Genomic DNA, 72,089 nt, shown 5'->3' with positions numbered 1-72,089 from the left:
GATATACAGAATTGGCATCTGCAGGGAAAGGACTTTGCAGTAAAGGACAACTTATTGTATTTCCAAGAACGATTATACCTACCCAGCACAGATTTACAGAAAAAAGTAATCTCTTGTTATCACGACTCTTTAATGGAAGGTCATCCCGGTATGGCCAAGACCTCAGAAAAGATCAAGCGCTACTTCTGGTGGCCGTCTTGGAAAAAAGATATCAGAGACTTTATAATGTCCTGTGGAGTATGCGCCCAAAACAAGAGTCAAAAGGAAAGACCAGCAGGCCTCTTACGCCCTATTGACATCCCACCTCGCCCTTGGCATACGCTTTCTATGGACTTCATCACCGATCTACCTCCATGCTCCGGATACAATACGATTCTAGTAATCGTGGACTTATTCTCCAAGATGGCGCATTTCATTCCGCTCAAAGGCTTGCCAACAGCAGCAACTCTGGCCCGAGAATTTCTCGAAAACATCCTCCGACTGCACGGTTTTCCTTCGGTTCTAATTTCGGATCGAGGTAGTCAATTTATTTCTCATTTTTGGCGAAGTTGCTGTCGGTCGGCTCAAATTGATGTGAGACTATCGACCAGTCACCACCCTCAGACCGACGGACAAACCGGGAGGACCAATCAAACTCTGGAGCAGTATTTACGCTGCATGCTGCAACAAACTGAAAAAACTTGGAAAGATATCCTTTGGATAGCCGAGTATGCCTACAATAACTCTGTCCATTCGGGAACTGGGAAAACCCCGTTTTTTCTTTTGTACGGCAGTCACCCGCGAACCTCGGAGTTGGATCCCCTCCAAGATCTTGAAACACCAGCAGTAGACTACCTGCATTCTACAATCACCCAAGCCTTTAAGGAAGCTGTTTCTCACCTTCAAAGGGCTAAAGAACAATACAAGAAAGGAGCAGATCAACATCGGAAGGAAGCCCCTCACTATCAAGTAGGGGATCAAGTCTGGTTGTCCACCAAATATCTATCTCTAAAAGGGCCACGCACATTCAACCCAAGATACCTTGGTCCCTATTCCATCACTACCATAGTAAACCCAGTAGCGGTCAAGTTGGACTTGCCCCCGCACATGAAGATACATCCGGTCTTCCACGTCTCTCTATTAAAACCCGTGCAACCTCAAACCCGACTAACCAAATCTCCAAAACCTATCCTAGTGGATGGAGAACTCGAGTTTGAAGTCAAAAGCATTCTGGACTCCAAGATCTCCAAATCTAAACTATTCTACCTAATTGACTGGAAAGGCTACGGCCCCCAAGAGAGATCCTGGGAACCTGCTGAATATGTCCACGCTCCTCGCCTAATCAAAAGATTTCACCAAACATTTCCTGACAAGCCAAAACCCCCGGAGAAGCCCGGTTTGGGAGGGGCCTTGAGGGGGGGTACTGTCATGATCTCTGCTTCCAAAAGGTCAGGGTTTTCCCAACTCCCTTGGAAGCAGATCCATAACCCAGGTTCCGAGTGCCAACCAGTCCCAATTGGGACCTTTTGGACCCAGTCCTGGCGCCAGTGGCACCAGGCTCATAAATATGCCCAGTCCCAGCGCTGGAAGCGCCGGGCTCATAATGCTTGGGTGGACTTACCTGCAGCAGACCAGGCTGCTTACTTGCCTGCCAGTTGAGCCTCTGATCCTCTTCTGTTTGGAACTACTTTTCCTGTTGGGTGGGGCTGGAGCCACTCCCTAGATTTAGAACACTGGAACTCTTCAGGAAGGCAGGAACTCTTTTCTTACCAGGAACTCTTTTCTTACTTAGGCGTGGCTGTGGAAGGAGACACCTAAGCACTACAGGAGGCTATTTAAACCACACCCGGTGGATGAATCTTGCTTTGCGTTATTCTGCACCCTCTGCAGCAGGACGCTCATCGTGTCTTCTGCATCCAGTCCTGGGCCTAAGGAAAAAGGCTTACCATCCTGAATCCAGTCTTCAGCAGCACCTATAAAGACAAGAAAGAACAGGTTAGCATTCCGGCATCTGAAAGGCAAAGGCTTACCTACTCTTCGTGCGCTCCGGAGGTCTTCACACTGCATTCCGGCATCTGAAAGGCAAAGGCTTACCTACTCCTCGTGCGCTCCGGAGGCCTTCGGCGCTGCATCCGCATCTGAAAGACAAAACAAGGTGCGTTTAAAGACATTGGGGAACTTTAATACTCACGTGCCATTACTCCTTTCCACATCTAATCCAGTGGGTATTCCGGCACCCTGCAGCCGCTCCGAACTCGTACCTGCAAAATAAAAAGACAGTTAGAGCGCATCGTGAAGCAGGCAACAAGCGCTTACTCACGTGCTTCCAGGCGCTTCTATTCATCACACGGGCTCCATCTTCAACTCACTTCAGCCCGTCATCCGCCATCGCCGGAACCCTGCAAAACAAGAGACATCATTACTAAAGACTTTAAAAAGACATTTGAATGACTCGAAACTTACCGTTCGTGCAGTAAACGACGGACAGCAGTCCTCTGAAGTCAAGAGGCCTGCGCTGCCTATCCAGTGAGGAAACTGGCTACAGCACCCTGCCCCGAGGCAGATGGAGAGCTCGGCATTCACTTACCTAAGGTGAGAGCGTTAACCTTTGGGGGTCTACAGGAGAGGAGAAGAGGAAAGAGATAGGGACACCCCAATAGCTCCAGTTCATTAACCCCATATTTTCTATCTGCAGACATCTTACTCTACACGTCAGGCATACAGTGCACAGAGGTCCAGCCCAAAGAGCCAACCGGGTGCTACACATCACCTTTGAAGATACGGTAGTCGCCCAGTCAAGACCGGCGCCTCTGCGAGAATCAGGTGAGCGTTACAATAGTATCCCTACAGGCAGGACCCTTTCTTCTGTATAGCCAAGGATAGATTATGCCATTCTGCTCCAATTAAAAAATCCTATATTTCAACCTGCTGAAGTGGCTGACAAAGCAGTGGATATATCAATCGATGGTCATGCCAGATGACCTGACAGGTGGGCGAACATTAATCTGGCAGATCTAGCTCCAACATTAAATGGCAAAATCATTAAGCAGATTGAAACAATGTGTGATGCATACACAACCCCCAGACGTAAATGTACGAGTTAGGTCCCCATGGTGGAGGAGGCCGGGCATCTCGTAACTCTTCCAGTCAATCGAATAAGAAAAGGCCGAATGAATCCGGGTACTTGGTTTGACCAGGACTGCTGCAAAGCCAGGCGGGCCTTGACCACGTAATGAGGAATGGTGCCATGAATGACACCCCCCATCTTCACTATCTGAGGAGGTCTTATAAGGAGGGTAAGGCCAGAATAAAGTCCCAGTACATGCAGGATAAATGGGCCTCTATGCTGGAATGTGTACAAAGTAAAGATTGTGTTGGCTTCTGGAGATTGATTGCGGACCCAGAACTTAAGGGTAATGTAAATGCTCCCAAATGCATTAATTCGACAAGATGGCAAAAACCATTATGAGAGTCGGTACAGCCTCCCACATAGGCACAAACAGGTAACATCGATCTCCGCCCTAGGTGGTGGCATAGGAAGGGAGCATGATGATGAAAGCCAATTAGCTATTACATTGGGTTAGGTGGTTAGGGCAATACGAGCACAGAAGGGGAAAAGCATTGTGGCATGATGGGGTACCAGTGGACCTTTACAAGATCGAAGAGGCTATTTGAGCTGCATTTTTTTTCACGGGTTTAACGCCATCCTGTGGCAGGAGTGCGTTCCACCATCCTGGACGTCAGCTGTGATCATCCTCATATTTAAGAAGGGGGATAGGTCAGACCCCGGCAATTACAGCCCTATCTCGCTGCTTGATGCTGTAGGGAAAAACTTTGCAAATATTTTGCTGCAGCATCTGGTAGCATGCGTGGAGGATACACACCAACTAAGCCATCTCCAGGCTGGGTTTCAAGCCGGGAAAAGCACAGTCGACCAGTGTTTCAGGTTCTACCTAGCGGTTCAAAAACACCTGAGTATTGCAAATGTTAACCTGTATGGGACATTTCTGGATCTAAAAGCCACATTTGACAGCATGCCCAGAGATGTACTTTGGGCTGTTTCACAGGCAAAGGCCATCTCTTAAGATATATTGCGGATGATCCAACTTCTATATGGTGACAGCACGACCGCTGTCCGCTGGGGGATAGGAGGCGAAGTTACCGACCAATTCCGAGTGGACCGATGGGTCCGCCATGGATGTGTCCTTGCTCCCATCTTATTCTGGGTTTACATGAACTCTATCATTGACAGGTTGATGGGGGCAGGCACGGACCCCCCGAGAATTGTGGAGGAAGCAGTCTACTATCCACTACAACGACAGCACTGCGGCGAGCCATGGCAATATTTGAGGATGAGTGCAGTAAACTGGGCTTGGAGATCAACACTTCAAAAACAAAGGCTATGGTTTTTTCCGATAAAAAAGCTGGGACTAAAACTCTGAAGCTGAGGGTGGGTAACAAAACTCTGGAACAGGTGGATTGGTAAGATTACCTGGGGATCCGATTTACAAGTGGGGTATGATGAGAGAATCAGGTTTTCAAGGGCAACACCCTTTTGCAGAAACATAGTGGGGTGTTCAAGGCTTACCATGCAAGGCACAGTAGGGGGACCAAAGGCCCGGCTCCTAATTTGTATCAGGCACAGGTTAAAACATCAGCAATGTATGGGGCCGAAGTCTAGGGTCATGCAGACGTATCATCTCTAACAGTTAATGGAGGACAAATGTATGAAAGCAATTTTATTGCTGTCGCAAAGTACCCCAACTAGCTCTACTTGCATGGAGTGTGATTTACCCCCCCATTGGCGCAGAAATAGTGATCACACCAGTACATTATTGGATCTGAGTCTCGGGGAAAACAGGATCTGGGGAGCTACCACAAGGCATTAGAGCCTGTACTGTCACTAGGGGGCTGCCAGAAGATCGTCTGGCTTGCTCATGTCAAGGAATGGAGGGAGACTCGAAGGCCAGGATGGTGGCTGCCTTTGAGAGATACAAATTGACCAGAGCAATGTCAACCATAGGGGCATTGGTTACAGGTCCTGCCTACCTAGATGTAAAACAGATGCGGGGTAAAGAAAACTATCTGAATATGAACAAGCCAGCATATGCCTCTGTGTGGGGGGCAACGGGAGTCTCAATTGCCCATTGTGTGGCAACCGGGTGGAAACCATTATTCATTTTCTTTTAGTATTTGAAAAACTGAAGGACCTTCGAGTTAGGTATTTGAAACCTTTTTTTTCGGGTTATATCATGTCCGAACAGTCATGGATGCGCTGCAGTTCTGCAAGATGACCTCAGACCTGAATGTGGTTCACAATGCTTACAAGTATATCCATAGAGCCTGGATAAAAAGAAATCTGCCCCTTTAAGGCAATCACTCAAAGTGTAAGACCATCCCCTAACATATACATGAGCAAATGTTGATGACCGACGCTCAGTAATATCAAGGAAAGCACATTTAGACCGCCCTGTTAGAGGTAACCTGAAAAACTAAGACCGGGCTTTGTGTTATATGCGAGTCATGTTTTAAATGTCTTAACTGCAGTTTGTTTTTATTTGAGACTTACCCAACATTTTATTGTGATTTTAATTTAGCACTAGGTGTCTCAAATGTATGTATTGGCTGTATTGTGCACCTTAAAGGCTGACACTGAATAAAGGTTTTATGATGATGATGACTAATGCACGTGACGAATACTAAATGGATCCGTAGAGCCCCGTAGCTAAGGTTAGGACTCGGGCTAGTTGGGAGCCATCGGAGTACCATGGGTAATGTTTAGGATGGTGTTCTGACACTTATCACTGTAAGTCCTTGCTGAGCATTACTTTCTGACATCACTACTATCATATACATACCCACCAGCTCCACATCTAGCGCATTACCAACAGTTACATACTACCTTACACCCCAAATCTAGATATATATCGGTGCCCAACATGAGCGTGACTGTTTAGGATGGCCCCCTTTCACTTCTAACTCTAAGCCTTAGCTCAGCATACCCTTGCTACTGTCACACACGTTCTTTCTACATTAAGCGCACACAATAGTCCATACTACTTTCAATACTATCTAGAGATAGACTGCCGCCCATTTAACTGACTGAATTTATCTGGTTAGTTATGATTATGTTGTGTTTACCTATGACGTCACATGGCGTACACATGACGTCATCAAACGATATATTAGAATCCCAAAATGGCATCCATTATACATACACTGGGAATGCTGAAAAGGCTGCACCTTTACAGGCCTTAAACAGTCTGTTTTAGGTAAGACATGTCTTCCATTATTCCTTCAATCCTTTACATATAACACTTGGGAACTCACTCATACAGAGTCTCTATCCTCACAGATACGCCACGCCGAAATGCTGCACGTGTGCAGGCCCTACACAGTGTCCACTTTAGGTAAGACATTTCCACCATATCTGTATCACTTCCTTAAATATCACATTTGTGAACCTAGTATCATTCAGCCTTTTCCCTTATCTTCCTTGCAGAATAATATGGATACCTAACTAGGCCATGCACTTTCTCATACAAATGGAACCTGTCCAAGATATTCAGGTAGATAGCGCATATGCTATTATCACCCAAAGTCCTCGGAGGGTCTTGAATGAATTTCTCAACCGTTTGATTATTTTCTAAAATTAATAGGAATCTTCCTGAGGACTTTGCATATGTTAAGGACCTGATTAGCATTTTGCTGGTAATCCAATCTTGTATGGGTCTTATCACATGCCCATGGCATCCCCTTTGACCAACCCCGCAACTTGTTCTCTTATCCTCTCCTGACTCCTTTAGGACCTGCCACCTGGTCTTGGCTAATTTTTCATAATTGAGGGTCAGTCAGTATTATCATGAAATCCCGTTAAGAGGGCCCACGTCCCTGTTGAGTGTACTCCCAATGTGTATATTTGATTAGTCCGAACAGGACTACAAGTCTTTTTTAATTCAATACTATTGTGTTTTCTCTTTCTTCTTTTTCGTTGTTCCCCTTCCCGCCTCACATGTGTTTTTTTTTAAAATCTCAAATGGAAACATGCATTGTAAATAATGAAATATTTCTTGCGATATTTTGTCCTTATTGATCGCAACTCATTTTTGTTCTCATTCTCTTATGTTTGTCATGGTTTTGTCACATTTGGAATCTGTGATTTTTCTTCAGTTTCACCCTTCAGTGGCAATACATCTAAATTTATGTTCCACACTTATATATGCTTCTTTTCTGGTGATGTACTAAGCAGCCTTGAAAAAGACCCAGCACAGGGACAAACACGTGTTGGCTGTGACTTTTGGATTTCTATCACATAACAATCTTGATTAAACCTAAGGAGTTAGCAGACTGGACTTCGCATTTGAATTTAGCTTGTATATAGTTCTTAGATTCAATTAATCTAATTGGCCAGCATACTAAATTTACACAGCCTGTATGTACATTTACACCCTGCCCAATTGTGTAATTATAGATTCACTGTTTTAGTGCCCATGAAATTGCATCAACAGTGCGAGGGAAAAGGGGCCTGTGGCACAAGTCCCAGGTTGCCTTACACCCAACACTCATTTTTCAAGTCAGTGCCGAAACACTGGTCTGTACATCATGACTGTCATAAAATAGTGATTCCTCCACCCATGTACTTTATGCGTGTGCTCTTAATCAGTGTCAATTAACAGTAAGCCTGTACAAATTTACTATGTAATGCATCCTGATTCCCAAAGAAGAATAGACTTATGATGGACCTTCACCAGACCCCAGGCACACTTTTCAAATGTTCATTCAAAATGCACATTGGATGATCAGGGCCAGGCAAAAGTGGTTCTGAGACCCGATGACTAGGGACAAGAAAACGAGGCCCAGGGTTCTGACTGCAGACCAGACCCTATACGAGAATAGTTTTCAGTGGACCAGATGATAAAAAGCATTGCATCAACAAAAGCTGGAAAAAGTTTAATATTATGTTTTGCAAACGCCCAAGCATTTGGGTGTCAGCAAATATCGGAAAATTAACAAGTAATTAGCAAGTAAATCAATGATTCAGTGAATAAATAACGCAGGCCCAGTGTGACCGTTAAGTGCTCATGTAGGATTTGTGCTACCTGCCTTCTCTCTGTCCAGTGATAGTATGTAGCTATTAGCCCCTCTCTGAGGAAGGGCTAAGCTAACAGTATGCACATATTCCCCGGAGAGGTGCAAGTCTACTCAATCTAAAGGCCATGTCACTTTAGCTGTGCTTTTGATGTTCAGAGACAGACATCAACACGTCACTGCATCCTCAAGATCCTCAGCCAGCCCTGAAATGACCCAAGAGAGCACCAGTGTGAAAGGGCAGGAGGGCAAATACCACCCATACAAACGACTTGATGGTTTGCTTAAAAATAAAAGCGATTTTTTGTTTTTGAGAACGTAAGAACAAACACACATGTATGTTCATGTATGACTTCTCTCTGGCAGTGATGCAAGCCTGCAATCCCTAGTGTGGACTTAAATGAGATATATTCAACGGCCAGTGTGCTATATGCTAACACCATACCACTGATGGCAACCTATGGGCCATATATACACATTTGGAAGAATATTCCTTCAGATGTTAGATACTGGCTGTTTTACTTTCGCTGGTAGACAGCTTCCCTGTGCCACTTTCATATGAGTACCCTCCACTATGAGCCTCATTCTGAGCTTCCCTAATTGAGTGACAATTTTCACATTTGCTTCATAATCTGTAGCTATACAAATACACAAAAACAAAAAGGGGTCAATCCAGTCCCAGAGCCTACCATTCGAGGAACCCGAATAACATTAAAAAAAACATAGTTGTAGACCTCTCTAACCTTCTAGCTGAAAGTGGAACTAGTGCTAGGGATTAATCTGTTCCCTTTATATCCTAGGCTACTCCTTAAGTGGACCCAGTAAAACATTTGTATTGCAATTTATTTTAATCCAACCAATCCGTATCTGAATTCAGAGTCACTCGCGCTGCATTCCAGCAAGTAGTGCATCAATATTTGACAGTTGCATCCCCAACCAAATACAGTCAACACTTGGTCTGTGTGTCTGTACTGTGGGTCCAGGTGCATCCTCTGTCCCACCTTATCACTTCCAAGATTCATGCCTTCCTCAGGACATATACAGTATTTTAGACACAAATTCAATGATTCCCCTTTGATACCATGTTCTGACTGATACTTTGTATCTCTCCATCGTCCAGTGAATCCATCCAAAGTACAGCACAAAAACAATTCTATCTACTGCTTCTCACTCTTGGGTGTACTTTTCAATTATTCAAATTCTACACCACCTTAACTATAAGCCACCATGTACACAGCATATAAGCACATTGATGACATTACAGATGACATTGGCCCTCATTACGACCCAGGCGGTAAGTAATCGAAATTACCGCCGTGGCGTAATGAGCGTTAACGCCATGGTCCGATGGCGATAAGAGCGCCATATTACGACCCATCGCGCACGAGCATTAGGCCATGGCGGTAACGTAAACTACGCCATGCCGTAAACAGCCCTTACCGGCCTCGTTAACAGCGCAGGGTGACCTACCGCCACCCATCATTGCGCCGACCGTAGTCAGCGGTCACCGTAATTAGCGGTGACCGCAATTAGGCGGAACCGGAAATAGCGTAATCGCGGCGGAACGGGAAACAGCACAGCGGCCATCTTAAAAAACACAATCCATTGCCATCCTACCCAACCACACCACAACCAACCCTCAAACCCTGTCATTCCCATAACCCACCCATTTCCTCACCCAACCATGCCGAAAGTTGTCAAGAAGGCATGTGACAGGCAGCGGCAGGAGCGCTTCAGTCGTGAGGAACTGCAAATGCTTGCAGACACGCTCCAGGAGAAGGCCGATGTTGTCTTCTCCACTGAGATGACCCGGACAGCCATAGGCCGCAAAAAGGAGGTGTGGGAACTTGTGGCACAACGTGTCAGTGCTGTTGGAACCACCCCACGCACCTCCAAACAGTGCCGCAAGAGGTGGGACGACCTGCGGATCAGGGTCCGGGGCATTATGTCTGCCAACCGTAACCTGGCCCTGGGAACTGGCGGGGGAGCAGACTCCCCACTGAAGATGCAGCCATGGGAGGAGACATGTGCCTCTCTGATTGGCATTGAGTGCATCGAAGGTGTCGGCGAGATGGAGAGAGGGGCCCCGACATCTGGAGACACAGGTAGGTGCCTCATATCCAGCCTTGCAAGACACCCTGATACACTTGCACGTGACAATCACAATGTGGCAGACGCAACACATCAGCAGATGAGCCACACCCTGCGCACATGCAGCATGTACACTGTACAGTAGGCAGACACACACCTGCATGCAAAACCGAACCTAAAGGGAGGCAACCTGTATGTCACGGGCTACTAACTCCACCATCTATCCATTACACTCTTCACAATGCCTGCTCAATGTCCGCTGAACCATCAATAACAGTCACCCTCCTCTGCTCCACCACAGGCTCGCAATCGGACACTGGCAGGGACGACAGCACCAGCACCCCACCCAAGAAGGCCAGGAAAGTGGGAGAAGGGAACCATGCATCCACCTCTGCTGGACCCAGGCAGAAACCACGCCAGGCTGAAGAGGCCAGGGCAGCAAAGTCCCCCGAGGAAGGGGTCATGACAGCGCCTGCAGCCCAACAACACCCACTGTTGCCCACTGAGGGCAATGTGTCAGCAGGGAGCAGTACTGTTGGGGAGACTGCAGCCATCGCTGCCTGCTCCGATAGTGATGTGGAGGATGACACTGGACTTGACCACAACACGCAACTTCACTCACCACACCTATCCCCAATCAGCCATCATGGAGATGACACCCAGGGCCCATCGCCAGCTAATTCATGGCCAGCAACCCCAAGCCCAGTGGGAGTTGTGGAAGATGGGAGTAGTCCCATTGGTCCCCCATTGGCACCCTCCATTGGGCAAGAATTCCAGCTGTCCCTGGAGCAGATTGCCAACAGGCAGGAAGCACTGGGCACACTCCTCACGCAGCATGTTGCAGAATGTGGAAGTGCCAGTGCAGCCATGGAGAGGAGTGCTGATGGCATCAGGTCTGCCATCCAAACTGCCAGCAGGGACATATGCACCGAACTTGCTGCAGTGCGGCAGATGATGAACCAGCTCATCCAGACAATTGTGGACACATGCCGTACTGAGCAGCCCGGTACATCCTCAGCTGCAAGTTCAGCACAAGCCACTCCCGTCCGCAGGTCATCCAGGACCCTGAGGAGCACAGGCAGGGGGGCCCCAGGTTCCGGGATAGGGGGCAGTCAATAGTGTGCAAAACTATACACACTTCACCACGGGCACTGTCACATGTTTGCAGGGTGTTCAGGGGGGAGGGGGGAATTGGGTGTGTTGGAGTGTTCAGGGGGGAGGGGGAGGGGGGAATTGGGTGTGTTGGAGTGTTCAGGGGGGAGGGGGAGGGGGAATTGGGTGTGTTGGAGTGTTCAGGGGGGAGGGGGAGGGGGGAATTGGGTGTGTTGGAGTGTTCAGGGGGGAGGGGGAGGGGGGAATTGGGTGTGTTGGAGTGTTCAGGGGGGAGGGGGAGGGGGGAATTGGGTGTGTTGGAGTGTTCAGGGGGGAGGGGGAGGGGTTCTGTTATACCTATTCAGAAGACCAATACACTTTTTCTTTTCTCACAAACGAAATGTGTGGACATTGCTCATTGCGTATGTGTGCTTTATTGTTTTACAGTCCACAGTGTTGACATACCAGACACACACAGTGCCCCAAGTGCCATCCATATGTTACACACTCGCTGTGTGTGCTAGAAGTATCGGTCAATGACATTCTGACGCATTATATGCCCCTCCTGTGCATCGCTGCTTCCCTGAGGTGCTGCCCCATCCCCATCATCATCATCCCCATCATCAGGTGGTTGTGGTTCTGCGTCAGGGGGCAGAGGCACGTTTCGTCTGATGCACATATTGTGTAGCATGACACATGCCATGACGATCTTTGCAACCTTCTCATGGCGGTACAGGAGTGCCCCGCCAGACCTGCTGAGGCAGCGGAAACGTGCCTTCAGTAGGCCAAAAGCATGCTCTATCACCACACGGGTACGTGCATGGGCACGGTTGTAGTCCTCCTCATGCTGGTTCGATGGGTTCCGCACTGGTGTGAGGAGCCACCTCTTCAGGGGATAGCCCGCATCACCTGTAAAATGTGAGAAAAGAATGTGTCAGGAACGAGATTGATTTGTGAACATGACGCACAACCATGCCTTGATTCTGACTGTTACTGTGCACCAATTGGAGTTGTGGTAATAGATTTACACTGTGCAACCAGTATGTGTTCATGGCTCTCATGTACTGTTTTGCATGCAAAAACACAATGCAGGGGGGACGATTGCCTTGTGAGTGGCCATCCACTGTGTCCGTTCAGGCCATCATTCATGTGACCTTGCACGTGTCCTGTGAGCTTGAAGCTCACATGATAGCAACATTGATGTCTGGCTCATTATGACCCCAGTGAGCATTACTGGTGTCAATGGGGACAGTTTGTGGGTCTTGTAGTGGTGCATTGATGTTCCTGTCTGTCATGTGCCTCCTTTGTGCGCAGTTGTGGGGGACAGGCCTTTCAGTAGTTGGTGCATGGTGACGTGCATGTTGGTGGTTTTCTTTAGGGTCAATGCGGTCACAATTTGCACAATGCACTTGCAGATGGTTGTGTCGTTTTTGGGATGCACTTTCATTCACATGTTGGGATGATTAGGTCAGGCATGATGTGTAAACTACTCTGTTGACGTCAGTGCTGCCACAGGGAATGATCTGGCTACTGCTAGTTGCACCCATGTGACGTATGCATCACCCCCCTGTATCTGCCAGATGAAATATGCATTGGTACGTCATTCAACACCCACTTTGCATTTCCATGCTCATGACATTAGACTCACCGAGTAGGTAGGATCTTGGGCCTGCATGTCGCTCCATGTAGCGTGGTATTGTGGAGTTCCGAAGGACCATTGAATCATGGGTTGATCCGCGGAATCTGGCACAACAATGTGTGATGATCCTGTTGGAGTCACAGACCATTTGCACGTTGATTGAGTGGAAATGTTTACGGTTGTGGTACGGTACCTCCATGGCATGTGGGACCACCAATTCAACATGGGTGCAGTCAATGGCACCAATGCAACCAGGTATGCCGGCCAGTGCATGGAAACCCACTTTGGTGTTGGCAATCTCCTGGGCAGACCGTAGTAATGAGATGTGGTCATCTGTGTGCTTGAGGAGGGCATCGAGCACTTGCATCAGTGTACGTGAGAATAATGGTTGTGATATGCCATGCAAGTGCCCCACTGTGTGCTGGTAGCTGCCTGTGGCCAGGAAGTGGAGCACGGACACTACCTTCAGTAGGGGGGGGTGGCAGTGGGTGTTTCAATCATGCTGACGATGTCGTTGTGTATCATGTCCACAATGGTGGTGATGGTGTCCCGGTCCAGTCGGTACAGGGTGTGGATCTGCTCAGCGGTGAGGTTGAATGGGCTGGCTCTGATGCGTGGGATTGGGGGCTGCCTGCGTGGTGGCACTGGCTGTGCTGGTGGGGCTTGCTGGGCCTGCCTTGCCCTCCTTCTCCTCCTGCGTCTCCTCTGTGCAGCATGTTGTTGTTGTTGTTGTTGTTGTTGTTGTTGTTGTTGTTGTAGTTGCTGTTGTAACACTCGCATTGCTATCAGGTCCTCCAGCCCCAACATTGCTAGTCCTATTGGTATCATTGTGGAGTGTGACTGGGTGTGGGAAGGGGTGGGGTGTGCTCTTTTTGTACTTCCTGAGTCTGTATTGACTTCACCTCTGCTGTTTCTGTGCACCTGTGGCAGCTGCATTCACTTTACATGGCCCTTTACGGTTGGTTCGCGATGGCGTAATTAGCACCATGGCGGTAAGGTACTTAACGGGCTGGGTGATGGCGTTAGGGGCATGTCCGCTTGGGTCGGCATTCGCGTACCTTTCCGCCATGGCGCTAAGTACGGTGTGGATGTTCGCGTGCGCGCGCCCTTGGCGCAGTCAGCGGCAGCGTTAGCTACGATGCCGCTAATGACATCGTAGTTTACGGTCACGGGTCGTAATCGGCCCTAGCGGAAGACGATGGCGGTAATCGTTTACCGCCATCGTTTTTCGCTTTGCGCCAGGGTCGTAATGAGGGCCATTGTCTGTTACATCACATATGACATCATCAATTATATCACAGATATAGCTGATGTTACCTCATAGCAAGATTTTAAAAAGTGTATTGATCTAAGCGTGTTGTACAGACAAGTGCAAAGCTTGTGTGGAGTTCACATTTAAAAATACATTTAATACACAACCATGATATTCTTACACATCTCAGCCAGGCAGTACTAAATGAGCATTCACCATGAAGAGATACTCTAATGCCTTTATCATTCTGTCCTTAAATCGGTCCCCTTTCAAGGTAGATTTTCTGAGCATTATAACTATGACGTTGCAGACCTCCACAAAAGATTAGTAACATTACTGAGAAGGAACAGTTTCCCAAACCCCTTTATTTTTCATATCATAACAAACTAACTGCTAGTATTGTGAAAATGCATTTATTTCAGGTTAGCCTTAAGCTCCCCCATTTTGTTTCATGCACTCACTCATCTTGCAAAATCTCCTATTTAGAGCTGCAGGGAATCACCGGACAAGAGTGCTGAGTTTGTTGCTGCAAATAAATTAGCTCATTTTTATTACAGCCTTGGATCTTGCACAAGCGCAATAAAATGTTTTCACCTGCAGCTATTTAATTGCGTAGGTCTCACAAATATACGTACTCATAATGAGAATGGTTTATGACACAGGAGATGTTCTGTTATTTTCTGCTCTGTTTGTACCAGGAAAGGATTCCCCTAAACAAACTGTGAAAGTTTCCGCTAGGCAGTAACTCTCGGTCATGAAAACAGAAGATAATGTTTGTAGGAATGTTTTCCTTTCAGTGCGAACAGTCTGTTGTCTTGCAAGTTTGGAAAGTTAGAATGTACAAGCATAAAATCACTCGCAGAAATTAATGTTTTTGCAGGAAACCTTATACGTAGAATGAAGCTGTAAACTGTTTATGGCATGTATGACATCACACTAGCAGCAGAACTCATTCAAACTGGGGTGCATAAAAGGATGTCATTTTCGTTCTGTAAGTTGCTCACTTCTGCACAGCTATTGCTGGGTAGAACCTGAGTTCGCTTAAAGCAAATAAAGTTGTATTATTTATACTCATCTCAGTGTCTGTTGTTCTCTTATCTTGTTTACAGTGCAGATACCAGATTTTGGTTTTATAATATAACTAAGCAAATGTTAGGCCTTAAACAAGTCAAAAGGTAATGTTTATGGTAAGTTGCCTGTAAATGTCAAGAATCAGGATATAATGTTACATGATTAGAGGACACAGGGTTATCAGGACAAGAGTAGATAATGGACGGCACTACCTCAATCAATACTCTTTCTAGTGCAGGGGTCTGCAACCTGACTCCCATGATCCCTGACCACTGCTTATGCTATCTAGGGATGATGGTAGCTTTAGTCCAAAACGGTGTGTCCAAAGGTTGCACAACCCTGTTCATGTGTACATGGAATGAAGATCCTCATGAGCATGAACTAGTTTACTGAGTAATTCCACAAATATCTACAATGCTGCAAAACATTTTTGACATTCAATTAAGTTTGAAAGAAAACAATGACAGGCTGTGTGGTAGCTCTGTAAGTATACCCCATGTGTCTTGAAAAAGAACATGAGCATTGTTCACCATGATTAGTAGGTACTATGTTTGTTATTGGGGAGGCCATGAGTGATGCCATGTGTGATGTTATTTGTGATATCATCTGTGATGACCCCAGTGTGATCTGACTTGCACTGATATCATTGTGTGATTGTGGGATGCACAATTGGAAACTCATAGTTGAGGTGGTATAGTTTCCAACGCATGCCAAATTTCAGGTGTGTTGTTGTGTTAAACGGGCACCTTAACATCACGTCAACTAAAGTGTCTTCATGATTTTCAACCATGTTGTTTTACTGAACTTATTCACCTCAAAGGTCTCTTACCCAAGGCTGTTTCACTTAATTTCAAGGGTTTTGATATGCTATATCTTCCACCACTTCTAATTCTTCAATTGTTCTTCTGATTGAACTGATGTCATATGAATTGTTATTAATGTCTGTTTTTAAGCCATGCACCATGGGTATTTTCTCCCTTGAAATGGCCCCTCAGGCCACTGGCCATGGCCATGTTTGAACACTTTGTGAGCACACGCACATGCTCTCTGTTAATTCAGGCTGCCCTGGGAGGGAAACTATGTATAACCTTACCAAGTACATCATAAGTGCTGATGATGTCAAACATATTTCGGCCTGAGCCCTGGACAACAGTGACACACATTAAGCACTGGAGATTTTAGGGGGTTGGGATCAACTCGTCATTGTCCTTTTTCATCTGCTGCCTCATGTCCCTATTTGACATCTGTATGGGTCTGACCTCTGATGGGGTTGAAGGCTTCCAATTGCTATCACTTGAAAATGGGTTGGGAATGTACACATTCCAAAAGCAAATATATGGCTAAACCACTGCATGTTCGTGACAGGGTCTCACTGTAGTGGTGCCTTCCTGCTGTAGAATCTGTTTTAGATGCTGACCACAGCTAACAGCGTCTCATTATAAGTTTGAAATAGTTTACCAGACTTAGAAATAATAAATGATGTTTGCAGTGAAAACCCCTCTATTTGCAAAATCTCGTCCCAGCTGTATATTTACAGGCATTACAGAAACAAACATGTGGATTTAAGTTAAAGGGGGGAAGCATGGCTGATGCAAAGTTTTCCAATCAATGCGTCTTTACCAGTTGACAGCAAATTCATAAGACATTAAAAAACCAAGGGTTTATGCAAGTACCTTAAAACCTAAGTAAAAGGTTGAACGATACCTCAAAGAACAGAGAGAAGATTTATCAAGAAGAATACGATGGGCCTGATTCACAGAACCTTTTCCTATGTGATTGTGCCATTATAAAACGCTTCTGTGAATCAGGCCCTATGTATCTACAAACCAAAAAATGTACATACAGTTTTAAAGGTGCGGCACGAAACAATGGGAATTCAATCCAACAATTAAGAAATGAGACCTTGAGCAAGCCCAGCCTATGACACTTTCAGAGAACCCTCCAATCATCAGGCGAGTTTACCTGAAGCAAACAGCATCCACATCTGTCTTTCCAGAAGTAGACCACAGACTGTCCTGCCTTGGGAACACAGAAGAGCAGCTACCTTTTACCTCCTCAGAAACTGAACATGGTCAAGTGAGACAGAGAGATATCCTGAACTAGATTATACATAAAGGCAGTCACCACCCTGTGAGGCCGTCGAAGATATATGGAAGTAAGTGTCAGGGAATAGGGCAGTCAGCAAGTCTAGCAGGCATTCTTGTGCATGTGCAGCCACCGGGATGACTTAGGACGGACATCATCCAAGATACTGAGCAAGACAGAAGTCCACCTCCTCACCCTGTTCTCTTCTGGCTTGCCTCCCACCTGGTCTCCGTTCACACATTGGTGCCTTCAATCAATAAGCTGTTGCCAAGCACCATAAGGATAAAAGGAAAAAACAAAATGACATAGCCTCGACAGAATGTATTATGGCAGAGAGGTGTTGGTGGGTTACCATCTATGGTATGTTACATGGCTTCCACTCACCAGATGTACTGAGCAGGTGTCCACTGTCTGCAAAACACACTCTGCACACACTCGCTCAGTAAAGGCGACCTCTGTGGTACTGCCTAGGAATTCAAAGTACAAGGCCACTAAGGGGTCAGCATAGAAAAACAACTGTTGTCATTCATTCTATGCGAAGACCTCCGACACACACATTAATCTGCCAGCACAATTATCCTATGACTCTGTGTGTTTTCTGTATTAGAGATTGAGGGACTATTTCTAGCCACAGCACATTCTTGATTTTGAATGTTCTTATTGACCTCAGATAGATTTATTTTGTTAGGGGAATAATGGTTTTACTCTACTACATGCCAACAGCCGTATTCCCATTGTCTACCCTGCTGCACAGGCCCGTGAGCTTGTGTTGCAGCAGGGATGCGAATGCGAAGAGTCATGCTCTCTGAGAGTGCGTCCAGCAGTAATAGGTGAGAGAGGGGGTTTCAGGGAATTACCATCTCAGGGATCTCAATGCCTTCACACGTGGCCCTTCCAAAGATATGTGAGACTCTGTGGTTTACTTAGAACATTTTTAAAGTGGTTTGGTAAAGCGTGTATTACAGTGGTCAAAGTGTGTTAGGGATAATTCTCCAGAATGGCTAATTTCCCTTACCTACTGAGTCCGTCAGCAGCTTTGCTGGATTTCTAGGATTTATTATTTTCACCTGGTAAGAGTGTGAGCCTTATTTCCCACTCTTACATGTGTTTGCTGTGTGTATTTAACATGTTTGTGTTCATAGACTGTGGAGCCTCACCTACTCCATAGGCATCATCTTTTTACTGTGTGTTACACAGTACCTTCAGTGCAGTGGCACAGGGTTGTCTTTTCGCCTTCCCAACTCCGACTCCATTTTCTGGGACTGAGTACTGTCTCCCAGCACATGTAAAGTTGCCATTGACTTTATTAGTCTCTTTTAAAACTCACAGACCCAGTACAAACTATCTTACATAGAGTGCTGGAAAGGGTTAATACTTATCCCTTTTTGTCTGTTTCTCTTGGAGCATTGTTTTGCTCTCTTTTCATTAAGACTTGGCTGGTGGCAGTGGTAACTACCCTATTTTTCCTACCGCGGTTATCTTAAATAGCCCTGGTATTGTTTTAGGCTTCTTGGTAGCCTCAAACTTAAAGCTGCTAGACCATATACATTTTTATACGGTTCAGGCTGGGTTTATTCGCCATTTCTTTTTGTAAAAGACTTTCTTGTGTTTTTCTCTGTGCGCCAAACCAGGTTTGGTTCCTTTGGTCACCGTCCTTTCACGGGCTTCTACACAGAAGCGGTCCTTAGGCACCTGTATGTCTGGGGGGACAGGATGTGAGGGAGGGGTTTGGTACTCCCTGCACAGGGTCTCTTTGGAGACTCATGTCACACTCTGATCTGATTAGCTGTGGTGACTGTCCCGGCGGGACAGCCACCCTGCTGTGTGATTGACAGCCAGGCTGTGTGAATGGGGGAAAACTGCATAAAAAGCAGGTCTGGAGGTCTGGAAAGGCAGAGTCGCCACTGGAATGAAAGAACTGAAGAGGAGTTGACAGAAGAGGACCCCTACAATGACTGAACCGCCCGGTGAAGCCCTGCTGCAGGTCCGAATCTTCATACTCTAACGACAGGGAAGATCTTCAAGGAATCCTCTGCCCTTGAGCTGGTGGGAACAACCAGTTTGTCAAACTGCTCGCCAGGTCTCCCTTCTCTGGTCAAATTTGCTGTACAGAGCTACAGTGAACCGGATAGCCAGGAGGAACGGACCCTGCTTGCATTTTAAAGAGCACACCTTTTATGTGTTGCTTTGCTCTGCTCCTGGTTTCTTCCCTGGGCAGTGCAGGACCCTCGAGTCTTCCTACTTTGTGTCACTCCGACAGTCGCTTCAGGAACCGTGAGCCTGCAGGACCTGCCAGGAACTTCCGCCTCAGCTACAGCCTTCTTCTCCATTTAAGGTACTGTTCAAATCCGGTTGTCCGTTTCGATCAGCCGCGGTGAAAGAGTGTGAAACCTTTTGCCAATCTGAGGGCTTGCCCTTCTCCATTCTTTAAACTAACTTTTCTGCTGACTAACTTCGTCTTGAACTCTTGGCAAAGACTTAACCGCGTTCTACCCTGAACTGTGTGATCTTGAGCAAAAGACTCTAACCCATTGACTTTGGGCCAGGCCCTGTTTGAATCTGATTTCCTCACTGTAGTTCATTTTTCTAGATTGCCTTGCTTATTTACTTGTTGGTGTTGTTCAATTCTTTCCTAATTTTGTCTTCCCCTCCCTTTTAAATTGCCATTTTGCCAGAGTGTCATTTTGCTCACACTTCATTTTTAGCCTAACTTGTCCAGAATATATTGGGTGTGGTGTAGTGTATTAAGAGTGTGATTTTTCAACTGCTTTACTTTAGTGAAATGTTTTACAACTGATGTGTAAATAAATGTATATTCTTTTACTCAGAAACCTTGAGCCAGTGTTTGTTTGAATCATAGTAATTGCTGTCCTTTGTGTAACTATTGATGCTGCTCACTTACTCTTGAGATAAGTCTGGTTGCTCAGCCATTGCTACCACTTTACTGTGTAGTACAGGCTTGTACCAAAGGTGAATTTGTACTGTCACCTGTAGTCTTCATTGTGTGTGGTGTTCCCAAAGGGTACTGCATATAATTCTGCCTAACAAAGTGTACAAAAAGAAGTAGAGGAATTATGTTCCCTGCTTGTCTGCCCCCGCTCTCCACAACCCCATTGCTGCGCCCCGTCCCACACACAATCCAAACTCCCAAACAAACACACCTGCTATTTAAGGGAATGGTCTGTGCAGTGCACTGAAGTGCAAGCTTCAACTTCTTCCTACAGTTTTGTTTTAAAACGAAACCATTCCGGAATGGTTTCTTTTTAAAATAAATGTATAGGGACAGTGAAACTTAAAAATAAAAAGTATAGGAGCACCTCTCCCGACCACTCCCGCACACTCCGACCTCTTGTGTATTACTACTTTCCCCAGCCTTCCAACACCCTTTGGCCTCTGCACACGCCAGGAATACAGCCCTCGCTTGAGCCCTTCACTTTATCTTGCAACTCTCAGCTATGCAGCCTGTGATCCAAGGAAATGCCATTCACATGTGTCTGGTCATGCAGGTGAGATCTATGTCACGACTTGCTTGGTAGAAGTTAGAAACCGTGTGATTTACAATCCAGGCATACATGAAGCGGCCCAGTGCAGTTAATGTATCTATGGCCGTTTGTGCATGTGGACCATTATATGTTGTATTGTGCGTTCCGGGCGGTTTCTCACCATGTGACACATCCCATCACTATTATCAGCATCTGAGGCTGCATCACATGTCCAAGTTTGGTCACAGGCATCAGATACCCCGTGGCATCTTAGAAGAACATCTGCTGGACCTCTGCCAGAGCAGAAAGCAGTGGCCAATTGGAATCAAGTGTACTTAGCTCATTGCCCCCAAAGGATGGTACATGCCAGGAGACAACAATCAAGCAACTCAGTAGCCACGAGTCAGCAAGCGAACCAACTCCAGACTTAGAGGGCAAGGGAGGAAAGACCTGAAGGCAAATGGAACCCTGAACTTCACAGGTAGGAGGAATTCGTGGATTTAGGGCAATGTGGTGGGGTCCAGATTGATATATCGATCCTGCAGCTGTCGTTTCCTGCAGCTGTCCACCAAAAACAGTAGGGTTGGGGGCACTGCCGCCGTCTCATTGAGCTCATCCATCACGTGACTAACATCTCACCAACCCCACTGGCTTTTCAGAGACACCGCCATCCCGCTTAATTATTGAGCCTTCTGTCTCGGTCACTGCATGTCCTGTTTGTAAATAATAGTCAATATTCTCTGCAAAGACAACTCCTTTAACTTGCAGCCCTTTCAGTCTTATGTAGCGCGGAAAGATTTGATGTCCAGTGTGGCCAGGTCTCGGAGCAAGCAGCACAAGACACTAATCAGCTCATTATGATCGCAGCGGTCATGGGAAAAGCATGCAGCAGTTCAGTTATTTCATGTTTTCCATTAATACTCACTACAAATGGGACAGCATGCAGAAAATAGCAGATAGGAAAATAGATGCATGGGGGCGAGTCTGCATGCACACATTCTGCATGCTTCAGAATACGGCGTAAACATGTATGGCCATATCTCCTACTTGCACCTAAAAGGTAGAGAAAACCACTCTCCAACATGAAAGGCTGCCCAGATTATGTCATTACACAATTGATCATGTTAAAGGAACCATAACATAAGTGAATAACCAATTCTCCTTGCCTCGGACGAGCCCGAAACTCGGCACAGTCACACTCTTGATAGTCATCTCTCTGTACCTACACCCTGGCTCAACACGCCCAGCAATAAAACCCTAGATATTGATGTCTACAAAGCACTCACACTAACCCAACACCCTCTCCACTAGCACTATGTCAGTGATTGCTTGCTTGCCTGGCCCCTTAGATCATCTAAAGGAAGCAACCATCAGGAAAGCATGGAGCAAGTTTCCAGCTATTCACCATGAATGATTCCCTCACCATGTCCCAGGAGTGTATTTCACCTCAGTACTTTGGTTTTGGCTTTGGTTTGTTCACCCTGTCCAACCAAGTCCTTCAAGAGTTTTCCCAAACACAGATAAGTTGGGGGGCCAACAGGTGCCTCAAAAGACACTACACATTACCAGGCTGTGAGATTTATACAATGGAGCAGTAGCTTATTCTAAGTGAGCTGAGGGGTAGGCAACCCCTGCTTAAGCAGCACACGCCTGCACATCATTATGGTGGACCCAACAGAAAGTGATGAAGTAACCGTGCATTCTGGCATTCAGTCGGAAGCACCTCAGTACAGGTAGGCCATGTCTACATGCTTGATGTGTGATTTGCAGGAATAAGAGCAGTCCTCTTTTTTGACCCTGAGACGTAGCCACTAAGTCTGGGCAAATACATTCAGATGAATGATAAATCACCTGAATTAACACTGTTTTGAGCTGTTGTGGGTTTCACCAGATTTTTAAGAGATTCCGTTCACAGATTTGGGTTATGCTCATTACATTTTTGTGATGATGAAATGTAGTAACCAGTGCGTTGAAGAGGTCAGACCATTCCTGCCAGCAAATGTTCAAAGCTTAAAAGGTATAAACTTGATTCTCGTTATGTCCAAACAAAACAAAATGTCTCATTCAAAAATAACTTGCACTTGAAGGTTACCTTATTATAAAAACCACAATTAACTGTTTTAAGCTGACAACAATGAAATCTTCTAGAAAAGCACTTGCCATAGAGATTTGTTATGTGTTTTTCCCCTGGTGCAGAGCGCCTTACATTGCAAAACTACCCGACCAAATGATCAAGCAACATCTGAGAAATGAATGTCTGCATCATCAATGCTGGTAGCGTGAATGACTCTTCCTCAGCCCTCGCTGCCCTTCAGAGGTTATTGACTGCAGCCATTGATTGTGGACATTAAAGAATAATTATCCTCAGAGGTTCCTATAGAAGCAAGCTCAGTAGGATGAAACTTCCCACACAACTAATGCAAGACTGACTCTTCCCCAGCCCTATAGGCTTTTCAGTGGCCCATGTATGTTAGCAATGTCCTATACTGTAATATCATAAACCTAAATAATGCTCAAGATATCGACCACCCAAAAGGAAAAAAAGACCCAGACATGTGGACATGTGCCCAGGGTTGGACTGGGACAAGAAATAGGCCCGGACACCCAAAAAAAAGTGGCCCACCCCTCGCATCACGACCCTTGGCCTCGGATGACATCACTGGAAGTGATGTCTTTTTACCCCACCCCAAAGTGACATCCCGGGAAGCGATGAAACACGACCTTTCACCCCTTCACAAAACAGGAAGGGGCACCAAATAGCATTTTTCCTAAGTACACTGCGAAAAATATGGTTATGATTTCACTAATATGATATACGTTTCATGCAAGAATGGATCACCATATATATCATTAATATATGTGTGTATAGATCCATATTGTCAAATTACTGTGAATGCAAGCAGACGTCCAAGGCCAAATGATAAAAATCAATTGTATAGCACTTCCGCTTAAACTCTTTTTTTTATAGAACAAATATGCATACAATATCACCCAACCTGTGTTGGTACTCATTTATCGACCTAAGAAGGATGAAAGGCTGAGATGGCCTTGCTAGGATTCGAAATCTGCAGATCACACACACACATCGCAGGAGCGAGCGCTCAACCCACTGAGCTATCATATCGGCTATAGTAAAATGAGCAATTATTCTTTAGTGGATACCATTAAACAGGTAACTGAGATTTAACAGCAGACCAGGTAAGTTCATCTGCAGGTCTGGTGCAAAGTTGGCCGCATGTCAAGCCTACACGCATCTACTTTCAGGCTTTAAAGGATGACAAAATAGGGACATCAGCGCACTCATAGGACATCCCATACTCTGAGCACTCGTTACTTCATACATGCAAACAAACATCCGGAACAGCACGCCAGTGAGATAGGAAAAATAGACACATTACAACAAGCATTCATTGTGGCACAATGAAGTCAGTGACCACTTGATGTGCTATGGTCAAATATTTGTTCACTGTACAGAAGCTTTTTGACACAAGGATTTTGTCAAGTGACCGAGGACACTGAGATGGAATGTCTTGTGATGATCGTAACAGAGACAACAGCAGAAAAATAAAAACATGCTATTACTGCAACTTGCGAAAGGCAAAATACATAGTCCGAAATTGATGCTTATTCTACTCTAAAATTGGTTGTCACTAATATCACTATACATATTTATCAGTAATACAACAGCACAGCAACTCCACGGGGCCCCGTGCCCCCTGGAGTGGCGGCACAGTGACAGCCGCTGGCCGGCGGCAGCCCCAGCCCCTCAACTTTGCATGCTGCAGCAGCATGGGAATGAGGCATGCATCATAATTTATGATGCACACATCATGCATGCAAATCAATCATCAAAGCAAGGTAATGTGTGTTACCTTGCTTTGATGAATTATGCTGTTGCAGGTTTTTTTTTCTCATATATGTATATATATTATTTTTTTCCAAAAATGTGTTTTAAAAATTTTTTTTGGGGTCCAAACCGGCCCAGGCATGGCCAGAAACCAGCCCCCACTCCCCAGGAACGATTTCGGACCGGCCACGGGCCGAAAGGCCGAGGTGCCAATCCAACCCTGCATGTGCCTGATTCTGCCTCAGCTCTATTGGCCATACTTTACCTTATTTAAAACCTCAGAAGGATGAAAGCGTAAATTGTTCTTACCCAGATTACAGGTTACACATAGATATCTGCAGCATGCCAGGTAACCCGCTGAGATAATTATGCTCAATTTAAGGTGCTGCCTTAACAGGCAAATGATAACGGAAACACAGGACTCCATTTCCTCCTGCTAACTCCATCGCTACCCAGCCTCAGTCCCACCTATCCCTTTCCACTAACATGTCTCCCTCTTCCTGCATCTTTGAAATTATTTTGTGTATGTTGTTTCCCAAGACTCAACCCGAACCTGTCTGAACGTCTGCCGAGTATCCCTGAAGAAGTATCGTTCTGAAAGCAGATTTTGGTAGTTTCGGGCTGAGCAGAAACTCCACGGACACCTGCAAACCTACCCAAATCCCACTTGTAGATTTGCATGATGCCGGGGATCACATTTGAGAAAGTACAGCCAGGTTTATCATCCTCCACGTAGGCTTTGGACAATGCAAATCTTGAATCTCAAAGACCTGCATTTTACTTGAACATAGCAAACACCTCTTCCCCCAGCCAGTGAGTTATGTCCAGATACCGGCTTGGTGGGATTCTGGACCTGATCTTCTACACGGTTTCTGGGCTTGTGGTCTCACCCATGATTCTGATTCAGTGGTCTGACCATTTATTGGTTCCTTTTCTGTTACCCCGCATGCATTCCTTGCCTCCCTTGTGTAAGCCTTTCGCTCTAAGGAGAAACTTGCATAATATAAACATGTCCCATTTCTCTTCTATGGTTAAGAACACCTGCTCCAGTGCTAGATTAATGGACTTTTTTTTTAATTGAATTGATATTTTATTTCTATCGCGCTCATACACAGGTGTTTCACAGTGCAAGTTTTTCCATCCTGTCCCAGGCACTTCTAACTACTGCTGACCAATTAGCGCTGTTCAGAATTACGGAGATACGTGGTCACCTTTCCCAACCATGATACTCGGAGGAATTTACGGAGGAACTTACCTGGCCAAACTAGGTTTGTACCAAGCCGAACGTAAATGGCGTTCCTCTCATAGTCTCTGTGATATGCTGCCTTTTGTTTCTCTATCAAAAAGTTATCACCTGGCTATTAAATTAGCCAAACTGCTTTTTTGCACACACAGGATCGAAACTGCTCTTAAGAAATATAAAGAGCTATTTGAAGTGGTTAGGTCTTTCTTCACACCCACGCTTTTGTTGTCTACTGCGCCGGCTTCTCAGACTCACTTTGATGCATTAGCAGAATTCTTTCATTCTAAAATTGAAGGAATACTCAGTCATATTCAGCTCGGCCAGGCGGGCAATAGCTTGCCAGTCTATGATGCTAAGCAGCAAGCTGTCGCTGGCTGGTCCTCTTGCCCACTATTCACAGATGAGGTCGATTTAGCAGCTATTTCTAAATTGAAATCTGCAGCACCTTCTGACCCTGTCCCTTTATTTGTCTTGAAGGATCTTCTTCCTGAAATTATCTCCTTGGTGACTCAGGTGGTTAACCACTCATGTCATGTTGCTCTGGCTTTATTCCTTCGGAACTTAAGCAGGCTATTGTGGTGCCTCTCCTCAAGAAACCGTCACTGGATGCTTCAGTCCTTCCTAATTTCTGTCCTATTTCACTACTTCCCTTTTTCATGAAACTTCTTGAGGCTCTTATCTCAGCACTTCTTTCTGCTTTTCTTGAGTTTTCTTCTGTACCTGACCCCTTTCAGTACACTTTCACTCCGGGATGGCGAAAAAGAGTGTCTTGGTATCGGTTTTGGATGACATGGCCAGGCTGGTTGATGAGGGGTAGTGGGGGCCCTTATTTTACCCGATCTCTCGGCAGCCTTCGATACTGTACATCACTCCTTTCTCCCATCCCGCCTGGACTCCATTGGCATCTCAGGTCCTGTCTTGGAGTGCTTTGCTTCTTTTTTGTCTGAGAGGGGCCAATCAGTTTCTTTACCACCTTTTCTATCCTCCCTATATTCTCTGTCCTGTGGTGTCCCCCAGGGCTCTGCCTTGTCTCCGATGTTACTTAACATTTACTTTCAACCTTAAGTTGCCCTCATCCACTCCCATGGCTTTAGGTGTTACTCTTATGTGGAATGACACTCAGATCCTTGATCTGGACCACAGTGAGGTGTCTGTCCGTTTTTGTGACTGCCTAGCGGTCGTGGGATATTGGATGAGTGCCAGTTGGCTTAAACTAAACAGGGACAAGACGGAGGTCCTGGAGTCCCTGGTGGGTGCCACTCCTGATTCTGGTTCCTGGTCTCCTTCATTCTGGCCTGTCCTACTAGGTGTTTTCCCTATTCCAGTGGCGGTGCGGTGGTGAAAAATCTTGTGGTCCATCTGTCTGCGTCTTTGTCCATGGCCGCACAGGTTAGTGCAGTCTGCCAAACTGGGCACTTTCTGTTGAGGGTTCTTCGGCAGGTCCTGCCTTTTTTGCCTCCCTCACTTCTCCCCTTGGTTGTCTCTTCCCTTATCTCCAGTAGGCTTGATTATTGTAACACAATATATCTGGCCCAACGATCCGGTTTAATCCATCAGCGCCAACTGGTACTGAATTTGGCTGCCCAGAGGGCCACTGCCACACCATATTGCTCCCAAATGCGTCCCCTACTGCGAGCTCTGCACTGGCTTCCTGTGAAACAGAGGATAGCCTTCAAGGCTCTTTGCCTGTTCCATCGGGCGTACTATCATGTGGGCACAGACTTTCTTCAGGATACATTTCTACCTTATATCTCCAGACGGGCTCTTCGTTCTAGCCAGGAACGGCTGGTTCAGATTCTGCCTTCAGAGAGTCGGTGGTCACGCTTTTTCAGTGGTGCCCGCTAAAAACTGCACTTTTCTGCTCATTCCTGGGGACCATTGCAGTCGGGCTGTGCATATTCTCGTACCAAGATGCATTCGGGCTGAATGTGTGCATTATAAATGTCATTAACATAACATAACATAACATACCCTCTCTTTAAAACACTGTATGGAATCTGAGATACCAAACTCATACCTCTCTCTTGTGGATACACTCAGCACATTCAACAGCAAAACAATTGATTGACGAGAACATATCTCCAATGTTTGGACACGAAGGGCCTGATTCATGTAATTCATCAAATTTTTAGCATGATGCAAAGTGACTTTGCACTGCTGCAAAGTGACTTTGTACTGCCAACAAACACCCTGATTCATGGAGCTGTGCAAAAAGCACTCTGCAAAAATATACTTTGTACTGCTAAAATAGCCTCACACCTAATTTATTACAACCAAGGCAGCATTTCTGCTGAGAATTGGATATGCACTTTCAGTGTAACATGACCTTTATTTTAGTGAGTGTGTGAGCCGATTATCGACTGCTTATTCAAAGATTGAAAGATAGAACCACTTTTAGTCCAAAAAAATAGCGCCTGTTACTTATTGCTACAGACATGGTGAAAATTGGCAGGAAATGACTCTGTCTGACAACAATACGGTATCGACAATCAGGCGTCCGCCCCGTACATGGCATGGAATCCGCCATTTGGACTTAAAAATCCAAATGGACCAAAGCAAAGACCAAGCCAATATGGCCATCCTCCTCCTCCTGGACCTCTCAACAGCTGCCCACTTCTCGCCCAAAGCCACTAATTGGATAGAGTCCTTCCTCTCCAACCGCACAAGGAGAGTATTCTCTGCCTCAGCGTAGCCTGAAACACTTGTGTATAGGTGCGTTATAAATACATTATCAACATTTTACAATATCTTCACTAAACCACTTTTTAACCTCCTGGATGCCCTGGGTGTAACATACCCAATCTACATGGATGACACCCAAATCCTCCTACCCATATCTGGAAACTACAACTCAGACTCCAATGCTTTCAGTAACTTATAGCTTTCAGTAAATTATAACTAACGATCCAGGCCTGGATGGCACAGCACAGCCTATGCCTTAATGACGAAAAAACGGAACTGCTCCTCATTGGCTCTCAATCTCGGCTAAACTCACTCAATACTGCATACAAATACTTTTCCATTGATGGGAACTCAATCACTGTCTCCAAAGAGGTAAAGACCCTAGTAGTATACCTAGACTCCACCCTATCGTTAACCAGACATGTTAACTCTATAGCATCAGCAGCAGCACACACTGCAAAACTGATCAATGCCTGCAGACCTTTCCTGTCTACTGACAGCTGCACGATCTTTGCCAGAGCCCTCATACTATCAAGGGATGACTACTGCCACTCACTGTTTACTGGCACCAATGCCCGCAACATTAAAAATCCTGCAAATCATTAAAAATAACGCAGTACGCGCATCCCGAAATAGCTCCAAAAAAGACTGCATATCCGCAGCCAGACGTAACAACCACTGGCTCCCCATCCGAAAACGCATCAGGTTTAAAACATTAGCACTGACCACAAATGCATCTCTAACACTGCCCCCACCTACTTGTCCAAAAGGTTCTCTAAGACCCAATCAACCAGACCCACCGGGGATGCCTCCTCACACTTACTCGTCACTCCTAGGTATAGGCGCCAGAAATCAGGGGCAAACAGCTTCCCAGTGATCACTGCCAAATCCTGGAATGCCCTCCCGCTGGCCTTAAGGTCAGATAACTCCTACTGGTCCTTTTGTAAGGGGCTCAAAACCTGTCTATTCTCTCAAACATCCAAAACCCCAAACAAATGTAATAGTATATCGTGCCACCCCCAATTTCGCACAAACACACACTAGAAACACTGCTGCTCACTTTTTTTTTAAAGTAATTTTTATTATTTAAACAATAACACTCAACAAAACAAGTCAACAGTGCATGTCATAATTATCAAGAATCAAACATATTTCCATAAGATGGTCACTGTATTCCTTTTACCCTGCCCCCTTAACTCGAGCTTACTATCCTTCACTTCCCACTTCGGTTCCTTCTAGAGGTCATCCTAATCTGTATTTCCGGAGGAGTCCTGATCTTCTGGGAGACCTTGGGTGGATCCATACAGTGTGGCTACTAAATGTCTCCAAGCCATTAGAGTTTCTGTCTCTTCCTCCTCTCCTCTGTTAGCCGCCTCATACCATATCGAAGCCCACCAAATATTCCGCAAAGCCATCAAAACCAATCTTTTTAGCTGAAATCAAAATACCTATTATCACCCTTTACAACTGTAAATGCCATACTGTTATTTTCGCTATGTCTGCAACGCTGTTCATATCTGTATGTCATGCAGTCTGTAACTGGAACTGTAAATAAGAGACCCCTGGTCGCTCATGAACCTGTAATTCAAATCTTCTTACATATTCTTGTAACAGCGCCTCAATGCCTTCGGGCTGCAAGTGCGCTATACAAATGCAAATAAATAAAATAAATAAATACCACTGTTTCGGCATCTGCCCATTTCAGGAGACCATGCCACCACACCACTATTTTGCATCTAAGGCTCACCTTCCAGCCCATAGCAATTCTACGCTTAGCCAGTATGTAGGCCAGGTCCTTCAATTTGCTCACATATCTCAAGTTGCAGAGTCTTACAAAGCCTCCCACCATAAATGCCCATACGGATTCCACATCCAGCAGTATCCCTTTCGCGGTCAGCCGGTAGATGACTTCACCCTAGAATTTCCCAATCTCTGGGCATGCCCAGAACATATGTACCATCCCAGCATTCACCTCCCCGCATTTAGGACATGCTTGTGTTTCTGTGCTCTTAAATCTAGCAACCCTCTGAGGGGTCATATATGCCCTATGAGTTATATATAGTTGAATCTGCTGCAACCTCACATTTCTGGATACCTTTTTGTGATATCTCTGGGCCCTTTCCAATAGCCCATCGAGCATTGGCATCCCCACTTCCTCCTCCCAATCCTGTCTCAACTAGGTCACCTCCTTACCCACCCTAGACATCAAGAGTTCGTAGATTCCGGAGACTTCATGTCCTCCCTCTGAAATGTCATAGAATGTTTCTACAGTTTCATCAGGTTGATCTGTAAGCACCGATTCAGGCCATGACTCTCTCACCCTCCGCACCATTCTTGTATAGGTAATATATTGTCCCGGTGTAGCCCGGTTTCCTCTACCAGTTCTTCAAATTCCATTACTTTCCATTCTTTCCACAGGTCTCTCAATGTTGCTATACCCCCCGGTTCCCAGTGCCTACGAATCATCTTCCTTAGTTGCTCGTCCACACCCCCCAATGCCACTAGCGGCATCTGCGGGGAACATGGGGTCGGGTTCTCCACAACCTGGCAAGCTTTACGCCATACCCCCCATCCCAGTTCCAACAGCCTTGATCGCCCCTTCAATTCTAATTTAGTCACCCATATCACCTCTTTCAGAAAGAATGGGGCACATTCAGATCTTAGCAGTCTGGACTCCGCTGTGGGTTCTTCTGACAGCCATTTCGCCACATACTGTAGTTGACTGGCCAAGTGGTAGATCTCGAAGTTGGGCAATTTTATACCCCCTTATCATACGTGTTTTGCAATTTCCACAAGGCTATCCTATTCCTGGTGTTGTGCCAGATAAAGCCTCTACCTAGTTATCATAAAGGGGATGTTCACAAAGAAATGCAACAGCCTAGGCAATGCGACCATCTTCAGCAGCGCCAGCCTCCCTACCATGGCCAGGGGGAGCTTTGCCTAGAATCTCATGCTATTCTCCAAGTTTGCTACTGCCCTCTCCGTGTTATGTGTGTGCTCGTCTTCCACTTTGTGATATATATCTACTCCAAAGTACCTGAAAGTTCTAGTCTCCCAGGGTATCTGCAATGCTGGTAGGTTCTCCTGCGGGATCCCTGTGTATCTACCCAGAGGGAACAGGCTCGATTTCATGGGATTAACTGCAATCCCTGAGAGCGACGCAAATCGCTCCATTACTTCCAAGATATATTGTAGGTTCTCCTCTGGATATCTCAGGTATAACAACATGTCGTTGGCATACAGTGATATGAGATTTGGTCCCCCCTTCGTATAAATTCACACCGTTTCGTATTGTTGTCTCAGATATATATCGCTAGGGGTTCTAATGCGAGGATGTACAGCTTCGCGGACCAGGGGCAACCCTGTCTGGTGCCCCTACTGAGCTGCCATTTATCTGAGATAGTCGCCCCGTCTTAAACCTAGCTATTGGGGAGCTGTACATCAATTTAACCCATTTTAGATTCCCGGGCCCTATTCCGTATACCTTCAGGGCTGCCATCAGTCAAGGCCATCTGACTGAGTGAAAGGCCTTCACCGCATCTAGTGAGGCAATTGCAATTTCCTGCACATCCTCTTCTGATTGTTTTATGACTCGATGAAGTCTTCTAAGGTTGTCAGATATGCTCCTATGTAGTACATATCCAGTCTGGTCCAGATGCATGAGCTTATCTATGACCCGTCTCAATCTGCCTGCCAACACCGCCATGATAATCTTGCTATCTTGGTTTAGCATGGATAGTGGTCTGTATGACCCGCAGTCCATGCTAGGTTTGTTCGGCTTGAGGAGCGGGACAATGATTGCCTCCCTGAGGGATTCCGGCAGTCCGCCTGTCTCCCATGCCTAGTTCAGCATATCCAATAATGGGGGGAGCACCTCCGTCCCATACATTTGTAGAACTCACTAGGGAGACCGTCGGCTCCCGGGGCCTTGCAGGTAGGTAGCCGCTTGACTAGTGCTTCTAGTTCCTCCAATGTGATTGGGGCATCTAGGTTCTCTCTCTCTTCTGCGCTCAGCTTCGGCAAGCCTATATCCTCTAGAGTTTCCACTATCTCGCTCAGTTCTCCCCCTTCCACGTCTCCATACAATTGCTGGTAGAATTCAAGGAACCCGTTATTCAAACTCTCTTGGGTGTCTAGTATTTTAACATTCTTTCCGTTTATTGCTCTGATGGCTAGTCTGGGCGACTCTTTTTTATATAACCATGCCAGCAGCCTTTCTGGCTTGTCCCCACCCGCATGTTGCCTTTCTGTATACTTCTTATAGTTTAAGTTACACAGCCTCTCCCAGTGCCCCCCACACGCCTGCTGTAATTTATGTATAGCTTCGGCAGCCTCCGGGGAGCTATCTCCCTTATTTATGATCGCTTCTAGTTCCAATTCGGCTTTTTGTAGTTTCTGGATTATTCCACCCTGGAGCCCTTTGGATTTTGCTATAGCTGATCCTCTCACCACCCCCTTAAAGACCTCCCACAGAGTGCCCGCCGAGTCTATGCTTCCGGTGTTCTTTTCAAAATATTCTATGATGTCCTCTCTCAGGTCCTCTCTGAACACTGTGTCTTTCAGTGCCTCAGCTCTGAGCCGCCATGTGGGGATATTTGCTCTGGGGGGCAAATGTTGCCATGTTATGATCAATGGGGAGTGGTCCGAGAGGACCCTCGCTTTGTATTCTGCCTGCATTATCTCCCCAGTCATCTCAGAAGAAACGAACATGTAATCTAGCTTTGTGTACAAGTTTTGTGGAGCCGCATAGTGCGAGTAATGTCAGTCTTGTGGGTGGCACATTCTCCATATATCTTCTAGTTGTAGTTCACCCACCAGGTTCCACAAAGTTTTGCCAGCTGGAGTGGGTCTGTTTCGTTGTTCATCCGATCTATCCATTCCGGGGTCCAGTGTACAGTTAAAGTCACCCCCCCCATATGACTGCTCCTCCCAGGTACGGGCAGACTTTGCTGTACAGGGTCTTAAAATAGGCTACAGTATCTTGGTTGTGGGCATATGTGTTGATAATGCACACCTCTTTATTTTCGTCAATCCCCTATCCTCCCATCCAAGTCCACTGTAGTCTGTGTTAGCTTAAAAGGTGCATGCGGGCCGATCCAGGTAGTTATCCCCCTTGCGTATGCTGAATATGTTGCCCCGATTGTGGTCCCCTTCCATTTTCCCTGTATCACCTCCTGTTTGTCCTTTGTGAGCTGGGTTTCTTGTAACAGAGCTATATCTACCTTATGCCTCCTCAGGAAAATCATAATTTTGTTCCTCATTTAAATAACTGTTGAGCCCTCTAATATTCCAGATCATTATCTTGAGGCCTCCCATTTTCAGCCATAGCGTATGCCACCTCTATCCCTTCTCCTCATTTGTGTTGTGCGCAATAGCGCGTGGGTGTAAGCCCGTTCCCCAACTAATTCCAATGCAAACTCCGCAACTCCCCTCCCTCCCGCCTACCATCCCGTCCCCAACTGTTGCCCAGCTCCATCCCTGGATCTCAGGCATCCCCGCATTTGGTCCTGTCCTGGCTAAGCCGGTGCTAGGAGCCCAGCAGGGGTTACCGCACTATCAGTAACCCGACTACCCTATCTAATGGGGTATGAGTTTGGGTTCTCTTCATCTCCCACTTTTTGATATAACAACTCTGCCCGTCGCTGCCTTACATCCTAAATCTATAATCAAGTTACAATGTCACAGTTTATACAGCACCACAGCCTCTGGAACCATTTTCTCGTTACTCCGTGCTGCTCTTCTTCTGATCATCTGCTCCCGTCGGACAGTTCTGTGCGTCCAGCCACTCAGTCGCTTCTTCTGAAGTCTCGAAGAAAATTGCTTGCTTCTTAAGGATCACCTTCAGCTTTGCCGGATACATCAGCATGTATTTGTAGCCCGCATCTCACAGTCTCCTTTTCACTGTTCCAAAGTTCAGTCGCCGTCTCTGCACCTAGAATGTGTAGTCCGGGTACGCAGTGATAGACGCAGAAGCCCTTTGTATTGTACTTCCTTTGCGGAAGTGTTCCAGAATCTTTCCTCTGTCGCAATAGTTTAGTATTTCGGCGAAGATTGGTCTTGGGAAGGCTCCCGGGGGGTGGGGCTTCTTGTCATAGCCCTATGCGCTATTTCCACCGCAAATCCTTGGGTGAGTGCCCCTCCTTCTATTTCTTGCAGCAGCATGGTCTCAATATACTCAGTGGGGTTCGGTCCTTCCTGTCCCTCAGGGAGTCCCACAATACGTATATTGTTTCCCCGTGCACGTCCTTCGGCTTCCTCAGCTCTGTTCTCCAGGTTGCTCACTTGTTGTTGCAATGCGTGGATCTCTGAGGCATGCAATGCGCAGGTGGCTGTGTTAGATTTCACTTCTTTCTCCAGCTCGCTTGTTCGTTCCACAATTGTCCTTACATCCTGTCTTAGTAGGTTAACGTCCACTTGTACTGCATCAATTTTAAACTCTAGAAACTCTTTCAGCGTGGTCATTGCGGCCTCCAGTTTCGTTTCCCATGTCTTTTTCAGATCTGCAATGGCCTCTAGTATCTGCTGATCGCCGGGTGCTGGGGGTGTTTCCGCCTGAGCACCCCTTTCTTTGTTCCTGGACCCCTCCATTGTTTGTGGTGTTTTAGTAAAGTTCTCGATTGTGGATTGCTTCCCCTTTGTCTTGGGCAGCTTGGATGCCATTGCACAGTCTCAGCGTTGCAGTTCGAGATGTTCGGGGCCTAGGTGCCCAATGTTTGTGCTTATGCCCTCCTGCTCAGTGCTAGGTTCAGTTTGGAGGCCCTTCACTATATTGTCCTGGGTCCAGGGCTCCTCCTCGTGTACAGGGTACTTGGGTGCTCCGTGCGGCCTCCAGAGGCTTCTACTTTCTCTAGACACGCCTTGGTTTGTTTGTTTGTTTATTTGTTGTGCGCGCCGGACCCAGAGGTATCAGGGTGCAGTTAATAGAGAACTTACAGCTTAGTTACAGAAATTAGTAAAGGTAAGGACAGGTTACCTCCGTGTTACAGGATGAAGGTAAGCAGCACGAGTATCAAGGCATATGAATGTAGACAGCAAAACTTTACAGAAATTTACATATTTAACAATACTATAACAAAAATACAATGCATACAGGCAGGGCTAGGTTAGTGCGGTAAAGGAAATTGGGTAACAAATCTTTCTCTATGAGCCTTTTAATAGTATTCTTTCTGAATTTTGTAAATGTTTGGTCAGTTCTGAGTGTGTGTGGCAAGGAGTTCCACAATTGTGCTGCCCTAACTGGGAAGCTGGACCCTCCAATGGTGGACAGTTTGAATCTTGGCACTTGAAGACAGTTAGGGTTGGCTGTTCTAGGCGGTCTGACTGAGTTTTTTCTGATAAATCGTTCTGATAGGTAGCAGGGGGTTTTGTTGTTAAGACATTTGTGGATGAGGGAGGCTGATTTGAGATTAATTTTTTCTTGGGTGGAGAGCCATTTATGTTTCCTTCTTATTTCGGAGATGTGTGCTCTTCTGGGGATGCTTACGGCAGCCCTCAGAACATTATTTTGTAGCACTTGTATTCTATTAATGGTTTGTTCATTTGCCCCCATGTAGAGAGCGTTACAATAATCAAGTTTTGATAGGATGAGGGCTCTATAAAGGATTAAGCAGCTGTCAACTGACTGGAATTGTTTTCCTGCTCTAATTAGTTTACATGTGTAGGTAGTAGATGAAGCCAAAGAATGTACCTGTTTAGTAAGGGATAAAGTTGAGTCGAGATAAAAGCCTAGAGTTTTTACTTCTCTGGCGACCTTAATAGTATTCCCATCAATGATGAATGCCGAATAATTAAGGTTGAGATTTGAGATGCGAGTTGCGGTGCCCAGGATGATGAGCTCTGTTTTGTCATCGTTCAGACACAGGCCATGGTTAGCCATCCATGCCTGAACGATGCTGTAGAATCTGTTCACTCTGTTAATCTGGTTACTCCGTTGTGGCTGCGCTTCATAGGTCCATGTTTGGTCCGTGCTCTTTGATGCTCCAGGGGAGATGTATGTCTCTATCAGTATAGTTGGCTGCCCACGTGTGGTTTGGAGGGCACTGCGCTATGCAGCAACCACATGCAGGGGAGTTGCTAGGTCTAGAAAAGACCCGGGGCTAAGCTGATGTCGGAACTGTTGGGACTGGGGGCTAGCTAGTCTTTTGGCTGTAGCTCCTGAGATTCTATCCGGGGCTACAACCAAAAGATCAGGGGCTATAGCCCCCTTAGCCCCCCCCTAGCAACGCCCCTGACCACATGTATCTGCACGGCTCACACCCCAGTGTCACGTATGTTGCAGCCGTTTCTTCTCCTAAGTGTGGGGCTCTGGCTCTGGCTGTGTTTATCTAGGTGCATCTTGCCTTCCCAAGCCCCCAGGGAGTTGCACTCCTTGTTCCAGTGTTCATGTGTCACTGTCTGGGTTAATTGTGTTGCTTGTGGGTTATAGAATGGGGCCACCTCTGTGAGTCTCCGGGTTGCCCACCCTACATTGCATGCTCCGGTGCACGTCCTCTCCAGCGCTGCACCCCCTGTGGCTGCTGTGCTATGTTATGCCGTCTTCCTTCCCAGCGTTTTCCGCAGTGTATGCTCTGGGATGCCCCCTCCTTCTGAAGATTCGATTCAGTGCAGTGCCAGACCCACGGCCCTCTCCGCCTGACTCTATATATCCTTGTTAGCGTACGTGGGCAGTCTGTGGTCGCAGTGTTGTGAGGGGTACGGCTGCCTCAACTGGTCCAGCCGACCTCCGTTTCGCATTTAAAAGTCCCCCTCTCCTGAGTGACTCCAATGCGGTCACACCATGTAATGGGTGCCCGTCCGCGTGTATGCTGTCTCCAGCGTTGTCGGGTGGTATGTGTTGCGCATCCATGCGCTGGGGCCCGATGCCCCTTCTGTGTGCGCACACTCTTGGTTCCACCCAGTGTGCAACCCGGGGCCGGCGCTGGCTCTCGCTCTCATCTAGCAAGCGCTTACTTCGGTGTGCACCTGGGCTCTTCCGCTGCACACTCACCGCAGTAGGATTTCTCAGTTGATGACCAGGAACTTCGCTGCTCCTTGCTCACAGTGTTCAGTTATTCGAGACCTTTGTTAACCTGGGCGGCCATTTTGTCTCTGCGTTCTCTGAGGTGACACTCCTAGTTTCCAGCAGATATCTTCCTTTATTTTACATTGTTAAGGTTCCAGCTTAGATCGTCGCGTGCCTCCTGCTTTCCCATGAGTGTTCCTCCTTTTGGAACAAGTAGAACTTGGTTTTAACGGCGGGCAGTCTCAGGATGAGTATCGGATCTGCGGGAGCTCCGGAGCAGCCCAGCCTCTCACATGGCTGGTTAGCCACGCCCCCGCCCACTGCCGCTCACATTATGGCACTCTCCACCTTGTCAATTATTCCTACTGCGTACCTGCAATGTACTGTATTTAACAATGACTGTAACCTGTTGTATCCCATGTACTACAATGCCAGTTATTGTTCAGAACCTTATCTGTATCTCCTGCACTTTCCATGACTATTCCAGCTGACGACTGTGACCTTGCTAAAGCTAAGCATTATTGTAACCAGCGCCCAGATGCCCCCAGGTTTGCCGTGCTTTGTAAATGCCAAAATAAATAAATGAATAAATTAATAAATAAATAAATACATAAACAGGTTTTTTTCATAGCAAACCACTGCTTTTCCCAGAATCCCCAGAAAGTAAAATTTGCAGAATATTACACCTTTTGCCACTGGTAGGTGAAATTTATATTTCCCTGGGATCACTGTAGCCCTTAAAGTAACATCATACGGATCAGTTCCTTCAATTTTTCATGTGCCAATCATACTCTTATCCTCTCTGGCACATTTCTAAACACATATGAGCCTTACACAATGTGTCCCATAAATTGGACGACTGTATTTTAATACCTAAATACCGAAATGTGCCTCCTACTACTTCTGTCTCTTCCCCATATTGTGACATTATATGCTTTTCTTTGCAAGACACCCAACGCATATTAACATATTTGAACTGGTAGCCCTCTTGTCATCCTGTAATCATTGAAGTTGTTGGTGCCAATCAGAACCCTTGAGACAATATAGCCCTGCCTGTGTTGCACACTTTGATACAACCCTGGGATAACCTTGCCACCATTGTGAGCATTTTGAAAAGGGTATACTATGCTAGAGTGGGAGAGGACACTCGTTCCAATATTTTATGCTGGCTCCTTCCTTAAAGCTCCAACCTTTTATGCCCACTCTTTCCTCACCAACCTATTTTGCACTCCCCTCAACTGTGTGAAGGATGGCTCTAAGAACCCTGGTCGATATGCACTTGTATAGTGATCAACAGTTTACAAGTATCCTTTTTCACACAGTAATGCCAATTGGTGATTGTTTTTTGAGGGACAACTTGCAGAATTGTTTTTCTAGCATAGGTACCTTATAATTACTGTGGATACCAGTTAAAACAGCACCATTGCTGGTAATTCTTAAAGAGGCCCACTTGACATTAATCTGGTGTACAAATGACCCCATGTGCTGAACTGTCCACTCTAAGGCTTTGACTCTACTCCCATTGCTAGCTTCCCATAATATCATAGCTGTTGCCATAGATGTCTTTAAAGACACACTTACCAGCAGGATATTTTTCAAAATGTATTACAATTTTTTTCAAAATAAAGATGAGTCAAGAAGGTTTGTGGAGACCAGACTACAAAGGTCACTAAGCTGCTCTGAATCTCCACGTGGGCTCCCTCCACCCTAGCTCAGAAACCCCCATCCTGACAGGGCTCCTGAGACTGCTAACTACCAATAGCTATCCCCAATTATGAAGGTCTAGACTGCTATAAGGGAGGCCGCAAGGCTTCAGCCTTTTCTATCTCTCTCCCATTGCAAATTCCTAAGGGACAAAAAATGGCACTCCACCCTCCCTACTTTCTGTCTCCTTCTCCTGCCTCGGTTCTGCTCCCTCTATTTCTACAATTCTTCCCTGTTTGTTATTACCATGTTCTCTCTCTCTCTCTCTCTCTCTCTCTCTCCATCTCACGTTCTCTTTCTCTCTTTTTTCAGCTCTTCCTCAGTCCTCCCTCCTCATTCTCCGTCACTCTTGATTCTCCAGCCACCCTGCCAACTTTCCAAGTTCCACGCGTGACTTCACAAGCCAGTCCTGCTTTTTGCTTCCATTTGCATGATGGAACTTGTAGTTTTGTTTTTCTCATTGCACCGGTGGCCCTACAAGTCCCATCATGCAGTGTGAAAAAAACAGTACTGAACAGAAACAAGATTTTGCCTGGAACTGGGAAACTTGGCAGCTATGTTTAATGGCCCTGCCCAGCGGAGACCCCAACGCTTCCCGGCGGGTCCCTGTACCTCCCTGGAGGGAAACGCACTAACGTTTCCCTCCAGGATTGCTGGGGTGCTGTCGCCTCCTTTGGGTGCCTGCCTTGCCTGTGGGTTGACCATCCGTCTGCCCAGTGGCGGTCACAGGGTGCTCCAGAGGGAAAAGCTCTGTCGCTCTCCGGCAGGAGCTCCAGGATAGTTGGGGGTGCTACCCCCTCCCTTGGGTGCCTTCCTTGCACGTAGGTTGACCATCCCCCTGCCCAGCAGATGTCCCTGGGGGCCTGCCATTCATTTGCCAGGGCACCAGGAGCCATTCGCGCCTGGGCCCATTGGAATGCATTGCACTACTAGATGGCTGCGCTCCGAGCTCAGTCATCTGGTAGTTGCCCATAGAAATTAAGGCAAGGACCAGATGGCTGCTTCCTCTGGAGGTCTGGATGAGCACTAATTTGAAATTATTCTACAGCTGGGTCTATAAAGAGTCTGAACACTTTTGTCCAGACCCCCCTCAGCCCCCCTCTGTCACTACCCTCTGTCACCCAGGGTAATCAGATTACAAGAAAGCTTAGTCACCTTCCACCAGATTATTGTAGAATGTGTGTATGGGTCCCTACTGCGCTCCACTCAGTTCTCGTTGCCCAACCTGGGCTACATGGTGAAACTACTGTAACATGCCAAGCCGGCCGAGGGCCGCACTCCATGTGATTTCCCAGTAGAGCTTGGCCTGCTGGGAGTGCCCTGCCTGCCCACAGCAGGAAGGGGAGCCTTTGGTGCTTTTCCAAGAGGCCAGCTTTTTTCCAGGCAGCAGGACTTGCAGTGGACAGCAGGGTGGCCTGCCTGCGTGCTGCCACATTATACATAGGATCGATTTGGCACACTTTGTCCATCTAGGGTTGGATTTCTTGGCCGGTCTCCTCTGTTGTTTCAAGCAATTAGCTTACACCTGCCTTGGAATTGTGTCCAGGGTATGTCTGCTCAGTTATGCCCCCTTACATGTGTGGCTCTTGCCTTGGAGCAGAGCAAAGGTCGGGCAATCCAAGTGATCAGACCTGAGTGGACAGGGTTGGGTGGTTCTAGCAGGCCCTGTAAGCCATTGATTTGCCCCTTTCTCCTGCAGTTTGGAACGATTGTTACATGGGATGCTGACCCCCTTGTCACCATGCTGGTGGTGGCACGTAGAAAACCCCTCCCACTTTAAGTTGTGTCTGTCCCCTTCCACCGCCTGGAGGAGGCTGGCCAGCCCTTGGCCTTGCCGTTGACCTGTCCACCCACCCCTACAATTGTTGGGGGCGCAATTTGATCCTTGGGTCCCACAGACCTCTGAGGGCATGAAGGGTGACCACAGGCAGGCCTGCTGCTCCCCTGGTTTCCAGCCTCCAGCAGGTGCGGCAACCTGGCCAATCCTGCCAGTAGCATATGCTTGTCTCAAAGATTAAGCCATGCATGTGTAAGTACACACTGTCGGTACAGTGATACTGCAAATGGCTCAGTGGCTCATTAAATCAGTTATGGTTCCGTTGATATCTCCATCTGTTATTTGGATAACTGTGGTAATTCTAGAGCTAATCCTTGTGGAAGAACGCTGACCTCTCGGGATGCATGCATTTATCAGACCAAGATCAATCCGGCATGGCTACTTTGGTGACTCTAGATAACCTTGGGCCAATTGCACGTCCCTGTGATGGCGACGATACATTTGGAAGTTTACACTATCAACTTTCAATGGTACTTTCTGTGCCTACAATGGTGACCATGGGTAATGGGGAATCAGGGTTATATTCCAGAGATGAAGCCTGAGAAATGACTACCAGAGTCAAGGAAGGCAGCATGCGTGCAATTACCCACTCCCAGCTCATGGTGGTAATGACAAAACATAACAATGAAGGAGTCTTTCGAGACCCTGTAATTGGAATGTGTAAACTTTAAATCCTATAATGAGGATCCACTGGGGGCCAAGTCTGGTGCCAGCAGTCATGGTAATTCCAGTTCCAACAGCACATTTTAAGGTTGGTGGAGTGAAAAAGCTTGTAGTTGAATCTACCGCCTGCTCCAGGCAAATACGTGGAATGCTGACTGCAGACCCAACAGTGAACGATGGAGTTAAAAAAACTCAGAATTTAAATACTCCTTCCCCTGTTTACATATACTGTAGATATGGTTTGAAACCATCTGGTCTTAATAAACCTTCAGTGTCACTTGGACGGATATACAAAGCTACCCAATAACCTGTGGGATCAGCGTGATTTTAAGTTATTTACCTTGCGCTTGCTATTCCCTCTGTGGATACTATCATTAGCCTGGAAAAAGGCCTGTGTATAGGTCAAAACACATGTTGGCTGTGTTGATCTTTGACATTTGGACATACTAAACGATTTTGTTTAAGTATAAATTGTCACAGGGCTGATTCTAAACCAAGTTAGTATAATTTCTTCCAATTAATTATTGAAGCGCAAACGGTTCAGTGCTAATTTAATGGTTGACTTTTATATGTCGCTGGGTATTGCCACACCCTTGCTCTGACATCTGCAGCACCTCTCATAAAATATCTTTCTTTTATCACTCTGGCAGAGTAGCTCAAACATGTGGTTTCCCGCCTCTCTTTTTTATACTTTCTGTGCCTACCATGGTGACCACGGGTAACAGGGAATCAAGGTTTGATTTCGGAGCGGAAACCTGAGAAACGGCTACCACATCCAAGAAAGGGATCAGGCGCACAAATTATCCACTCAAGACTCGGGGAGGTAGTGATGAAAAATAACAATACAGGACTCTTTCGAGGCACTGTAATTGGAATGAGTACACTTTAAATCCTTTAACGATGATCCATTGGAGGGAAAGTCTGATGCCTGCAGCCACAGTATTTCCAGCTACAAAAGCTTATATTAAAGTCACTGTGCTTAAATAGTTTGTAGTTGGATCTTGGAATTGAGCTGGCGGTCCACCGCATGGCGAGCTACCACCTGTCCCAGCGCCTGCCTCTCGGCGACCCCTTGATGGTCTTGACTGAGTGTCCTGGGGGCACGTAGAATTTACTTTGAAACGATTAGATTGTTCAAAACAGGCCAGTCACCGGAATACTTCAGCTAGGAATAAGGCAATAGGACTATGGTTCAATTTTGTTGGTTTTCGAACTTTGGCCATGATTAAGATGGACAGTGGGGGGCAGAGGTGACATTCTTGGACCGGAGCAAGACGAACCAAAGCAAAAGCATTTGCCAAGAATCTTTTCAATAATGAAAAACGAACGTCAGAGGCTCGAAGACTATCAGATACAGTCGTACTTTCGTCCATAAACAATGCTGACTAGCAATATGGCAGCGTTATTCCAATGACACACGGAGCAGCTTCTGGGAAACCAAAGTCTTTGGGTTCAAGGGGGAGTATGGTTGCAAAGCTGAAGCTTAAAGGAATTGTTGGAAGGGGACCACCAGAAGTGGGGCATGTGACTTAATTTGACTTAACACAGGAAACCTCGCACAGTCCAGACATGGAAAAGATTGATAGCTCTTTCACAATTCTGTGTGGGGGTGGGGGGAGGGGGTCCAAGGCTGTTTTTAGTTGGTGGAGTGATTTTTCTGGTTAATTCTGATAACGAATGAGACTCTTCCATGCTAACTAGTTACGCGACACCCCACCCCCACAGTCGGCATTCAACTTCTTTGAGGGAAAAGATCAAGCAATAACAGGTCAATGATGCCCTTAGATGTCTGGGGCTGCACGTGTGTTACACTGAATGGATCAGCACAGTGTCTACCCTTCGCCGACAGATTGCGGGTAACCCGCTGAACCCCATTCATGAAAGGGATTGGGGATTCCAATTATTTGCAATGAAAAAGAAATTCCCTGTAAATGCGAGTAATAAGCTTGCGAGATTTAGTATCTACCCTTTGTGCACACCGCCAGTCACTACTACCAATTGGACAATTAAGTGAGGTCCGCAGATCGGCTCCACCGGAGACAGCAATGGCCCTGGGGGAGCACTCAGATGACAACCAAACTTTTCCTCCTTGTAGCATTTATGACAAGGTGGCTTTTCTCCAAAGGGTGGTTTGGTCTGTCGTTCTCCTTCCGGTTTCTCTTTCTAAAGGGAGAGTACAGAATCACTGCCTTCCAATCTGCCATACCACCAACCTATGTCCAAAATACCCTCCATTTGCCCGTCCACTTCGACAGTCCTGCACATGACTCCCAGCAAACACCTGCCACGGCCATGCAGATGCTTGCTTCCAGGTCCTCTCCACATGGTGTGCTGCTGTATGCGCCCATTTCTATCCGCTTCGCCAATGGTTATTGGTTGCAACTTGAAATCCACCTATCCACTGTAAATACTAGACCATTGGCAGGCTAATGCCACTGATCCAGTGCCTAGCCACACCATTAAAGTCTGCCTGCTAATGTCACTTCAGTGGTGTATCCGTGCACCGTTGCAATGTTAACATTTACAGCACAGGCACACCCAACGTACTGTATAGGATACAAACACCTCTTACACCTCTTTTTTATCCCATGCAGTACCTTCGTTGTAGTCCATGCTGTAAATATTCCATCTAATACCAACACATATGCAGGTAGCATTAAAAAATGGGAGATATTTAAAATACCAAATGCTTTTATTGTTACCTCCAAACTCATTGTCAGTGGCTACAAATGTAAAGGCACAAAAAGTCCACTGTGTGGTTGGAAATTCTCACTTTGATTTTGTTCCAAGCATCTTCTAAACCTGACTTGTGATTCCCCATTTAGATCTGAATACAGTGCCCATCCTTATTTTCAACACACTTGCATGCACATTGCTGGATGGCAATACAAGTACTAGAGTTGTTTTCCAAAATCCTCATTCTGCACATTGATCTCAATTAAAGTTTTCATCCTAATTGTCTTTTGACATTCTGTCCGTTAAAATGAAAGGGGATCTGTGAAATAAATATTTAACACAAGATAGATAGAACGATAAATGGAATGATAGATAGATAGACGGATACATAGATAGATGGATTAGATATATTCATTTATAGATACTTAATTAGATGTATAGATACAAAGACACACTGATAGAAATTATTTAAAATGTACGTGGTCGTAAGTAATGTGTTTTGTTCGTACTAGCTCATTGGCCATGAGGAATAGTAATGATAGAGGAAACAGAGAGAGGGGGACAGAGGTAGGGAGAGAATAGGCACGCATAGGGGCTCATTCTGAGCCTGCTGGTTCGGAAAGAACGGTGCGGGTAACTTTACCGGCACCGTTGTTTCCGTACCGCCATATTACAACTCTGAATGCGGTCGCCGTCCTGCCCGGCAGGTCAGACCTGCCAGGCAGAACGGCACCAGCCCGCAGAGTTTTCATGGAAGCACCGGTACTGTTATTAACAGTGCCAGTGCTTCCGTGTTCCCCACCAACATAGAGTCCTACTGGACTCTATGGGAATGGGGAATTACAATTTTCTGGCGCTTGACTTTCCGGTCAGCCGGGGTTGCAATCCCCCTGTGTTACTGGGAAGTCAGGCACCAGTAAATCATTACGGGTCCGACGGCAACCTGCCGGTCTTACCGGCACGGTTACTGCTGGACCCTTAATGAGGCCCATAGAGTCAATACTGAATGCAAAGTTATCAGTGTAATATAAAATTACATTCCCCTGCAATTTTTCAAAAATGTTCTTGTGATCTGAAACTCACCTCTTGGTAATTTGGAGTCATCAGTGGTTGTTCTGAAATATGCTGTCTCGATTCTGCGTGCTGTCTATTTTCTCTCTAGGTTTGGTCCTGTCGAAGGTTGAACAGCATGTTTTTGGGCAGATTTATGTGCATGTGGTAGTTTCATACATTTATATTTTGAATATGAAGTTTTCTGCATTTTGTTGTGTGTTTCTCTTTGTTCTTAAAGAAGTTGCTTTAAAAACTGACTGTTGAATGTTTTGTTCAGGAGCCACAGTTGGATGATGATGATGATGGAGAATGTCACAGGTGTGCTGACCCCTTTTCTGACAAACACTACAAATCCCGAAACAGCTATGTCTACCATTCATGAAGACGCAGATAGCCATCAGTACATAAATCTATTTGCCCGCTGGAACTTCTTCACCATCGTGTCCCTCTCCATTACTTGCATTCTAGGGGTCGCAGGCAATGGACTTGTGATTTGGGTCGGCATCTTTAAGATGACCAGGACAGTCAATGTCATCTGGTTCTTGAACTTGGCCATCGCTGACTTCATCTTTGACATCTTCCTTCCCCTTCACATTGTGCCGATGGTGATGGAGCATTATTGGCCATTTGGAGACATTCTCTGCAAGATAACCAAAACAATATTATACCTGAACATGCTGACAAGCATCTCCATCCTTGCTGTCATAAGTATAGACCGCTGTGTTTCTGTGCTTTATCCAGTTTGGTCAAGGAACCACCGAACTCCCAGCCTGGCATGTAAGATTGCATTTGCTACTTGGCTGTTTGCAGTCATCCTCAGCTCTCCATACCCAGCCTTTTATGAAGCTATAACATTTTGGGATAGAAATGTCACATACTGCTTTGACACCTAGGGGATTCAAGAAGAGGATGGGGTTGTCGTGATTATGCGCTACAAGGTCATGATCATTACGAGATTTGTGTCCATGTTTGTGGTCCCATTCATAATTATCATCATTTGCTATGGGGCCATTGCTTTAAAGATTAAGAACAGAAAGCACCAAAGTACATCCAGCCGGCCTTACACGATCATCATCACTATCATTGTTCTGTTCTTCATCTGTTGGTTTCCATTCCACGTCTTTCCCTTACTGGATTTTTATATCTATGATCCAACATATTGGTTCTTCAAATTAGGTGTAGTAGCTGAGGCTCTAGCAACCAGCTTGGCCTATTTCAACAGCTGCCTCAACCCCATTCTGTATGTCTTCATGGGCAGCGACTTCAAAGATATTTTGAGAAAGTCTTTCTTGACTGTCTTTGAAGGAGCATTTAACGAGGAACTTACTGTGGAAAAGCTGGATGGAAGAACCCCACCCAAACCTTCATGCGAAGTAGAATCCCAGTTGCTCTGAAGCTTCTCTACAGAGACAGATATGTCTTTGCAGTATGAATAATACAGTTAGATATCTAAGTATAAGTTCCATATCAGTATAGAACCGTGAAGCAAAGTGATAGGGTGTTTAACATCAGGTGGGGCAACTAAGCCCTCCCATCAAAATGGCCACTATGGACGTCACTAAATAAACGACGTTCCATTGGCTACACAAACTATAGGACCCTTAGTTACGCGGTCCTCTATAAATGGTTGGCTTCTAACCCGCGTCAGTACTTTTCCACCTACGTCTAGCAGCACGCAGATTGAACATCAAGGTGCTAGTGGGCTCATCTAAACACTAGCTTCCCACCAATTAACCTATCAATCCATCATCACCTCAATGGTCCAGTGTCAATTAGTGCTCTGAAGTTTGGCCTTGAGTTTGTACTGTGCTCTGAGAATTTTTTAAGGAGTGAAGTCACAGCCTGCCCTTGTGCGTAGGTGTGACCACCTCGATCGTCCAATTTGTTCCTTCCACGTGACTGGACACCATGAAATCGATCCTTTTCGTGTATTTAATATAATTTTTTAATAGTCCTCTGACGTCTTTTGTTTTACTCACGCCTTCTGAACAGGACTCTCCTGTTCTTTCACACAATTTGTATCCAATGTCAACCAATTCCTGTTTGATAAGACTTTGGCTTCTTGGCTCATCCAACTGCTGAGATTCATTTGTAATTAAAATTGCAACACACTGAAGTGAGGCCTTCTTGTTCTGTTCAGCACTGCATTAGAATGTGTATTGGAAACATCCATCTTTTATTTCTCCATTTGCATCTATATATATATATATATATGTAAATTCGCGCTTGCCGTGATCTATTTACTATAAAGCTTGAAGCTAGCTTTCAAGATGACTTTGCTTCTTTGCATTTCTGTGGCATCTGTACACGTATAAACTAGCTTATGTCTTCATCTGTGTCTTTGGCATAAGCTTCTTCACCTTGCTACCAAGATGTCACTTATCCTTAGTACTTTTTTGATGCCTTATAGAATATCTGCATTCTCTGGTCTCTTCTGTGTGTGCCATCTCTTTCTGTGTGACGTCACCATTCATCCTTGCCTTTCATCTGCTCCGCTTCTTCAGGAATCTCATTCAAATTGCCATCATATTGTCTTGCATGCAGGTATGGTTTTCTCAATGGGTACCTTGCCTCCCAGATTCTCTTAGGTACTGGTACTCTTATGGGTACTGCACAGAGTCCACGCTCTGCTCTTTGCTGGTTCAACTGTTCCGCATACTTCTCATACTCTGGTTCCCACTCTATAGGTAGTAAGGGCGGGGCAGTTGGAGGGGGGTACGTGGCTCCTCCTCTACACTTGTTTCTGCAATGCCTGTAAATATACAGCATGGGTCGAGACTTTGGCAAATAGAAGGGGTTTCACTGCAAAGATTATTAATTAATTTTAAGTCTGGTAAACTATTTTAAACTTATAATGAGACACTGTTAGCTATGACCAGCATCTAAAACAAAAGATTCTACAACAGAAAGGCACCACTACAGTTAGACACTGTCACTGACATGCTGTGATTTGGCCATAGATTTGCATTTGGAATGTGTACATCACCAACTCATTTTTAAGTGATAGCAATTGGAAGCCTTCAACCCCATCAGAGATCAGGCCCATACAGATGTCAAATAGGGACATGAGGCAGCAGATGAAAAAGGACAATGAAAGTTGATCACAACGCCCTAAAATCTCCATTGCTTAATTTGTGGCAATGTTGTCCAGGGCTCAGGCCCAAAATATGTTTTACATCATCAGCACTTATGATGTACTTGCTGAAGAATGTCCTACCTTGTTGTGCTAATGGGACAGAAACTTGTACATGTTGGGAATCTACAAATTCAAAATATGCAATAGCCATTAACATCTAAGGCTAAGGGATCTCAGTGTGATTAGACTACACCGGTTTGACCCAAGATCGAATTTATGAATAGAACCCACTTAGGTTGATTCACTTGTGTTGTTTTAAGGTTGATTGATTTTTTTATGTGATATGATCATATTTATGATGACTTTTTTTATTGACTAATAAAATGTGTATTTTTTTAGTACTATAGTATTAAGAAAAAGGCTCAAGCTCTATTTCAATACGCATGGGGTATACTAACACATGCAGGCGCCAATTTGGCCCTTTTGATCAAATATATTGCCCAGCCACCTTAAGATAAACACATTATATACCAGATAGAGCTGCAACACCTTTATGCAAGCCGGGTTTGACAATCTGTGGGCTTACAGCTTAGCATGTGCCATACATGAGGCGGTCTTTTCCGCGAATGGTTTTACGACATTTTGCATAAAGTAGTGATGGCTTTGAAGTTATTGTTACCTAAGTGACGTATGGATATACTTTAAAGCAAGCCTCCTCTTTATTTCTTGTTTAATGTGGGTGCTTAGCAATTGCAATCCATGCTACATGACAGCAATGGCGACAACATTCGACTAAAGCACAAATTGTTTCGCCTTCACCACCCATTTATTGGGTTTGTCGACGCCTTTATCCACTTAAGGCTCCCTGTTTCTTCTCCATCCATCCTAATCAGGTGAGTTGGTATTTATGCCTTTGCTTCTCTGGGATTCACTGGCGCTGCACTCCCGAGAACTCACAGCCTTTTTGCTTCACAATTGGAATGTAGGGATTGGTTTTTCCCACTTTCATTAGACGTTCTTGTTCCTTGCCTTTACAGGCTCCTCTACTGTGGCCAACACATCTCTGGATTAATCTACAGTATGTTGGGACCAGTATGCCTGGTGAAGAAAATGGTATTCATCAGTTCTCCCGGCTTTACTTTGGTTATGGATTATGTTCCCAGTACAGTTGCCCTCAGATCTCTTTTTAACTTGTTGTTTTTTAGTCTTTCCCTTTCCTGTTTCTTTTATATATTTTTCTCTTAGGATGGATCTCCTGCTTTGGGCTTATTTGCTCACCGTTGGTTTTAGAACTTTGTATCATTGAATTGACTAAACATCAAGTGGCGCTCAACATCAGGGAGTACGCCGTCCTGAAGAAGACGGGCATCAACTGAAACACAGTTAGATGCTAAACCCTGTGGAAACTACCACTGTTAGGTTGACTCCAGTCCTTTCTCTAGTCCCAACGCCAATGTAGTCAACGAACGGCACCCCATTGCCATTATTTGTGAAAAAATGTTTCTCGTTTGAATGTATGTTAGTAAGATCTGTGTTAGTACCCCGCAGATGCACGTGCGAGCTCCGGCCTCCTTCTGAGTGATCCCCTTCACTCATTTGGGGTTCCAGGTGGTTCAGTCGTGCGCATGCGGTGTGGACCGCTTAGGCGGTTCCTTTTGAAGGGTGTGATGAGCTCTTCCACTGAGATGCACTTTATTCTTATCACTACGAGCTAATATTTAGTATGGGCCTATGCAGATTTAATATGCAAAAAAATCTTTTTATCTATTTGTGAAAAAATAATAAAATGACAATATTTTCTTTTTTAAATCGTTTTTGGGTTGATCTGTTGTGTCCTTTCTGGGTCCTCTTCCACTGTAGTCTGTTCTTTCCCCTCATGTATTTATTTTGAATTGTACCGCTTGACATGACCACTGTTTGAATATACTAACACAGATGTCAGATAGCCTGTCATTTTTTTACTTAACACTTAATTGAATGTCACAAATATTTTGCAGCATTGTAGATATATGTTGAATTACTCAGTAAAAGAGTTCATGCTCATGAGAATCTGCATTCTATTTACACATTAACAAGGGTCTGCAACTTATTCGATCCACAGATCTTTTGGAATACCACTCTCATCATCCCTAGCAAGCATAGCCAGTGGTCAAGGATCATGGGAGTCGGGTTGCAGACCCAGCACTAGAAGGAGTATACCTTGTGGGAGTGCAGTCAATTATCTACTCTTGTCCTTAAAAGCCTGTGTCCTCAAAACATGTAACATTGTTGAGAGGCAGATGAATACATCATACATAGCTACTGCCCTTCCCCGATCCACTATCGCACAAGGGAAAAACATTACTCACTATGGCAACCGTACCACCCCTATCACAGACAGACACAAGACGACATGAAAACACTATAAGTTCAAGATGGCAAATGTAAAACCAAACTAACATTGCAACATTATATGTTAATGCATTAGACGTTAAGCAAATATGCACTCAACATGAAGAAAGAAAACACTAGGTAATATATGTATTTATACACAAAGAACATTAACATGGCATCCATTAGACATAATGGGTCTCATTACGACCCTGGCGCTAATGGGTTAACGACGCCGTAACAGTCTGCGGCGCCGTTAACCCATTAGCGCCTAATTACAAGGTCCCTTTGCGGGACCCGACCTTAACGGCTGGTTTTACCAGCCGTTAAAGTAGGGACCCGCAAAGGTACCTTGGTGCTAAGTACGGTGCCAGCAATTTGCGGCACCGTACTTATCCCCTTCCTCATTCCCATTGAGCCCTATGGGGCAAAAATGGGAATGGGGAAGGGCCATGGAGTAAGGGGGAATTACCGCCCCGCCTACCTTGTAATGGGGTGGTAATTCCCCCTTTCTCCATGGCGGAGTCGGTAAGTTACCGGCATGGACCATGGTGCTAATAGCACCATGGTTTTCCACCAGGGTCGTAATGAGGCCCAAAGAATACTAACATAAGCAATGTATAAGCTGAAAGCAACATGAACGACATGCAAAAATAACTAACTAACATTGAAATGCAATGGTAATGAACAGCCATCATTTCCAAAATGGAAGCCCAAACACACGTCTAAGTAAATGAAAGGCTTCAAAGCTTCAAGATAATTCAAGATGCTGAATTAACAAAATACAGATCCGCGCAGAGCTCATGCAGTAGCTGCTAATCAGAACCAAGGTTACTGAGATATTAGTGAGGGTCGGAAGGTTGTAGTGAAAGCACAAGATATTAATTTCCAGCACAAAAAGAAAACTCCACGTCTAATTAAAGTCTGGAAGAGCACAGCCGACCATTGTAAGTCAGGTGCGAACAGACTATAAACCTAAAAAGACTCCATAAAGAGTAGCCCAAGAGAATCCCCAGTGGTAAACAGATGCATAACACTTGCATTAAAATTAGCTGAAATCCCATGATACGTAGTGTGAAATAATTCAAAAGGTATTCTCACCAGACGTGACCCATAACTGAAGAACACTGTGTATTCATTAGTAATGAACACAGATAGGACACCTGCCTCACTCCTCATGCAAAACCCAGACACGAGACACCGTACAAGGCCAGCAACATCATCCTGGCTTATGGCGTAGCAATAAGAGATGGTATTTCATTTAATTGAACGGAAGGCAGTCCAAGGACCTCTCTCCCACTACTTCTTTCTGGCTCATGTCTTGATGACCTGTCAGTTGCCCAAGGGAGGCCGGCACAGAGCCAACCAATCAAACCTCCAATGTTAGGCCACCCAGTACGTATTAGACTAACCAATAGTTTATTGTAGAGATTATGGGCCTCATTACGATGTCGGCGGTAAACTGCCGGTGCCACGGGCAGGTTGCCACCAACCCCAAAGACCGTTTCTGGAATCAGATTTCTCAAATGCCACCGGGACATTACATGCCTCAGTGGCACGGGAATGGAGACTCGGAAGCACCAGCACTGTTGCTAATGGTAATTAAATATTTTCATCCTCTGCGGTAGCTGCAACTGTCCTTTCCAAAGCCGGGTGTTGGGCTCTTGCTTGGGCACCAAACCCTTATCTTCATTTTCCACTGTGGGGAAACTCATTTGCCCCTCTGCAGGCAGTACTTCCCCCTTCAGGTGTTCTTCTGGGATTACTAATAGCGCTGAATGCAATGTGGCCAGCGAACAACAGACCCTCCATGATGCTGGGTGGTGCAAGTAAGCTTGTCGGCCACATATTCAGTAGTAATCCATCAGCGCTGCCGTTCCTTTCTTCATGTCTGTGATCAAGAGAGTTTTATTAAAATGTTTGTTTGTGCCGACAAAGACTGTACCTTTGCTGTGGAAACAGAGTATATGTTCTTCTTCCTTGTGCACTTGCTGCAGCTTTTCCATCGTTGCAATCCACGTCAGCTTTGTGATATGCTCTGTCCAGATTTTTGCACAGAAGTTGATCACTCGTGCTATCCTTTCCTTGCTATATGTTACCAGTCCTTCTGCCAAGCAAGGTAGCGTGCTATGATGCCAGTTATTATTGACATACTTCCGCCTCTACACCATCAGATAAGGCAACTCCACATATTTGATGTTTCTTGGGTCTCCAGTGCATTTTACAAAATCTGGGCCCACCATTTGCAGTTGCACACTGTGTGCCTGGAACGTTCCCTTTATTCTGCATAGCGCAAGATGGACCAGGCATTGTGCCTCTATAATTGGGACTGCTTGTGGTACTAACACCTTGGGAGCCCGTGACATGTGCGGAACGAGTTAACACACATAACAGCTCCCATTCACAGCCTTTCTCCCCACACCACTCATATCAGAATAACATGAATTATTGAACTTGGGGTGATGAATATCCTTAATCACATCAAAACCCAGCGGCTTTAGCAGTACTGTTAGAGATAACATTATTCCTTTCCATAGTGGTAGACAGTCCCCTGTTTATTGTAAACAACCTGTTCTCTTCTTCCTTCACAGACATAACCTGCATATTGGAGTTATTATATCCATTTCCATTATTATTATTAGTGTTCACATTAGTACTGATATATGTAAATGCAATCGTGTTATTAACATTTATATGTATCGCTCCATTTGGATAATATACAATACTATTCCCCCATTCGCCCTTTATAGGATCTCCCCCTATAATACCCTCCCCAATACACTCCCCAATACTAATAGTACTAGCAATATCACATACAATCCTCCAGCAATTACTGACCCACAATAGTAGATATATGTCCACAATCTCTCATTCGTGTCTCTACGCCTCAGGTCCCTACTTAACAAACTATGTACATTAGTTGCGTCCAACTTCTTCTTTCCTGAAATAGAAGCACAGACACAAAAGTCAATGAAAAAGGGAAAATCGTTCAAGACGTAAAGGAAAAAGAAACAAGAGGGGGTTAGAGCAAGAGAGAGAGAGCAAGAGAGAGAGAGGAGAGATAGAGAGAAAGAGAGAGAGAATGAGAGAGAGAAAGAGAGAGAGAGAGAGAGAGAGAGAGAGAGAGAGAGAGAGAGAGAGAGAGCGAGAGAAGGAGAGCACTCCCAGAAATGGAAAAATGTGGAGCTAGCAGCTGAGCTTTGGCCTGCCACTTAGACGTGCCACCACACCCGTATCGCCTCTGGACAGGCCAGTGAGTTAATCAGAGTACGGGTACTGCTACCCCTTGTTTTAAGACAACTGATGCACCACTGTGCTCTCTGGAGGTTCCCTAAAAACTTCAGAGAGGTGGACCCAGTAGCATAATTCTTTCACTTTAACAGCAAGGGGAGTACAAAACACCACTACGTACGGTTCTTGGAACTGAGGATTGTTCCACCTGTGCACAAAATTGCAAACATAGATATAGTCCCCTGGCAGCAGTGATCGAGTCGTTAGATGCTCAGAATTTGTCCCCGTCATCTGAGCAGCATCGGGTATCTATGTTGCCATAACCCTGGGAGGTGCAATCTGTCAGCAGACCCATTTAAGGGCCCGAGTTAGTGTTGTCAAATATTCCCGTATTCTTCTCCTAACACCGCTGCAGCCCTGTGTGCATCAGAAGCCCATTTTACAGGGTATATGGGGGTATGCATACTCCGGCCAGTGACCACCTCGTGAGGTGACAGATGATGATCTTTACTTGGCTGCGTGCGAAGACTAAAAAGGGCCAGGGTCAAACAGTGCACTCAGTTTTTCTCCAACGTGGTACACAACTTAGATAACTTGCTCTTGAGGAGGCCATTTATTCTCTCCACAATGCTATTGGCCTGTGGGTGATAAATTGAACACATCTGATGCTTGATGCCAAGAAGTTCTGCAACGTGTTCGAACAACGTGTTGAAGAAATGTGTGCCATTGTCTGACCCTAAAACCTTGCACACACCCCAGTGTGGGATAACTTCCTGTACCAGAAACTTCACAGCACACTTGGCATCCGGGTACACACATGGCCCTGCTTCTACCCACATTGAGAAAGGACATACCACCACACTGAGGTACCTGGACCCATTACAACGCTCACCCATAGCAGCGTAGTCTATGTGTAGTTCACGGAACAGCCCAGTAGGGCAGGGCAAGGTGTACCGTTACATTCGTAGTGTCATCCATGTACTAAAACTTTGACATGTGGTGCAATGTATAGTCATTTCTGTAATGCTTTTCTGGATGTTTGGGGTGAACCAGTCATCCTGTATATCTGCCGCTATGTGTTGGTTCCAACTGTGAAACGGGAAGTGTAATTGTTCAAATGCTACTGACAGCAGCTCCTGGGGCATTACTGTCTTCCCAGAGCTCTCCTGCCTCCATAACAAATCTGTTGCAGATTGCTTACACCCTCTCTGTAATCACAACTCCTTCTCACTCTCAGGTGCTCTTCCTTGTTGTTCGATAATATGGGAGATGGGCAATGCTATGTTAGGCACTGTATGCTCGTTTGTCGGTCAGGCTGTCACAATTTACACAGTGGGCATTTCATTTGGAAGATACGCTGCCATGTTGGCTGCCGCGTCGGTGGCTGCGTTCCCCCACGATATTTCATCTGTCCCATTAGTGTGAGCAGCGCACTTGACGACATCCACAGCAGATGGCTGTACTAATGCTCCGATCAGCATGTCTAGCAGCACCACATGCTGTACTGGAGATCCATCTGCACTTTGAAACCCCCTCCTCTTCCAGCGGGATAGACCGGCATGTACCATTGTTGTTACGTATGCCGAGTCAGAATATATTGTGACATGGCACCCTTTTGACGCTCTCAGTGCTTCGATGAGCGCCACATGTTCTGCCGCTTGTGCAGAATAGTGTGTAGGCAACCTTTCATGACTACAGTCTTGTATTCTCCTCCCTCAAAAGTACCACTGCTGCCCCTGTCCGTATATGTCCATCCTCCTGATCAATTGTGGATGACCTGTCAATGAAAGTATCTCACCCTCTGTGAATGCACAGTCCCTTGCGAGTATCCTCCTGCTCCCCCTCATGTGCGGCACAATCATGCACTGTCAGGTCCTCTGTAGTAGGCATGTCTGTTAAAAGGTTGGCTGGATTCACTGTCTTATACCTAACCACATGAATATGGGGCTTAGAGATGATGATCTCATATGCCAAAAACCTTTGTGTAGGGTAGATTAGGACCTTTCTAGAATAGCAAACAGAGAATGTTCCACATACAATGTTACTGACCACCCCATTATGACTGTAGAACTTTTCTCTATGGCAAAGGCAGCAGCTGCTAATGCTTGTTCACACGTGACCTGCCCTTGCATCAGTGCATCCAAAGTGCCACTATTATAGGGTAATGGCTTGTGGCCCTTAGTGCCCTCCTCTGCCTCTTTTGACAGTGGATATTGTCTCACCCTGGGCAGGACCGCACCTTGCTTCAGGGTTATACGCACAGGTGTTACATCGTTGAATAACCCTACATCATATGAATTTGTTGTCCACAACTGTGTAGGCACATGCTGTAAATCTTCATTGAAAAATGGGGATGGAATTACTGCTGCCATCAAGGGACACTGCACACTTTGATACTGTATCATTTTGTTACATGGAATGCAAATCTCCAGTATTATTTCCCCATCAGTGTTGTTATTCCCAAACAGTTTGTCTTCCGTCACCTTTTTTAGCAGCACTGTTGGCTCTACACAGAGCACTGTGTGCCACTCACACCCGTCCTTATCCATACCCAATAGGACAATCCTTCTGTCCAACCAACAAGCCGTGTAGGTCCAGCGATAATATCGTTCCTGCCACTACCTCGGGCGACATAGCTCGGTGAAAAATAAAATCAGTGGGAACTCGCCAGCATTGCTTGGCAAGCTTGGGCACCGCCTTCATAAGCACCATAAAACCATAGATAAACAAGTCCGGGTCTATGGGAATCCTGCAAATTACTACCTCCCTTGTCATTGTGTGTATTATCAACATCGCCCTTACAGCACACATCCCAGGCATGGAACAGACTACTCCATGATGTGTAAAGGATATAGTCATGTTTAACTTACTGAGCAGGTCCCTACCCAGTATATTGACAGGGGAACTCTCAGAATATACTAAGAGTGCCCCTACTACCTTCCCTCCCACCTTTACATCCAATTCCTCAGTGTATGGAACCTTGGAAATAGTCCCAGAGAATCCCTTTCAGTCAAGATATTTTCCTGATAGTGCAAAGTTTCCTTCCATGATACATGATTTAGCTGCACCCAAGTCCATCATGTTAGGACGATTTGTAACATGCACTACCACCCGAAGGCATCTTGGCACAAGGACTGGGGACTGTAACAGGCCGCTATAGTGACCCTAGAATAGCAGAGTTTTCAGGGCTTTCCTGAATTAGAGATGATTTGACATGGCTCTAAGGCCAGAGAGCAGCCCATTCCAAAGTCTAGTGGCAGCATATGAAAAAGCCTTCCCTCCTACATGGACCCGGAACAAATTTGGGACAGCCACTAAGTTGGCATCTCCTGAGCGCAGTGATCTGCCAGGGAAATAGGGAAGAAAATTGTCCTGCAAATACTCAGGTCCCTGTTTGAAAAAGGCACAATGTAATAAAAACACAGAGCATTGAATTGAATCCTCTGTGCTACTGGAAGCCAGTGAAGTGACCAGAGTAGCGGGCTTATGTGGGCACCATAAGGAGACGCGGTAGCCACCCTGGCCACCAAGTTCTGCAACTGCTGCAGGCAGTACACCAGCCCAAGATGTTGCACCAGATAAAGTGCATTGCAATAGTCAAGCCGACTAGTATTCAGGGAGGACACCACTAAAGGCCGCAAATGTTCAGGCAGGCAAGGCAAGACACAGCGCAGGACCCTAAGAAAGCAATGACCCGTTTTACCTACCGCACTAACCTGCGGTAACATTGATAGATCAGATGATAGTAGGACCCCTAGATTCTTAACCACCTTCACCGGAGTGGGACAATCACCCAAAGTAGAAGGCCAGAAGGAATCAGACCATTCAGCAGCAACCAGAGAGGAACCCACCACCAAGACTTTTGGTCTTGTCCCCATTCAGCTTCAGCCAATTCACACTCATCCAGTTTCCTACTGTTGACAGACAGTCCTGAAATTCGAGGGACACTGTACCTGGATCCTGAATGGACCAGGACTGAGTGAGGCGAATCAGCGGCTGAATATAGATATTAAAAAGCATAGGGGACCAGGCCGATCCCTGGGGAAACCCACAGGATAGAACCTGAGAAGAAGAAAGAAAAGGAGGTAAAGAGATAGCTTTCCCTTATCTGTGAGAAAAGATGCAAACCACCTCAGGACGGGCCACCGAGAGGACCGCTGTCTGTATACGAGATAACAGGACAGCGTTGTTGACCGTGTCAAATGGCGCTGACAGATCTAATAATATCAGGGTTCCCACACCTCCATGATCAGATAACATAGTAAGATATTCGACCACAGACACTAGGACACTCGGGGTGCTTCGACCCGGGTGAAACCCAGACTGAAAGGGGTCGCAGAAAGAAGATGACTCAAGAAAAGAAGAAAGCAGAGGGGCTATTACAGACTCCAATAGCATCATAGAGAAAGTAAGCAATGAGATAGGATGGAAATTAGCGAATACTGACACATCCAGTGGGGGTCTCCGTAGCCTCTTTTAGCTCTGGCAGCACCCAACCATCCCATCACGAAGAGTTAACCGCCTCCACAACCCAAGGAATCATATCCGGCAGGATCTTTTTTTAAATGGCCAGAGGGATTGGGTTAGAAGGGGCAGCCGACTTCAAGCACCCTACAGCCTGATGAATTTCAGCGGACCTGAAAACTGGAAACCTATTCCATCTGCTACTCTCAGTGGGTAAACTGTCTCCAACGGTGGTAGTAGCAGTCACTTGTTTATTCCCAGAGATGTTGGCGCAAATATCAGCTACTTTAGTATAGTAAAATTCAGACCGCGAATTGCACCAGGCCTGAGAGGGAGGCCCTGAGAAAGAAAACCGAGAAGCCAAGGAAAACGATTTAACCACATAAAAAAGCTCCTTCAATTGACTAAGAGCAGATTCCACCTTATAGGTGAAATATGCTTGTTTAGCCACGATAACATCCTGATGGTAAGCTCTTGAAAGGCAACGAAAGGAGGCCTTCTCGGCTGCAGCATATGCGCGGCGCCATTTACGCTCTGCCTGTCTCACCAGCAGACAGGAAGCTTTCAGAGCCTCAGTGACCCAAAGCTCAGAGGGACGTCTCTTAGCTTGGACAAATTTAAGAGGGGCCATATAATTCGCAACATCCAATAGGATGTCAGACAATATGGAAAAATCCATATTGCCGACTGCCTTACACCGAGACATGATTACAGAGGACAGCCTATGGAGGTCTACTGTCTGCCAGTTGCGTCTCCAGGATACCACTAGTGGAGCCTTCAACCGCTCAGAGGGGCACAAAATATAAAAAGAGATTAGACTGTGATCAGTCCATAGTACCTGTTTCCCATGCACCTCCAAGATACTAGTCCCTGAGGCAAAGATTAGATCGAGAATACCACCTCACTATGTGTAGGATCACTAACAAATTGAACACGTTCTAAATCTAACATAGCCTCACCATGAATATGAATTGCTTATTTCCTATCTCCACCCTCACCAATGGTTCCTCTTCAGGGTGGATAGTCATCGACAAGACCGGACAAGCGAGTGCTCTCTGTGGGCTGTCCTAATCAGGATATGTGCTTGTTCCGGGGAACGAGAAGGTGCTACCTCCTACTACTGCTGCTCCACCAAATGGAGCGGCAGTCCCACTTGGCACCCTAATTACCGGGGCAACACCACCCTGCTGTTGCTGCGGTGGGTGCCGCACTTGTGTATCCAGTGCTTGGGGCTGCTGATTATAACTTTGGTATTTCCCCTGGGGATACTCCTGATTCTGGTACCCTAGACCGTGGGTTCCTTGACACCCTTGGCCCTGTTGTTATGGTGCATAATTATACCCCACAGCAGGCCTGCTCCTGCATTCCCTTGGGAAATGCCCCCACCTTAAACAATCCCACCATTGAGATTGTCTGAACCCACCCCCTGAGTCCAAATCCTCCTCCTCTTGCTCCTCGAAATCCTCCTCTTCCTCGCTGAGCCTCCCTTGCTGCCACTGTGGGCCAGGGTACTGTTGCATCAGCCCCACTGTCCTTGTCCTCCTTCGGCCCAGAGCGCCGTAATAGTGGCACTCACAACTTGCTGGATGCTCTCTGTTCCTTCCACCTGTACTGGCGTTGATACAGGCACCTGGATTACTACCTTTGCCAACTTTTTCTCCACCAATTTCACTTCATCCCCCTGATGCCTTTGTGCTGTTTCCCTCTCCCGCCCCTTGATCCTTTTACAATGATTCACTATTATACTCTGTATTTCCGGCCACCCCTTCGCCACATTACCCACAATCTTATCCAGCGCCTTCTGCACATCCTTCGGCAAGCCCCTCTTTACGATAAAATAGAAGAATGGTATCGACTGATCCCATGGCCCTCCCGTCTCAGCTCTACATTTCTTTTGCATTTTAAGAATATATATAGCTGGGTTCTCATCATCCCCCATGGAATCCTGCATCAAAGACTATAAATCGGGAGTACCGGGAAGGCACTCTGTAGTGCAACCCATACCATTGCCCTAACTTCATTAAATGATGCTCCATCATGCACATTGTTCCCCAAGTTTACCCCCTGGAATCCGGCCTCAACCCACAAGTCCCCAGCCTGATCCCCAATTACGGCAGCCAACAGGCTCTTAAGATCCCCTATTGCCAGGGGCACCCCTTCTATTTGTTTTTCAAATTTGTATATCCACTTGCTTGTCCCTGCTGTGAGCTGTGGGAGTGCCTTGATTCATGTATTCTTATCCATTTGTGGCCAGGGCACATACTGTGTCCTCCCTGCCCCCTTATGGATGAGAGACATCTGCATCTTTGCCCTACTTCTCACACCCTTCCTCGTGATTCCTCTTCTCTTTACCAACGCCACCCGGCCGGTCCTATTCCTTAACCTGCCCCCGCCAATAAACCTCCTGCTTGGGTGGTATTTTTAGCCACCTCTTCACCCCTCCCTTCTGCTTCGCTCAAATCCTCCATAAAATGTTCAGCATCCCCTTCCTGCACATCCTCTCCCAACACTGCATTCTCCTCTCCCAGGATAATCCACCCACCTGGGCTCCTTTCTTACTCAACACCTACATGTCTTATACCTTCCGTAAGTAGTCCTGTCAAGCTATCCTCAAACTCCATAGATGTGTAACACGCTGAAGCCGGTACTTCTGGTGGATGGTTATACAGAGGTGGGGGAGCGGAAGCCTGTGGTGTTACTGATGCTGCGGGAGACCCTACCGCAGCAGAAGGGTTCCCTAACGCAATGGGTACATAGCTTGGATTACTGTACCCTTTTACAGGATATGTTGTCAAGGGATATAATCCCCTACCCTCCACTAGCACCTCGCCTTCTCTTTCTCCATTTGTGCACTTCCCATCTTTCTGTCTCTGCACCTACGTTCCATTCCTTTGATCTTCTGCGTCTTCAAACATACGCCAAAGATCGAAAATCTCTTTTCTCTTCTGTATATGTTTCCCCTTATATTTTTCTACTAGAAATGTGGACATTTGTTCCAAAATACTATTTTTGTGTGAGCCCTGCTCTGGCCATGGGCAGGGCATCCCCTCTCCTCCTGTTTCTGCGATCACTGCTTATGATATTTCTCCACTCTGTCACAATACAGTGGCAGGGCCTTGTACATGTGCTCTATTGGTTTTCCTCCCCCCATGCTAGTGACGTCTATCTCTTACTGACCCTTCAACGCCCCTCTAATATCCCATGCGCAATGCTGCTTGCTTGTGATAAAAAAACAAGAAAATCAACCCCCAGCCTTCTCTCTCACCCTTCCATAGGCACACACGCTGCTCCAGAAAATCGGGCAGCACCACACCATGACACAATTACCACCCCTTCTAGGACCTGATTATCACCCAAGAAACACAACCACCATAAATTAAACCAACACACTAAACTAACAACCACTACCTGTTCCAGGCCTACTACTGATATGAGACCACTACTTTTTATTTCCATACACCTCCTTTAAATACTGTTCTGCCTTGTGGTACCACCTTCCCTCCCCTTCCAAGGAGGGGATCCCTGCCTTACCTTTGCCTTACCTTACAATGTCTTACCTTACAATACTTTTACTGGACCACTCAACCAATAATGCACATTTTGCCAACAATAACCCTAACCTCTTCTACATCACAAAAATGACCGTGCTCTCTACATACTCACATCTTTCACACTTCCCCATGCATCTGTCCCGTACTTATTATCTCTAACAAGTGTCTACTCACATGTGCATGCTCTCCCGAGCTCCTCCGTCACAGGGGTTCCCACATCAGCCTGCACTCTCCTCAGAGCTGCACCCTGCTTCAAAGAGCAGAGAGGACTTTTCTTAAATTGGCTCCTGATAAACCACTTGAAACACATCTTTTCTCAGCGATGGTCACTGTAGGTGGGCATGGCTCCTTCTGGATAAGCGGCCTTCAAGCCTCTGCAGGTACAGGGGGACACTGGGATCACATCGGGGTAACCAATGGAAGGCACACCCCTGAACACTCACACCAGAGAGAATACAACCCGCTTGGGATGAAAGGCGCAAGTCGATCTTGTAAGGATAGCAAGTTTAGTCTCACATGCAGATGAGAGCAACAGCAAAGAACTCTGCTGCTAAGAACGTTCTGAAAAAAAGTAGTACAAGCAGAATCTTATAAAGCAAACATCCTCATAAATGATGCAATACATATAGTAAAAACCTGCACGGCTGATTGGATGGACCCTATACAGTTACCAACTTTATCCATAAGGGTTGGCAGTTTATTGGTCCCAGCCCAGTCCGCCCGCCTTCCATTATTTGGGTGTTGCGGGACTCATCTTCTTCTCACATCTAAGGTCAGAAAACAAATTAATTATACTCCTACTATACAGCTTATTTTATCACTTATACTGGGCACTTGGCAGGGCTTAAGACGTACCCACAGGAGGTTCTGGGCACTCTAACCTTCACACACACATTTCACTCACTCCCTCTGCACCATCCAGCTCCAAGCTCTGTGCCCTCATTTTGAACTATAATGTTTCCCTCCCAGCACCTCTCAATAGAAATCACACGATTGTCGCTTCAACGATATGCCCAGTCCATCCTCTTTGCACAGTACAAGACTTGTTACTTTGGGGTTGGTGGTTGAAGGGCACCTGGCACCATGGAATTCAGGGATCTTAGGGTTTATTCAGTTATATGGGCTATAACTCGTGGTCCCCCGGGAATCGTCCGGGTCATGCTTTGGCCAGTGTGAGATAACATGCACACCAGGCGCTGGTCTCTGATCGTGGCTTTGTAGGGCACATTCGTCTTTGGTGAAAACACATCTTTGCAACACTATCAGGAACAATGAATAGACGGTGTGGCGGGTTGGGGTGCAAACTGTCCTCATAAGAACTCAGGCATGACTGGAGATTTCTGTGGCCTCATGGATTTTGGGCTGTGGATTTTGGGCTGAGTGCATGCAATGCCACATTTACCACACAAGTCTTCACTTCTACCTAGGAATGTTAATATCAATGCAAAATAGCGATGCAGCCTGAACCTTGCGCCACACCATGTAGTTACACTATAATTGTTTATATTAACATTGGGTCCTGGCTCATCAAAATGCCTTGAATGCATCTCAATTTACCTTAAAGCACCTGGGGTGGACTGCCCCCTTCCCAACAGAAGGAATCGGATCATATCCTAACGAGCGTTAAAAGCAGTGGCGGGGTACACTAATCCTGCATATGCGCAACCCGCATACACTAGTGAAGACATAAGTAGTGAAAAAATAAACAAGCAAAGACCAGTGTCAATACTTGTGGAATATGACGAGCACTGCAATTTACAGGCAAAACTGACAGAAGCCGAGGAGGAAGTCCAGAGAGAGAGGGGCATGCAATACAGAAATGTTAAGACAGCGATTGTGGCGAATGAATGGGTAGGAGGACATAAAATGCTCAAATTAGATGGAGCAGGCATGGGTAATTTTAAAGAAAGAGAAAGGGAAGTTAGAGAAAGGCAGGAGAAAGAAGAAGAAGAGAAAAGGGAACACGATGAAAGAGAGTGGAAAACAGAGGAGAGAAAGAAAGAAGGAATGGAGAAGAATGAGAAAGGGAAGAAGAGAGTCGCAGAAAGAGAAAGGGAGAAAACATGAGAAGTAGAAAGAAAGGCAGAGAAAGAGAACAGCAAAGGAGGAAGAGAGGGACAGAGAAAGACAATGAGAAATAGAAAGAAAAAGGGAGGGATGGAGACAGGAAATCGATGATATTATTAGGGCACGAACACTCCCAGACAATTAGAGGGAACGGAGACAAGAACAAAAAGAAATAGAGAGGATCTTAGAAAGACACTGCGAGGAAGTAGATGAGATTCTTAAAAAGCATACTTTTCCAGATGAAGGAGAGGAAGAGGCCATACGAAGTAGGATTGGTAACCTGTGTAGGTACAGGAGGGATGGCACCAGCAGCATGAAAGGAAGTAGAAGAATGCCTTCACAAGATGGAAGGAGGAACGCACTGGAGGAAGTGATGAGTGGATTGTATAAGACAAGTCCCCTTGGTGGACTAGACTTTGAAGACAAAGAAGATGATATAGGGTTTGAAAGTGACAACACTATGTTTAAAGTTGAAGAGAGAGAGCGACGTGGAGAGGAGGAGGTCACATGACCCCCCTTCTACAAGCATGGAGATAGGAAAATAGGTAGCATGGTCAGATTTGGAAGAACCAGTGAGAAGGCCAAAGCCTGCTGAATACCCCAGTTGCTGGAAGGGGAAATCAAATAGTGTAGAAGAGAAAATGCTGTATATGGATTTACCATGATGGAAAATAATTAGTATGACAGACATGGTGACAAAAACGAAGGGTGCTGCTGCACTGAGACAGGGCACTGGGTTCACAGAATTGCCCCTATTATAGAAGGGGGTACTGCTGCAATAAATTCTGTGGTTACAAATGGACAAAAATAATTTGCCATCACTGACATCAGGGTTGTGTAAATGGATCTATGAATTAGAGTGAATGACAGCTGGGATTACCTCAGCATTAGGTGACTTACAAATCCTACTTGCTGCTATATTAGGATAGCAATTAGATGACATTTGGAAATGGGCTGGATATTCTGGAGTGACTGCATAAAATACTGACTATGAAGGAGAACACTTTAATAACCGTCAAACTAACTTATAAAGAGAACTCAGGGCTCAGTACCCACACTCGTCAGACAAAGATCTGATGGCTCTTATCGAGGATATTCAAGAAAAGTGGAGGTTAGTAACTAGAGAACCGTAGGACAAAAACATAACTATTTTCTATCACATTCTATGCCAGGGAATTCCCGATTAAGTGTAAAGACAATTGAAAAAGTTTGTGGGAATGGAAGCGAGGCCATGGGCGGAGAGTCAACTGATGATTGTTCACCATTATACGGTTAAAGCAAGAGAAAGACAGAAAGAACATTGAGGACATAAAGATTGAGGAAGTAAGATTAGTTCAGAAACAACTGTCCATATTTTCAGTAGAAGGAGCAGTATTGACAAGCAGAGGAGAAGGTTTTAACATAGAAAGGGGACAACAGGTACAGCCAGTAGTGAATGTAAATTCAACTGGAAGGGGAGAGTATAATTATTTTCCACGAGAACGAGGGTTCGCACCCAGGGGCAGAGGGGTTGGATTTCAAGCTCCAACAGGAGGAGGATTTAATGGGGGGCAACAGACACAATAATGTTGGACCTGCAGGAAGATGGGGCATATTTCACATGTGTGCAGAAGCAGGGGGATGCAAAAGAACTGGCAAGTAGCTTGTTCAAAAGGGTGACAGCATACCCCTCACTATATAGAGTTGAGTTATCTAAATATTTTGCAAAAGATCACATGCAGTATCAGACACATGCACCAGCAATATAGCTAATTCAGCAGGGGATAGCACCCCAAGCACAACAAGCAGCAATGCATACACAGCAACCCCCAATGCAGATTCAGCAAGTTCTAATACAGACACAGGCACCAACACAACAGAATGCAGTGGCATCATGGAACGTGAACATAGTGCCACAGGCACCTACACCTAGAATTGGGGGTTTCACAGTAGTGGGAGGGAATCATTTCACTGGTATAGGACTGGACACGTTCCCACAATAGGACAGCCAACAGAAAGACTTGATTTGTTCCATCCTATCGGTGACACCAGACCCACAAGAGGAACCGAGAGTCAGGGTAACCATAGGTGACAAAGCATTCTCCTTACTAGTCGATACAGGGGCAGCTCGATCACATGTTCGAGAATGGAAATTCCCAATGTCAGGCATTACCTTAAATGCACAAGGATTTTCTGGGGCAAAAACTACGGTTCCCTTAACAGACTCTGTGCCTATCACTATTGGAGAACATGACATATCCGTCCCTTTATTATATTCCTTCAAAACACCATTTAACATATTGGTGAGAGATTTGATGAGCAAATTAAACATGACAATATCATTCAATGACCGCGAATAATATGTTCTACACCAAGAATCCATTATGTGAATGCACAGGAATTCATACCAGCATTCTATGGCCAGGACGCACAAAGAGTTGTGCCATTGACCCCACAAGTATTTCTTTACTGGGCATACATATTGCATTGCTTCCAAGAATTCAGAACAAATTATTGCGGCTACCCTCAGAATTTTTGTTTTTGACCAGAAGTACCCACGGATGTGGTGGTAGGGCAGATAGTTACAATTGAATTAGAAGCAGCAATTGCAGAATAGAACAACCTATTTCCTCCCACAGAAGGAGTGTACATTGGGTCCTGTCGAAGATTGTATCCACTTTAAGGCATTGACAATAGTAAACAAATGCCTTTATGGCCAAGCCCCGGCCTATCTCAAAGATTGTGTCAAGATTAACAGCTCGTTCAGACTTGTCCTAGGACAAAGCTTCCTAGAGGCATAGGTAGATCTTTTGCCCCTCAAGCCGCCATCCTATGGAACAATCTCCCTAAACTGCTGTGTGCTGAAAACAATCTATTAAAATTCAGGAAAGTGGTGAAAACCTATGTTATTGGGTAATCTCTCCCCTGGTTGCTGGTTACTTCCCGCCATCTCTGCCCCCTCTCTCCATGCATCTCTGTGTCCTGATGCCTGCGGGCTCCGGCGCATTATAAATGGACAAATAAAAAATAAATACAAATAAATTGTGAGGGAAGACAGAGTGTTTTTATACAGAGTGAATTATGAAGGTGCAAACTGGAGAACAGTGATAGCTCTTGACGAAGGGCAGAGATTGACTGACTTAACAGTTGATGACTTGTTTACTGATGACTATTCAGATGACAAGATGATGTTTAGCATAAGCCTCATATATCAGTTGAAAATTGAGAATAGGGAGACACCTCAGGGAATGTAATTAATGAAAAAGGTACCGTCTTTTCTCTAGGAAGTTTTGGCATATGCACCAAGCACATTGTGGACCAGCATTCCATAAGGCATCGGACTATTAAAAGGAAGGGGTGCAGTCAAAATTAATTGGAAACAAGGAGCTATTTTACCTTTAGTGAGACAACACCATATGTCAAAAGAAGCTGACAAAGGTATCTATGATGGTATGACGTTCTTTCATCGTCAGCCATTTCAAAGCCTGCAGTTTAAACGTGTTTGACAGTTCATCAAATTTTTTTGGGGGGGGGCAGATAAGTGAAAGGGGGGGTTTGGGTATAGGTAAAAATAGGTGCAGGAGGGGGGGTTTGAAGGGGACCCCCAACAACAACAAACATGTGATGAACTGTCAAACATGTTTACATGTTTAAATGGAAGGCTTTGAAATGTCTGACGATGAAATGCCATAGAACCATCTATGACACCGTTGCCACCTTAGTGCAACAAGTTATATTAGTGCCATCAGAATCCCCATGCAACTAGGCTGTGTACCCAGTAAAAAAAGCAACAGGGGGTTGTTGGGATTTATTCAGAACAAATGTGCCCCCTGAACAATATTGTTGAGGCAGAGTTCCATTGGTTCCAAACCCAGCCACAATATTGTGTAACAGCCCATCCAAAGCAAAATATTTTACAGTAATTGATTTAAAGAATGCTTTCTTTTTCATCCTATTGCATGAACAATCCCAACATTTAACCTTGTTCACTTACCGTAGAATTAAATTAAAACATACTTGGTTACCTCATGGGTACTCTGTGTCCCTCTCAGTCTCAGCAAATAAATATGTAGTTGTCATTTTAGTGTGCAGCAACACGGAGGAAGAGTGCAGGAGAGACTCAATATGACAGAAAAATGGGGCAAAGTTGACAAGAATAAATGCAATATTGCTAGGAGGAAGTCCTAACTATTAGTCAGCTAATATCAAAAGAAGGAAGGGAAGTGGCACCAGAGAGAGCCGATGCAATTATGAAAAAATCCAGACCATAGACAGTGAAAGGATTACAGCAATTTCTGGGTCTTTGCAATTACTGCAGGGCATGGGTTGTTTGACTGCAGCATGTATTCAAAGTATTCAAACAGGCAGGGAGAAAACAGTGATATATCATGGACAGGCGAGATGATATATGCCTTTGATGAATTGAAGCTAGCAATCATCTAAGCTCCTGTGTTAGGGATCCCTGATTACAATGAAGAATTATTTTTATTCTCCCATTCAAATGGAGTAATTATATCCAACCCATCAATTAAAATTGTCAGGTGTTGAGTGGTGAATCCAGCTAGACTCATAGCCGAACCAGTGAAGGAAGGAGACAATGTGCATGAATGCACTAAGTACACTGAATACTATGAAGAGATACCACATGTTAAAGAAAATGCCCTAGAAGGAGGTCATTCTCTTAATTGACGGGTCATCTTCAGTAGACTAGAGCACTGGTAAATGACACAGCAGGTAAGCAGTAATAATAGCAAAACTGAATGACAGCTTTGATATAGTGACCAGTGCAAGATTGCCTGTGCATTTCTCGGCACAAGCACAGAATGGGTAGTGTTTTGAGTTTGGCACTTGAAACGTATGAAGAAGAGGCAGTAACAATGTATTCTGACATCAACAGTACATGCAGGATTGTCATGTTGGAAGATGCATGGCTTCTTACATGCAAACTGTACATCAGTGCAGCCTGCGCCGCTATTGTACAGGCTCAAAGATGTACTCCGCCTCCCATCGGCCATCGCCATGGTAAAGAGCGCAACGCACACTAGAGTGTGGATTTGATTTCTCGCAGCAATGAGACTGCCGCTCTTGATGCAAAAAGAGCAGCATATTTTCCTGAAATATCTGACATTGCGCTGCACCAAATGAATACAGACATGCACGCAACATGGTATCAAAGGAGTTAAAGGGGAGTGAGGGTATATCCGCTTGTGGGTGTGCTCAGGCCTTGATAAGTAAGGTGTGGCCCGCTGCATCACCAGTATGCTGGGGTTCTACCCCGGACCTCATACATTGTGTAAAAGTTATCTGGTTATACTGGTGAATCGCGCTTGGCCAGCATGAAATTTCCACTGGTTATCGGTATATATTACAAATTAGTTTGTACACTTCGCAATTTGTCACAAGGACAATTTATTCTGATACAGATAAGTATTTGGAGTTGCAGTAGATACATGTTTCAACACAAGGTGGTTTTCAAGGCTATTGTGGTATAAACATATTTAGAGCAAGGATGAACATATTAGACATAGATGCACCCTTTTGGGGCGTGACTAAAGTATGGACACCAAGGGAGCACTTTATAGGGGAGAGCATGATGTGTCAAGGACTCTACCAGAGGGGGGAATGTTGAAAGGCAGATGAATATGTCATCCATAGCTACTGCCCCTCCCCCGGTTCACTATTGCCCAGGGAAGAAACATTACTCACTAAGGCAACCGTACCGCCCGTATGCCAGGCTGGTACAGCTAGAGATGAAAACACCATAAGTAAATGATGGCACGAGTTTTGGGCCTTTTCTGTTCTTTAATAATCAACCCTCAGGCAACCTATTATCACGAATAAGAGTGTGCTCTATCAATTTATGACATTGATCAATACCCTCATAGTGTGTTCAGTGAATGCATATTCAAACTCATTGTATGTAACATTGGAGGTCATTACACCAGGGATGAGAACTCCTACCTACATAACATAACCGCACCACTCTGGTCATTCCACAATCACTAGAGTGACTGAGAGGTAGTAAATGATATACTTCCTGTACTATACAAAATATGTTCCATTGTTAATGAGCCCGGCCGGTGCAAGTTCAGCTGTTAGCTGCTGTGGACCCATACACCTATAAGCTCTTGATTGTTGCTGACGTGCCCCTTGGAGCACCACCCATCTGCATAAAAACCTTGATAGAGCCCCGGAGCGGCGAAAGCCTGGCTGGTGCAAGGGTGACTGTTAGCCGCCGTGGACCCATATACCTTTAAGCTCTTGAGTGCTGCTGATATGCCCCTTCGAGCTCCTCCCATATTCATAAAAACAGAGATAGAGCCCCACAGTGGCGAAAGCCCAGCCGGTGAAAGGGTGGCTTTTAGATGCCATGGACCCATACACCTGCAAGCTCTTGATTGCTGCCAAGGTGCCCCTTGGAGCTTCACCCATCTGCATAAAAACCAGGATAGAGCCTGTGAGAGATGAAATCCCAGATGGTACAAGGGCGGCTGTTAGCTGCCGTGGCTGGTTGCTGCAAGGGGCTCAGATAATCTGCTTACTTGCACTGTCAGCTATCAGTGTGCTCACGCATCAGTAGTCACAAGATCTTCAGCTGCAACCATTTTTTCTTTCGGAGCCCTTTCAAGGGCTTTCGGCCAGGGGAGCCCTGATAGACTGGTCCACTCGGGAAGAACATCAGAAAACCACTGAAAAACAGTGACCAGGCACAGAAAACCACTGTAGGACACCGACAGCTAACTCGTTATTTACACCATACGTAATTTGAAAAGATTGGTAATTAACTTTAAATCATTTGAGTTTGAGCTCTATGTCAACATTCTAAACATTGAAGCTTGGGCTTGGGAAAAAACTCACAGAATAACCTGATAGGGGATCTTGTAGTGGGAGTGAGGAGGTGGAGACGGACTAAGGTGGCCCCTTTAGCCATCGGGCATGCCTTACTCTGCTCCACTCCCCTAGCCGCCGCTGTGTCGACTTTGTCAACGGACATCTTTAATAAGTATTTCTGCGACAGCACTTCCATGAGAACTCTCTGTTAGCTTGACTACCCCCATTCTCCCCTGGTAAATACTATTGAGGGCTCCAATTGCGCGAACTGAGCTGAGTTCTTTTTAAACATGTCAAAAAGGAAGGCATCCTCAGAAATAGGAGGGGGTTCTAAGAGACTTTTTCAGATTTATAAACCAATGTAAGATGTTAATATATTAATTACTGAAATGGAGGATCTGTTTTATGATATTGAGGGTGGCCCTCCTCTTATGAACGTTAAGTCAAATTTTGTGATTGGAGAGCAGGATCACGAAATCCTAGAGATTGGCCCTCATTGCCCCACTTCAGTGAGCAAACCATCAGTGTCAATGGGGAAGGTGCAACCGTTACGGGGAGAAACTCTTGATGAGTTTGTTGTAGAAAAGAGAGCCGGGCAGCAGGCAGGCAAAACATACAGACTAATGGCATGGAAGCCGTATATTGAAGGGAGGGCAGCCCCGTGTAGTCGAGCTAGCATCCACCCCCCCACATGTCTTGGAAATCTCTGATGAAATAGAGGGAGCCCTCCCATTGAAAGAAGTACCCAGTGAAGAGAAAAGATTAGAGTGGGGCACAAGGGGGGGGTGGTGACGTCTTTGAAGTGGAGGTGTTGGACGTATGTCTACCGATAACCACTGCCAATAGATTCTCCCCTTTGGCACAGCAGGAAATGCTAGTAAGAAACTGTCCTACCAAGAGAGCTGGGAAAATTGGGGGATGGGTGTTGTTCGGGACACCGGGAATGGTAAGGATGCACCATTGCTGGTGCGTAAGGCAAACAGGCCCTCCACATTTAAGGCACGTGATCTGGTGCTAAAGCTCAAACCTTCTCCT

General features: G+C 45.7%; 1 pseudogene; it reads left to right on the top strand.

Annotated features, from left to right (window-relative positions):
* Positions 1 to 21,146: 21,146 nt before the first annotated feature.
* LOC138521486 (N-formyl peptide receptor 2-like) lies at positions 21,147 to 47,601 on the top strand (annotated as a pseudogene).
* The last annotated feature ends 24,488 nt before the right edge of the window (positions 47,602 to 72,089 follow it).

Source organism: Ambystoma mexicanum, chromosome 1q (assembly GCF_040938575.1).
Source record: "Ambystoma mexicanum isolate Mex_15411 chromosome 1q, UKY_AmexF1_1, whole genome shotgun sequence".
In the NCBI taxonomy this organism is placed as follows: domain Eukaryota; kingdom Metazoa; phylum Chordata; class Amphibia; order Caudata; family Ambystomatidae; genus Ambystoma; species Ambystoma mexicanum.
This window is presented reverse-complemented; position numbering and strand designations above follow the sequence as displayed.